The sequence below is a fragment of the Benincasa hispida genome, chromosome 7 (genome assembly GCF_009727055.1).
Source record: "Benincasa hispida cultivar B227 chromosome 7, ASM972705v1, whole genome shotgun sequence".
NCBI classification, from domain to species: Eukaryota; Viridiplantae; Streptophyta; class Magnoliopsida; order Cucurbitales; family Cucurbitaceae; genus Benincasa; species Benincasa hispida.
Window position 1 is genome coordinate 28,819,348 of NC_052355.1, and position 52,919 is coordinate 28,872,266.

General features: G+C 32.9%; 1 protein-coding gene across 5 annotated transcripts; it reads left to right on the top strand.

The window, feature by feature from the left end:
- The first annotated feature begins 38,973 nt into the window (after window positions 1-38,973).
- Window positions 38,974-52,168, top strand: LOC120080814 (amino acid transporter AVT1C-like). Of its 5 annotated transcripts, none has more exons than XM_039035459.1 (14): window positions 38,974-39,085; window positions 39,217-39,265; window positions 39,375-39,596; window positions 41,427-41,776; window positions 44,431-44,645; window positions 44,851-44,874; window positions 45,458-45,638; window positions 47,825-48,050; window positions 48,569-48,704; window positions 49,190-49,209; window positions 49,666-49,811; window positions 49,902-49,945; window positions 50,021-50,083; window positions 51,886-52,167. In XM_039035459.1, exons 3-14 carry the CDS (start codon window positions 39,412-39,414, stop codon window positions 52,015-52,017), a joined length of 1,722 nt encoding a protein of 573 aa, XP_038891387.1. In that variant the 5' UTR covers window positions 38,974-39,085; window positions 39,217-39,265; window positions 39,375-39,411; the 3' UTR covers window positions 52,018-52,167. The 5 variants fall into 5 exon arrangements, with proteins under 5 accessions (XP_038891387.1, XP_038891391.1, XP_038891389.1 ...); XM_039035463.1 differs by having other exon boundaries at window positions 51,922-52,167; XM_039035461.1 differs by having other exon boundaries at window positions 38,975-39,085; window positions 39,402-39,596; window positions 51,886-52,168.
- Window positions 52,169-52,919: the final 751 nt, after the last annotated feature.

Genomic DNA, 52,919 nt, shown 5'->3' on the forward strand with positions numbered 1-52,919 from the left:
AACTATACCAACATCACATCGTGAAATATAATCCTAAAGTTAAAATAACAGACCTTTTTAAAATTGATTTCTTTAAAAGGTTGTTTAGATTTAGGTCTTAATTAGTCTTTTTATAAGATAAATCTTTAGTATGTTAAACATGTAATTATAGAGTTGTATCAAATTGGATTATAAATTTAATTAAATGTTGGTATTTTACCTTTGTTAAACTTTTGCCGATTTACCCACTAATATTAATCAAAAAGAAATTAAAATAGAAACCATGTACAAATCTTTATGAATTTATTAGTTTTTTATAATATAAAAGTGCATAGAAATAATTTTAACCAATGTACATATTAACCATTAAATAATTTTGTTAAAATTCATCATTCGAATAATTTCTTTTAATTCTATTGTTGTTTGTCTCTAAAATTTTATCAATCTCATATCTACATATATTTTATAATTTAAAAGAATTAACTTTCGGTAACTATTTAAGAACTTATCATAGGATTAATTAATTATAAAATTAAAAATTTAAAGTAAAAATTGATACAAATTAAAAATGCCTAAATAATTATTTTACTTTATCCTATTATTGTCATGAGTTCGATTTATTCTTTAGTAGTGAACTACTTTCTATTTGACATTTTTTATTAGATGTTTATGCTGAAATTTGATTTATTATTATTATTATTTGACCCATATTTTTCTAATACTTGTTTAATTGCTTTTATTTTTCCAAACGCTTTTTTTTTTGGATTGCTATTGTAAAAAGTGTACTATATATTTTCGAGTAAAATTCATGGTATTATGAAAATGTAAAATTAGGTGTATAATGTAAATATTCATTATTAGTGTCTATTAGCCATGTATCACTTATTTATTACTGTACGTTTTGTCTATATGTCTCAAGATTACACATTATTAGTGTCTATGTAATCAAACTCTTACTTATAAAATTGCTTATAAATAGTGAAATTTAATGAATTTTGAAAGACACATATTGGTGATCATTCCAAAAAAGATCGGAGAAAGTGGAAAAATTCATTCTTTGTTATTTTATTTATTTTTTGTTATTTATTTATTTTATATAGGAATCCTTTTAAATATTAAAAAAATAGTTAAAAATATTTACATTTTATATCAAAAGGTTTGAAACTTTTTGCTATAAAATGTAAATATTTTTGGGATTTTTCTATTTATAAAAATTTTTCTTTTATATATTTATATATTATATTATGTTTATTTTATTATATACGATTATTATATTATATTTTCTCCACATCCGTATGTTTTTTATGTACCGTTGTGGTCTTCAAATTCACAATACAATTATTGTTTTTTTTTTTTTTTTTCCTAAAAGAGTCCATGGGTTAGGCAATTTAATAACTGAGGACAACCTTTGGACTAATAAATAATTAATGATGTGCCTAAGTTCTCAACGATTTGTCTCATATAATATTATTATATATTTATACTACAATGTGGACATAACTCAATAAATAAAAGTACTCAATTTCATTTTAAAATTTCAATGATTTGATACACTTTGTAATTATTGAACTAAATAATAGGTGAATTTTCGCACAATTACTTTAATGTCTTATTTGGAAACTCTAAATTTGTAGAGATTTCAAATCACAACATATTAAAATTGATTGTTTCTTACTAGAAGGGACTAGTTTATGATTCATTACTAGTATATGAACTAGAGTTAAACAATTAAATTATATGGACTAAAGTAGAACTAAACCCAAACTACATCGACTAGTATTCTAATTCATAATATCAACAAAATATCACTAATGTTGATATATTTTTTTTTCGTTAAGCGGTTGATATAAATAAAATTAGTTATAAATTTTAACTTGTTAAAAAATATTATATGAACTAGACTTAAACATTTGCAAGATTACTGTTGGAGTTGATGCCCTAAATCTGGTAGGATCCTATAGTTTGTAATTGTATTCTACAAACATATTAGTTATCTAATAAAATATGTGATGTTTTATTTTACACTTAGTTGCATTAAACCCACAAACCAATAAACTAACATCTAAGGTTATTTTGTAGCTTATACAAAGGAGTTTGTATAAGACCAGACCTCGAAATGTTTAATCTCATTATATAACACCATTCATAATAAAGACTTACATTTCATCAGGATGACCATAGGTACATGACCTGAATCCTAAGTGAGTTGTGAACTCATGCCTATGAAGGTGATCCTTTGATTTGTATGGGTGAGAGTAGCCAGATCGCCGACTCAACAAGCCTACATTTTGAGAATTCGTCTGATTGGGGAGCTAAGAACATGGCTACACAAGAAGAAATTCACTCTTTCTTCAATGTCAGGGCAAGTAGATAAATTGCTCCCTTAAGAATTGATTTCAAGGTTTGAACAAACTGGCGCCACAGCCTCTCCTGGCCTGAGAGGGGTTTGATCATAGTTGTGAAGGAACTCTAATTCAAGAATACCTACGAGTGAAAGTGGATCTTTCCAATTCATTGTGACAGAATCACCACATATACATTCAAATATACTAATATGCATTCATAATGCTAAAGATATCAAGAGATCATACCAGTTGAAGATTTCTTCTTCACAGCGAGTCTAAAACCCAACCGTCTACCTCGAACAATTACCACTCAAACATAAGGAAACAGTGATGACACCACCACTCAGAGCCCTCAGTATTCTTGGAGTGAGAATCCAAAGTGTGGGCTTTGTTCGGATTTGGTAGAGGGAAGGAGGAAGAGAGATCGTACACAACGATCAAGCAAGTNTTTTTTTTTTTTTTAATTTGAATATCTACAAGCGAAACAAATAGGAAAACAATTTTGATAGATGCCTTTTGTTTGAATAACTACTCGTTTGACGTGAAACAAATACGAAAAAAAATTAGACTTTTTTTTTTAATATCTACATGTTTATCGTGAAACAAATAGGAAAATGGTTTAAATAGATTTTCTTTTTCTCTTTTACGCGTGATTCTCAAAAAAATAGGGATAAAATGTGAATTGCTTTATTTTTTCTTTCAATATCAATTAGAGAAATGTCATAAAATGTGATTTTAAACTTTTTATTTCTTTTATTTATGTCTGATTCTAAAAAAAAAACGTACCATCAATTTTGTTTTTTAGACATATTTTTTTCAATACATAGTCATTTAACGTGAAACAAATGAAAAAATTTGATAGAATTTTTTTTTTATTGAATATGTACTCATTTAACGTGAAACAAATAGGAAAATAATTTTGATAAATTTTTTTTTGTTTGAATAACTACTCGTGAAACAAAATGGAAAAAAAAAATCAGATAGACTCTTTTTTTTTATTATTATTTTTTTATTTTTAATATCAACTCATTTTACGCAAAACAAGTGGAAAAGATATTAGAGAAAATTTTAAACCAATATAATTAATGTGAATGATAATTTTTTTTTTATCCACATGAATAATATATATTTTTTTATTTTTTTAATGATAAATTTTGAATCTTAAATCAAATATAAATTTTAAACCAATAAAATTCACTTGAATTATAAACTATTAGAATCAAGATAACCAAATTTTAAACTAATTTAATTTTACGTGAATTATAAACTATTTTTTTTTTAATGATTTTAATGTAAAATTACATCATATAACCCTATACTAAAAGGGAACTCGAATGTTTCTCCTTATTGAAGGAACTCTTATTCAAGAGTACTTACGAGCGAAAGCGGATCTTTCCAATTCATTGACAGAATTACCGCAAATACATTCAAAATATACTAATATGCATTCATAATGCTAAAGAGATCAAGAGATCATACCAGATGAAGATTTCTTCTTCAATGCGAGTCTAAAACCCAACCGTCTACCTAGAACAATCACCACTCAGACAGAAGGAAACGGAGAAGACAACACCACTCAGCGCCCTCAGTATTCTTGGAGTGAGAATCCAAAGTGTGGGCTTTATTCGGATTTGGTAGAGGGAAGGAGGAAGAGAGATCGTACACAACGATCAAGCAAGTGGGAGATGAGGTCGTCTATCGCATAGACAAGATGCTTGATCGTTTAGATGAAGTACACGATCGTGTAGGAAAAAGTAAGCGATCGTTTAAATGATTGTGTAGGAAAGGGTAAGTGATCGTCTAAACGATCGTGTAGGAAAAAGGTGAGCAATCGTCTAAACGATCGTGGAGAAAAAAACTAAGCGATCATTTATACGATCATTTAGTAAATATTAGGAGCTAAACAATCACTTAGGAAAAGGTAAACGATCATTTAATAAATAGCGAGCGAAGGTGTAATCGGTAAGCGATCGTTTAGCAATATCGTATATATAAGCGATTGTGCAGGCACTATCGTATAGACACTAATTTTCTAAGCGATGACACACTCTTTAACACAATGTCCGTGCATCTCATGCTTAACACACCGTCAGCTATTTATGCATCTCAAAGTGATCTTTCAATACACTCATCCGTTATTAAAACAGAAGAGACGTCGTCCCATTTCCTTTATAACTGTCCGATGAATATGATCTCATCATATTCTTAACACATAAATTAATATCATATATTAATTATAATATTTTTCTCCACTATATATAAATCATATTTATACCCAATTTCCTCCAAATTAATGTATCTCATACATAAAGTTAATTATATCATATTTAATTAACGCATTCAATTATATCATATATAATCGAACTCCCTCTTATCAATTTGAACATTTCAAACTGACCCAAAAACTGACTCTCAACTTGTATCCAAGCTACCAAGGGGACCTTATGGATCTATGGCTCGAAGCTCTAACGGTACGTGAATAGCTGACTAAACTCTTTAGTCATGATATCCACCATCTGTTAACTGCCAGACATTCCACTGAAGACTGACAGTTGAACTCTTTTTTCCATAGATATATTTTTATGTCCATTGGATATAGGCAATCATCAGTACGATGACCCTTTACAAATGCTCGTAATTACAGCAGGCCAATTTACCATTTTGCCCCTGTAATTACAACACCTTAAGTACCACTAATCCCTCTAATGAACAATACAACATAGTCCTACTATGTGTGAACACCTCTCGAGTCATGAGAAGGTGCGTGGCGCCACATCTTTCAAGCCCCGAGATCAGTCCTTAAGAGAGCAATCTATCTACTTACCCCTACTTTAGGGAAAGAGTGAACTTCATCTTGTGAAGCTGAGTTCCTAGCTTTCAAATCAAACGAATCCCCAAAATGGTAGGTTTAAGTCGGCGCTCTGGCCACTCACACCCATGCAAATCAAAGGACCGCCCTCAATGGCAGGAGTTCCCAACTCACTCAGGATTGATGTTATGAAGTAAAGTCTCAGTCATGAATAGAGTTATATGACAAAACATTAACACTTCAAGGTCGTGTCTTATACAAACTCTTTGTATAGGATGCCCCCACTCACATGTCCACTACACGAATGATCAGGATCAACCTTCTGTGACAAGTTACAACATTTGTAACAAATCCACAAAGCAGGTCGCTTCCGTAGTGTTACCAAGATAAGGTTTCCCTCCTATAATGGAAAGGTATAATGGGTATTCAAATATCAAAAAATTATTTGATGTGCTCCCAATCATTCTGTCATAGAAGGGATTTTTTTATAGTATTAAAGAACATAGCAGACTGAAGGATCTCTTAATGAAGAGTTCCATGAGCGCATTCAGATCGCTTCAATTTCACCGTGACTAAAATACACCATATACATTCAAACGAACAGTTATGCAAACAAATAATAATTAACGGCACGCTTTGAACAAGAAATAATGAGGGAGAGAGTTCTCATACTAGTTGAAGACGCTCTTCAAGCTTTGGAACTCAACGCAGCAGAAGACCTCTACCCGATTGTCAAATGCCCAACAAATGCGTCGGCTATAGCAGCACAAACAACCGCAAACGAATGAACACAGTGGGGATGACACCACTAGAGAAGATCCCTAGGTATTCTCGAAGTGAGAACCCAAGCGTGGTCTTTGGTAAGTTTAGTAGAGGTAGGAGGAAGAACTGATCGTGTAGATGATAAGTAAGTGGGAGAGAATAGGAAGCTATCGTATAGCTAGATGCTTATCGCTTAGAAGAAACTACACGATCTCATAGGTTTTACTAAACGATCGTTTAGGAAAAGGTAGCAATCGTTTAGCAAACACGACACAGTATACGATCATTTTGGACAGCTAAGCGATCGTTTAGGCGCTAGGTAGGTGATCGTTTAGGCGCGAGGTATGCGATCGTTTAGGCACTAAGCGACTATCGTATAGGCCCTCGACTTAGCGATTGTTTACGTTTCCACACTAACGCAAAACCTTTCAATATTTTCAAACCTTTCAAAATGAAAACAAATTTCATTTTTATTCATCAGTTACAATAACCGATTTGTTCCCCATTAATGCACGTCCGAGAGATATTTTAAGTTAATTATCATATAATTAACCAATTAAATTATTAATAAAATATAATCATATTATATTTTTACCTATAGTATGATAAACACATATCTACTATAGTAATTTCTCCTCTACTTGATATAAATCATATTTATATCTAATTTCCTCCAAAATAATGTATCTCATACATTTAGGCAATTATATCATATAAAATTAACAGTCCAATTATATATATATAATCGAAGTTCTCTTGTCAATCTGAACGTTTCAAATTAACCCAAACACTGATTCTCGACTTTATCCAAGCTACCTAGGGGACCTAATGAACCTGTGGCTTGAAGCTCCAACGGTCCGTGAATAGCTGACTAAACTCTTTAGCCACGAGATCCACCATCCATTAACTGTCATACATTCCACTAAAAACCAACAGCTGAACTCCTTTTACCACAGATATATTTCTGTGTCCATCAGATATAACCAATCATGAGTACGATGACTCTTCACAGATGCTCGTAAAATAGCTGGCCAAATTACCGTTTTGCCCCTATAGTTACATCTCACTTCTTAAGTACCAATGATTTCTCTAATGAACAATACAACATAGTCCAACTATGTGTGAAAACACCTCTCGGGCCAATAGAAGGTGTGTGACACCACATCGTTCAAGTCTCGGAATCAGCCCATTAGGGCGGCTATCTATCTACTTACCTGTTTGGGGGAAAGAGTGAATTTCATCTTGTGTAGCGAGTTCCCATCTCCCAAATCAGATGAAATCCCCAGAATGGTAGGTTTGAATCGACGACCTGACCACTCACACCCATACAAATCAAAGGATCGTTCTCAATGACAAGAGTTCCCAACTCACTCAGGATTGAGGTCATGTTACCAAATGGTCATCCTAGTGAAGTGAAGTCTCTATCATTAACGGTGTTATATAACAAGAAGTTAATTACTTCGTGGTCAGTTTCTATACAAACTCTTTGTATAGGACGCCCCCGCTCGCATGTCCCCAAACACAAATGATCAGGATCAGACCATCTGTGATAAGTCCCAACATTTGTGACCATTCCACAAAGCGGGCCGCATCTGTAGCGTTACCAGGATAAGGTTTCCCTCCTATATCCATATACTACAGACCATTTTAGTTATCAATCAAGACATGATCCACTTGTATATCACCACATACATGCTTAAGTTACATAAAGATAACCAGGGATTTGAAGTTTACTGGTTTGTGGTAAAGCAAATAAAACATGCAATTGAGAAAAATACAAGATGTGAAGTAAAATATCATATATTATACAACATAAGCGTTCGTACAAACTATCTACAAACTATAGGACACGAGACTTTAGGGCATCAACCCCAACACAGACAAGGACACAGACAACTTCTTGTCTATTAGAGGAGGTTGTACTTGTGTAGCAGTGTCCCTCCATCTCTGTGCATACTCTTTGAAACTTTCAATACTCTTTTTCTCCATCCTCTGCAAATCTAGACGGTCTGGAGCCATGTCTATATTGTGCTTGTATTGTTTTAGGAAGAAGCTGGCCTTGTCAAGTTATCTTGGAAACAGTGTATGAGTAACTTGTCATTATGAACATATGCTGTCATCTTCCTACAACATATAGTAATATGATTTTTTAGGCACGAAGGCCCGTCAAACTTTTCAAACTCCAAAAACTTTAAATTTTGTTGGAAGAACAATATCTGGCACCATGCACAACTGAATAGCATTTATGTCGTCGAAAACTTTTGTTCCTTCTACGACACTCGATCTTTATTCTAGATTTTCATACTTTCCACTAAAAAAAGTTTTAGGCTCTTCCTTTGTCAAATTTCTTCTCACCTCGGGATCATCTAGGTTAGAAATTGTGGTTGTAACTTTGGCTCACTCTTGGTTGGGAAGGGAAAAGGCAACTGCTCAACTAGAATATTGTAAAGAGGATTATATGTAGTGTACTTTGGGATAAATTCTTCAATTGGTGGATGCGGTGGAAGATTTGCCTCAGTCGTAGTATAAGATTGAGCTACATTGGCTGTGAATTTGCCCTTTCCCAACATATGAAGAATAGTTTCCATCTTTTCTTTTAATTCCTCAATATATTTCCTGGTTTTTTCCATTTCTGCATTTTGTTCCTCCATTTTTCTTAATTAGTACCAAGTAACTTGGGTGCAATTGATTCATGGTGATCGAGCTATCTTATCTTTCTATTTTTTATTTAGGAAAAGAAAAAAGAAACGAATTTAACGACATGACTGACAAATTTTTAAAGCAGTGTAGGAAAATATTCGATTAAATGAATTACAAAAAGAAAGAAAAAAAATGAATTGAAGAAAAAAATCAATAAAATCGCCCCTAATATTCTAATTTAGTACACAATTTTTTCAAGAATTTGAGCATGTTTTTGCCATTTGGTTGTGTGGGTGCGATGATATATGTCATGACACGTGCTTCTTCCACCAAGTCGTCTGATTTGTTTGTAAATTTCCTGATTTCTGTAAGCATATATTTTGTCTTGTTGCGTATAGTCATATTATCACATCTCACAAGCTTATAATCTTCTATTAATCCATCATATTGTCTTTTTGAATGCGTATGATCTCGCATTAACCCTTTACCAATGTCCTGATAGTTGGTAAATCGAATGTTGAGGAACTGGATGGATTCCCTCAAGGTCATGTTTTCCTTGTTAATTTCACATAGTTGTCCTTCTCTTATATCAACTATTTTGTGCTAACTATTACAAATGCAAAGAGTCTCCGGTTCAAACAAGTGAACCGGGTCTTAAACTGTCCGGGTGAAACAATGCGTCTCCACTGATCGTGAACCAAAATCCAAGCGATTGTCTACACGAAAGAATAAACATTTTACTCAATTGTTTACCTACACTTCCAGAGCTAAACGATCGTTTAGCCACGGTCGTGAACATTTTACTATGCAATGAAGCATGAGGTATGCGATCGTGCAACGTGCTCTGCAATGAAAGCCTTACATGATCGTCTAAAAAACTACGATGCGATGAAGCACAATCGTCTAAACGATCCCTGAGCGAGCGCCTTTGTATTGTATATCGCGTGATCGTGTAGTCAGTGACTATACGATGAGCATGTCAACTACACAATTGTTTAGCATGCGCGTCTTTTTCTAAATGATGATTATCAAATGCTCCCACTCGATCGTTTACCTCAGTGTCTATGCGATTGGGCAACCAACGCTATGCGATAGAGCAAACACTTTACCCATCATTTAGCATTAGCTAAACGATCGTTTAGTAAATACTACACGATCACATAGAAAAATCTACATGATCGTTTAGCCAAATCTCAACGATCGTTTCCTTGAGGCTACACGATACGATCAACTCTTGATCTTCTTCCTCACCGAGAACCACATCTCCATGCTTTGAAACTTCATCACGTTCGACTCGAAAAATTCAAACACTTTGAATTACAGACTCGATTGCATGTTAATTATGCCCAAAAACATAGGGGCCCGTACAAATTAACACTTTGTAATTTAAAGAAAGATTAGAGGCAATTAAACCCGTAAACATTCATCAACGCCATCCACAAATACATTTAACATTTAAACGCAAATGTAGAAAACCCACCATGACTGTAAAAGAAGTTTAAAAAAGAAGTGAAATCTGGAATATCAGAACAACTTGACTCTAATACCAATTGAAGGAAATTAGATATGAGGATTTCCATGAGCAGTGGAATGATCATTCCAAATTCCATTCGTATTTGAACATAAAAAATTACAGCACACAAATGAAAGCTAACTGGTCATGTAACACACGAAATTACAACATGCTTAAAAAAGATCAAGGGATAAAGAATCATACCTTTGTAGACTCATCTTTAACCTCCCTCGATCCCGAACGCTCGTTCAACCAGTAAGACAGCAATCACGAACGCTCGAACACTTCGACCGCAACACTACACGATCAACACCGACCACGAACACAGCGATCTCCAAGATCATGAACATAACGAACGGCCTCCAAAAACCTTGAACTATGTCGAGTTAAGTACGACACCACCACAATGGTTACCTTGGTATTCTCGGTGTGAGAATCCAGAAGTATGGCTCTATGTAGACTTGGTTAGAGGACGAGACCGGAAGAAGAACAATCGTATAAACGATTGAGCAAGGGGGAGTTGACAAAGTCTGCCGTATAGATGAATGCCCAATCGTTTAACAAATGTTATGCGATTGTTTAGCAAAAGCTCCACGATCGTATAGCTAAAGGCCAGCTGAGTGAACTATCTTGTAGTGTCACTCCATGATAATTTAGTCTCTCTTCAACTATCGTTTAGTGAATCTAATCCACTTGACAGCGATTCCATGAGTAATTTCCGAGAATGGAAAATCTCAAAACAACTACTAAATTTAAGAAAACATTTTCCTTTTATCTCACAGTTACCATGAAATCACCAATTGTTAGATTTTTGTCCTAAAACACGTAGTTTATAAATTGATAAACATATTCTGTTTTATTTTTTGATAAAATTGTTATTGAAATTGTGATCTTGAATCCAATAAACTAAGGTCCTGAGGCTAACTTTATGTGATGACATAAAACATGGATCAAGTTCGAGTATATAACCTAAAATGGTCTATAGTATAGGGATAAGGTTGGGCGCCTTGTTCTGGGGACACTATGAATGCGACCCACTTTGTAGTTAGTACAAGCCAAATGATGTGATCTTGAATCGTTCATATGAGATATGTGAGTGGGGGCATCCTATGCAATGAGTTTGTATAAGGCTGGACCATGACTTAGTCACTTTTTCTTTATAACACCGTTTACGGTATAAAAATGACTAATTCAAATTTGATGACCTAGGTAACTCGATCTCAATCCTGAACTAACTATGAACTCCTATTTATTCGAGATTATCCTTAGATCTACATGGGTGAGAGCAGCTCAACAACACTGGCTCAATAAGCCTACCATTTCAGGGGTAAGACCAGGTAAATAGCTGGGGACATAGGGTGTAAGACGGACTTCACTCCTACCCGTCTCTAGTGGTAGTAGATAGATTGTTCCCTTAAGTGCTGACTTCGGAATAAGAACAAGGGGCCCCACCATCTCACTAGGCAGAGAGAAACTGGATTTGTTGGTTGGACTACAAATCAATTGTTCTTTAGAAGTTCAGTGGGACTGAAGGAACAAGAAGTGTTCTCGGGGGTAAAACGGTATTTTTTCCCAGCCAAAACCACGAACAATCTGTGAAAGATTGACTTACTGGTTATGATTATATCAAATGGACAAAAACAAATCTACAGTGAGATGAGTGCAACTATGGGACTTTAGTGGAATGACCTGTTAGTTAAAAAATACCTGTTAATCTCGAATTATTGGAGCCCATGATCTGTAGGTCCATTAGGTCCCCCTGCTAGCTCATATGGATTATACTTAGAACAGTATGTTGGATTAATTCGAATTGTCTGAATTAGGAAAAGGGATTAAAACCGACAAATATATGTGATATCGCTATCGGTTTTTTGTATGGGGCTCTATATTCAAATGTGATTTGAATTTTTAAAATGTGAATGCGGATTCATGTTCGGGAGGTCAAAATTAGTCAAGAGGATCAAAACTGTAAAAAGTCAAAGGGTTGACTTTTTAACTGAGGAAAGTCAAAGTTTGACTTTAACCAAATGGAAAAAGACCATTTTGCCGTTGACTAGAGTTAGTGGAATTATCCAACATTTTTGTTGGATAATCCCACTAACTTAAGTGGACTATGTGTAAACATTATAGAATGAAACATAGCCCACTTTGGTTTAGTGCTTTGTGAGGTGTTGATTTTTGGTGAGTTTTTACATGCATTAGATGCATGTAATTGTTTTATAAAAATGAAGTTTTATAAAACAAATTTCTTCTTCTTTTCTCCTTTAAGAAAGCTGAATTTTATAATTTTGATTTCCAAAATTCTCACCAAAATTTCTCCTTTCTTTCACACATTAACCATGATACCCTTTCTTCCCTTTTTCATTCCTTCCTTCACCGGGTCCCACAACCCGGTTCTTAGTCCAGAGAATAACGGGTAAACTCTAGTGGTGGTCTGGAAGAGTTTAGGTCGAGATTCAACGAGAAAAAGCATTTTTCGAGATCTACAAAGTTTGTATTCTATCCCTTTTAGTTTACTGTTTTTTATACATTTGCATGCTAATTTCCTTTTAATTAAAAGCAATTTGAGTGTAATTAGATCCTTATTCCATTACGTATGTCTCGTGTTCCATCATGTGGTATCAGAACATGCTTTAATTATGCTCAATTGCTTTTGGTGGGTATTTTTTCCCCTTATTTCAAGTGTTGAATGAAATGTAGACTAAAGTGGATTTTTTATGATTTTGGTATCATTTTTCTTTAAATTTCTTGTGAAATTTGTAATTTCTCACATGTTTATGAGCAATATGTGAAAAAGGGTCTGTAAATTTGTTAGAGTCATTAGAGTTGAAATTAGGTTGTAATTACTCGATTCCGGGAGAGAGGACAACATCAAAATTTGAAGAAATTTTCTTCTAGACCCGTTTTGGCCACCAGACCCGACGATTCGCCCGCCATCCTGAGGTCCGACCCGGTTCGAAGTAGCCTTGTGCGCGCCATCTGTCAACCATCGCCCCGTCTCCGCAACCCGATTCGAAGCAGCGTGCCCGCCTGCTTCGCCCTCGCGACCCGTACGACCATGCGCTTTCTGTCAACTCGACCCTCCCCGCACTTCCGTTGACCATGCCAGCGCGCGTTGACCAGACGGTCTGGACCGGTCCGTTTGACCTGGTTGAGCCGGTTTGACCGGTTCAACTTAGTTTTGGTGTTTTTGGGTAGTTTGAGTGGTGTCTGAGCGGTTCTAGATGGTTTAAAGTGTTTGAAGCCGCGGGAAGCTGGTTGTTGTTTTCTGTAATAAATTAGTTTTTTGTTTGTTTTTAATGCCAAAATCGGTCCACTTTAGTGTTGTTTTCCTATTATGCATGTGATGTATAATGTTGTTTGATTATGTGTGCATATAGTATGCTATATAGTTTTAAAACCCTACCATAGGAAAAGCATGTGACAAACAGTTGTTATATGTTATAAGTGTTATAAAATATATATTATGCATGCTTAGTTTTAAAATAAGTGTTATATTAAAACATGTTTGATTGAAAGAAGCATGTTATAAATGAATGCTCTAGGGTTATAATTGTTATAATTTATCTTATAATTGTTATAAAATAACCTAGACTTCTAAGATGTATAATACAAATAAGATGCATGCTCACTTAGGCTTAACCATCGAGCAATCCCATTTTTCATAGAAAATAGGTCGATATCTTGTAAAACCGAAGTTACAAGAAAACTCACCCGACAAGATCTTGGCAAAAAGTCAGATAAGATGACTAAGGTTAAAGGTTTTTAAGTTGACGGTTCACGGAACACCTACTACTTGGAGATCGAGCCAGCGTTTGAGTTAGGTTAAACCGATTTTATGAGCATGTGTGAGCGGTGTGAGGTAATAAAATTTGTTTTCACCTAGACTTGTAGGTTAAAAATCCAGTATAAAAGTTATACTCGGATGAATCATCTAGACTTAGGATATGTTTAAGTTAGCCAAAATGTATCGCTAAGTATTTTATACCCTAACCATCTATAACTCTTCAGTTGGAGAGAAGTAATGTACTTTTAGCTCTAGTGTCCCTAAGAGTTTACACCGTGAGATTCATGCTTGGCTTTGAGCGGCCTTAGGAGCAGACTCTCTTCGAAGAGTGTTTGTATGAGTCAATACCAAGGTGAATAAGGGAAGTTGTTCATAGTAAGTGGGAGAAGGAAGTGTGTCAACACATCCTACGGTCTCTTCCATTAGGTTGCACTGTGAGATTCCTATAATGCGCCTACATGTCTGCCATGGAGCGACCTTACCAATCAGAGGGTTGTATTATAGGATTCGGAACTCCGCAAACTCTAGAAATTGATAGGGTCTCTCAGGTTCGTTTTCATTCTTGTCTTTCTAACTTCGGGAGCATAATGATTCCGATCTTTGAGGTCTAAAAATGGAGGGTCACACTTATGAGAATTACCAAGTGCTAGTAAATTCTTGACCAAAGTAGCAATAACTAAGTTACTATATGAATAAGAGTTATTCTGGTGATAGTATCTAGTCAAAAAAGTCTTGGTTTAACGGAGGAATAGTCGATCACCCCTCGGTGAAGGTTATTCTAAACCGTTGAAATATCGTTGCAAATATAATAATGATGGGTACGTTATTTTTTTGCTAAACTTGATTGAATTTTAAAGATTAATGTTTTTACTAAAAAGGATATGTTTTTCTTTTCAACATTACTAGTTCTTTAGTTCAACTATTAGCTTCTGAAAAACTTAACGGCGACAACTACTCAACATGGAAAAACAATCTGAATACAATACTAGTAATAGATGACCTGAGATTTTTCTTAACTGAGGAATGTCTTCAGGCCCTTGCCTCGAAAGAAGCATAAGGTAAATATGATTTACTAGTTGCTGAAACATGTTTAATGGAGTATGATACCTCAACCTGGATATTGGATTCAGGAGCCACTAATCATATTCGCTTCTCTTTTTAGGAAACTAGTTCCTGGAAAAAGCTTGAAGAAGGCGAGATCACCCTCAAGATTGGAACAGGAGAGGTTATCTCGGCCGAAGCAGTGGGAGACTTGAAGTGTTTTTTCAACGATAGATATATCATACTTAAAAATGTTTTGTATGCTCTTAAAATGAGATGAAAATTAATATTTATCACATGTATATTAACAAATGTATAAAATATCTTTTGAAATTAATGAAGTGTTCGTTTTCAAAACAGGTATTCAAATTTGCTCTGCTATACTTGAAAACAACTTATATAAGTTAAGACCAACTAAAGCAAAATTTGTCTTAAATACTGAGATGTTTAGAATAGTCGAAACTCAGAATAAAAGACAAAAATATTCTTCTAATGCCTATCTATGGAACTTAAGACTTGGCCATATAAATCTCAAAATAATTGAGAGATTGGTTAAGAATGGACTTCTAAGTCAGTTAGAAGACAATTCTTTACCTCCATGTGAGTCTTGTCTTGAAGGAAAAATGACTAAGAGATCTTTTACTGTAAAAGGTCTCAGAGCCACAATACCTTTAGAGCTCGTACATTCGGACCTCTGTGGACCGATGAATGTCAAAGCTCGAGGTGGGTATGAATATTTCATCAGTTTTATTGATGATTACTCAAGGTATGGTCATATTTACCTAATGCATCACAAGTTTGATTCTTTTGAAAAGTTCAAAGAATATAAGGTTGAGGTTGAGAACCAGTTAGGTAAAACAATTAAGACACTACAATCAGATCGAGGTGGGGAGTACATGGACTTAAGATTCCAGGACTATATGATAGAACACGGAATCAAGTCACAACTCTCTACACCTAATATGCCTCAGCAGAACGGTGTATCTGAAAGAAGAAATAGAACCTTGTTGGACATGATTCGCTCAATGATGAACTTTGCTAAGTTACCTAATTCCTTTTGGGGACATGCATTAGAAACTGCTGTCTATATTTTGAATAATATTCTCTCTAAAAATGTTTCAAAAATACCTTATGAGCTATGGAAAGGGTGTAAAGGTAGTTTACGTTACTTTAGGATTTGGGGATGCCTAGCACACGTGTTGATGCAAAATCCTACAAAATTGGAACGCCGTTCAAAACTATGCCTATTTGTAGGTTATCCAAAAGAAACAAAAGGTGGTCTATTTTACGATCCTCAAGAGAATAAGGTATTTGTATCGACAAATGTCACATTCTTAGAGGAAGACCACATAAGAAGTCATCAACCTCGCAGTAGACTAGTATTGAATGAAATTTCCAAAGACGCTACAGATAGAGCTAGTTCATCTACTAAAGTAGTAGATAAAACTAGTACATCTAGTCAGTCACATCCTTCTCAAGAGTTGAGAATGCTTCGATGTAGTGGGAGGGTTGTTCATCAGTCTGACCGTTACTTGGGTTTAACAGAAACACAAGTCGTCATACCTGATGATGGCATAGAGGATCCATCGACCTATAAACAGGCGATGAAAGATGTGAACCGTGATCAGTGGGTCAAAGTCATGAACCTCGAAATGGAGTCTATGTATTTCAATTCTATCTGGGAACTTGTAGATCAACCAAATGATCTAAAACCAATTGGTTGTATGTGGATCTACAAGAGAAAACGAGACCAAACCGGTAAAGTACAGACTTTTAAGGCTCGATTTGTGGCAAAGGGTTATATCCAAAGAAAGTGAGTGGACTATGAAGAAACTTTCTCTCCCATTGCCATGCTTAAGTCAATTAGAATACTCTTATCCATTGGCACCTTTTATGACTATAAAATTTGGAAGATGGATGTCAAGAAAACCTTTTTAAACGGCGATCTTGAGAAGAGTATCTATATGGCTTAACCAGAGGGGTTTATTATACAGAGACAAGAACAAAAGGTTTGTAAGCTTCAAAAATTCATTTATGGGTTGAAACAAGCTTCTAGATCTTGGAATATAAGATTTGATACTACGATCAAATGTTATGGCTTTGAACAGAATGTTGACGAGCCTTGTGTTTATAAGAAGATCGTCAATTCTACTATATCGTCCTTAGTTTTATATGTTGACAATATTCTACTCATTGGGAATGAAGTAGGTTACCTAACTGGCATTAAGAAATGGCTAGCAACGCAATTCCAAATGAAAGATTTGGGAAATGCACAGTATGTTCTCGGGATTTAGATTATTCGAAACCGCAAAAACGAACACTAGCCATGTCTCAAGCAACTTATATAGACAAAATGTTGTCTAGGTATAAGATGCATAATTTCAAAAGAGACCTGTTACCTTACAGATATGGAATTCATTTGTCAAAGGATCAATGTCCTAAGGCACATTAAGAGGTTGAGGATGTGAGACGCATTCCCTATGCTTACGCAGTAGGGATGTATGCAATGTTATGTACTAGACATGACATATGCTACGCAGAAGAGATAGTCAGTAGATATCAGTCCAATCCTGGATATGATCATTGGACTGCCGTTAAGAATATCCTCAAGTATCTTAGGAGAACGAGAAACTACATGCTCGTGTATGGTACTAAGGATTTGATCCTTACTGGATACACTGACTCTGATTTTCAAACCGATAAAGATGCAAGAAAATCTACATCGGGATCAGTGTTCATTCTGAATGGAGGAGCAGTAGTGTGGAGAAGTATAAAGCAAAATTGTATTGCAGACTCCACAATGGAAGCTGAATACATAGCTGTATGTGAAGCAGCAAAGGAAGCAGTATGGTTGAGGAAATTCTTGACAGATTTGGAAGTCGTTCCAAATATGCATCTGCCTATCACCCTATATTGTGATAATAGTGGTGCAGTTGCAAATTCAAGAGAACCAAGAAGCCACAAGTGCGACAAGCATATTGAGCGCAAATACCATCTTATCTGAGAGATTGTACATCGTGGAGACGTTGTAGTGACCCAGATATCTTCTGAGCAAAACATTGCTGATCCTTTTACAAAGGCCCTCACAGCTAAAGTGTTTGAAGGTCAAGGTCTACGAAGTTTGTAAACTAGGACAAGTGGGAAAAATTTTGGGTATATGCCCTAGTTTATTATATTCATGAGTTTATTGTACTCACATGTTTCTTTTCCTCATTTAAATTCAACATTGTGATACTCTACTAGAAGTTTTAGTCCAAATGGGAGTTTGTTGGATTTTATGTTCTAAAACTCGTAGTTGTAAATTGATAAACATATTCTGTTTTTTTTTTTCGATAAAATTGTTATTGAAATTGTAATCTTGAATCCAATAAACTAAGGTCCTGAGACTATTTAATGTAGACTTGAACTTTATGTGATGACATAAAACATGGATCAAGTTCGAGTATATAGCTTAAAATGGTCTATAATATAGGGATAAGGTTGAGTGCCTTGTTTTGGGGACACTATGGATGCGGTTCACTTTGTAGTTAGTACAAATGATGTGATCCTGAATCGTTCATATAGAGATATGTGAGTGGGGGCATCCTATGCAATGAGTTTGTATAAGACTGGACCACGACTTAGTCACTTTTGCTTTATAACACCGTTTACTGTATAATACTGACTAATTCAAATTTGATGACCTAGGTAACTCTATCTCAATCCTAAGCTAACTATGAACTCCTGTTTATTCGGGATTATCCTTAGATCTGCATGGGTGAGAGCAGCTCAACAACACTGCTCAATAAGCCTCCTATTTCAGGGGTAAGACTGGATAAATAGTTGGGGACTAGAGTGCAAGACAGACATCACTCCTACCTGTCTTTAGTGGTAGTAGATAGGTTGTTCCTTTAAGTGCTGACTTCAGAATAAGAACAAGGGGCCCTAACCTCTCACTAGTCTGAGAGGAACTGGATTTGTTAGTTGGACCACAAATCAATTCATCTTTAGAGGTTCAGTGGGACTGAAGGAACAATAAGTGTTCTCGGAGGTAAAACGGTATTTTGACAAAGCCAAGACCACGAACAACCTGTGAAAGATAGACTTACTGGTTATGGTTATATCAGATGGACAGAAACATATCTACAGTGAGGGGAGTGCAACTATGGGACTTTAGTGGAATGACCCGTTAGTTAACAAATGTTGATTAATTAGGTAATCGAATCTCGAATTGTTTGAGCCCATGATCTGTAGGTCATTAGGTCCCCCTGCTAGCTCATATGGATTAAACTTAGAATAGTATATTGGATTAATTCGAATTGTTCGAATTAGGAAAAGGGATTATAACCGACAAGTATATGTGATATCTCTATCGGTTTTTTGTATGGCGCTCTATATTCAAATGTGATTTGAATTTTGAAAATATGAATGCGGATTCATGTTCGGGATGTCAAAATTAGTCAAAAGGGTCAAAACTGTAAAAAGTCAAAGGGTTGACTTTTTCACTAGGGAAAGTCAAAGTTTGACTTTCACCAAATGGAAAAAGACCATTTTGCCCTTGACTAGTGTTAGTGAAATTATACAACATTTTTGTTGGATAATCCCACTAACTTAAGTGGACTATGTGTAAACATTATAGAATGACACATAGCCCACTTTGGTTTAGTGCTTTGTGAGGTGTTGATTTTTGGTGAGTTTTACATGCATTAGATGCATGTAATTATTTTATAAAAATGAAGTTTTATAAAACAAATTTCTTCTTCTTTTCTCCTTTAAGCAACCTGAATTTTTATAATTTTGGTTTAAAAAAGTCTCACAAAAAATTCTCTTTTCTTTCACACATTAACCATGATACCCTTTCTTCCCTTTTTCATTCCTTCCTTCACTGGGTCCCACAACCCAGTTCTGAGTCCAGAGAATAGTGGGTAAACTCTAGTGGTGATCCGGAAGAGTTTGGGTCGAGATTCATCGAGAAAAAGCGTTTTTCGGGAGCTACAAAAGTTGTATTCTATCCCTTTTAGTTTATTGTTTTTTTATACATTTGCATGCTAATTTCCTTTTAATTAAAAGCAATTAGAGTGTAATTAGATCTCTATTCTATTGCGTATGTCTCGTGTTCCATCACCAATAACCTCCCACTCAAATTGTTATTAGAGAAAAAGAGATAATTATCCAATAATTAATATTATTATAAATATATATGATAACGAACTTACCATATTATATTTATAACCTATAGTTTTAATATTTCATCTCAAGAAACATATAAACTATAGCTCTTTTTCTATTTCATGGTACTTAATGTAAATCTCATTTACATAATCCTCCACTTGATGTATCCCATACATCACACCGATCATACCATATATAATCGAATTACCTCTTGTCAATTTGAACATTTCAAATTAACACCAATAACTGATTTTCAACTTGAATACATTGAGCTACCAAGGGGACCTTATGAACCTGTAGCTCGAAGCTCCAACGATACGTGAATAACTGACTAAACTCTTTAGTCACGGGATCCACCATCTGTTAACTGCCAGACACTCCACTAAAGACCGACAGTTGAGTTCTCCTTACCATAGATATATTATCTGTCCAATATCAACCAATCAACAGTGCTATAACCCTTCACAGATCACTCATAAGTACAGCTGGGCCAATAACCGTTATGCCTCTGTAGTTACATCTAACTCCTTAAGTACCACTGAACCCTCTAATGAACATAAGTAATACTACTATGATTGAGTCCTTTCTTCCAAAGGGAAGTTGTGGCCACTATACTCAAGACCCGAAATCAGCCCTTAAGGGAGCAATCTATTTACTTACCCCTGCTTTGGGGAAGGAGTGAATTCCATCTTGTGTAATTGAGTTCCCAGCTCCTAAATCAGACAAATCTCCAAAAAGGTAGGCATGTTAAGTTGGTAATCTGGCCACTTTCACCCATACTAATCAAAGGACCGCCCTCAAAGGTAAAAGTTCCCAAAACACTCAGGATTGAGGTCATATCACCTATGGTCGTTTAGGTGAGATGTAAGTCTCAAGTATCAACGACATTATATATAGAGACTAGTCATCTCGTGGTCCGGTCTTATACAAACTCTTTGTATAGGACACCACCACTCACATGTCTCCACATGAATGGTCAGGATCTACCATCTGTAGTAGTTCACAACACTTGCAAACCTCTACAAAGCGGACCGTATCCATAGTGTCACCAAGATCAGGTATCCCTCCGTAACCCTTATACTACAGACCTATTTAGGTTATCACTTAAGGCATGATCCACTTGTATATCTCATATACATGCTTAAGTTTACATACAATAACCATGGAGCTTTGTTTATTGGATATGAGTAAATGCCAGATAAAATAACTCTTATTTTATTTATAACAATGTGTATAGATTACAAACTACGAGACTTCGGGAGAATTTAAACACCAATCCCAACAACTTAGAATCCAAACATACAGTAATAGGGCACAAACGATAAATTTTTCAGCCTTTTCTGTCCTGCAATGGTTCAATGACCGGCATGTCTTAACCAATATCAGTATAATAGGATCTACTCCTTCCTCTATCTTCAAAAATAATTTGACCATCCGTTCTTCGACATATCTTTTACCTTCGGGAATCAGATTTCGTTGAAGATACCTAAAGCCAACAACGATAATCCGTTGTCCTCATTTGTAAATCTCTGTTGAAGGGGAAGTATGTATTCTATAGGCAAGCACACGCTTGTCCCTTTCGTCTTCACATGTTTTTCAATTTCATTTGTACAAACTTTGCCTAAGAATTCTAACAACGCCCTTTTCATAGTAAGCGACCCAGTGTAGGAATATACTTCTACTTTCTCCTATGATGGTGTTCTTAGAAAGGACTGGTATTCTTCAATAGTTAGAGTCATGTCTATTGACTTAAATGTGAAGCATCGATAGGTTGGATCCCATTATTGTATTAAAGCTTTTAATTCAGAAACGTTAACTTGCACATAGAGAAGTTGGGCTATCTTACCATATTTTCTTATGAATCTTTCTTTCCTGGCTACGATAACCTTCCCATGCTAGCTTCAAAGTATCCAACTGATTTTCAGGGAAACTAACATCTCTAACCTTTGTTGTCTCGCTAAATGATAAAAATTCCCCATGAGCTCTTTGTAGATTTTATGACCACTGGCGTACTATAGACGATCTTCTATGCTCAATTCTTGTGAGATTGATACTAAAGGTGGGATTTTTATTGAACTCATTCTTTAATTTATGACCAAAATTTAAGGGTTGTCATATCACTTATTTTGAAAAATAAAGACCCATTTTAAGATCAAATTCCAAACAAATATGAGGTTGACTTTTAACAAAACCTAAAGGAAGTTTGTTTCCCAAATCTTCCAACTGTTTTCACAGCATGGCCAACTTGAGTGAAGATTTTTCATGCGTTCGCATAGGAATTAGGTTCCACGAAGGTCACGCTATTCAGCCTTCGAATCGAATCCTAAAAGGTATAGCCGGGGTAGGAGACTTGTGAATGTGTGTGTGGTATGCATGATAGTACTAGAAAGGAAAAATACATTTTAACTAATAGGACCACAAATATAAACAAAGTATAAAGAAAATATAAAGAAAACTCAACCCTAAAACAACCAAAATAACATCTCGATTAAATTCATGAACAAGCCAAATTCCTAAATGTATGCATCAAAGTGAGGTTAAATTTTATCACACCTAAGGAAAATACGGTCTCCAAGTCTTCCAACTACTTTTGTAACATAGTTGGCTTGAGTGGAGATTTTCATGCGCCTGCATAGGAACCAGGTTCCACGAAAGTCACCCTATTCAGCCTCCAAATGCAATCCTAATAGGTATAGCCTGGGTAAGAGGCTTGTGAAGGTGTGTGAAATGCATGACAATATATAAAATGATTACGAAAATCATGCATTTATGAAAAATAAATAAATAAAAACAATCAATAATTAGCAAACAATAAAAGGAAAAAAAATAAAGCACAAACAAAATAGTTTTACCAAGAAAATAAATAAGTAAATAAATAATGATAATCCATTCAAATAATTAGCCAATAAAATATTTGAACAGAAACTAAATAAATAGCTAAATAAAATCAAATTAAATAAAAGATAATAAAAATAAAATATAACGACTTTAACCCTCTAACGTCCTAGTGGAGTCGCCAAGTTGTTGCAACGTCCCTCCCTAAGGGTCTCTTTCAAGGTGAAAAATTTGGAGTCACCACCAATCATTTTAAGGTGTGATTGGTCACCCATTTAAAAAAATTGAAAATGAAAATGGTCTATTTTTCCAAAGATAGGCTCACGGGTCATTGAGTATAGGGAAGGTATTAGCACCCTACAAAACCCGTTTTAAAAATACATTTTATTCTATCATCCAAAATTCTACTGGAAATTAATAAAATGAAAACTTACGAGAATTGACTAGTTAAACAATTCCCAGGTAGAGGTATTCCATTTCGGTCAACTTAAGTACCTCAGCCTCAGCCTTGCCAGAATTATTAATTTAACCAATTATGTTGAAGACATACAAATTGGAAAGTTTAAATAAAAGGAAATGTCTCACCCAATTTCACTATAACTTTAAACATAAAGTATAATAGAATTTTGTGAGCGATAATGTGTGTCAATTTATATTTGGATTCTCTTATGAAATATTACCCTCTAGAGCAATATCAACTCCATCATAGGATTTATAGAAAATTTTATTAAATATTTGAAATTCACTTGAAATATGAAATTTAAATTAAGCTATAATCATAAGTCGAAAACCATAGTTAATTTGGATTTTACTTAGAAATTCAAACAACGAAAAAGGGTTAAATTTTGAAGAAAATTTTATATCAAGTCCAAATTAAGAAATACTTAATAAAACATACTCTCTAGGAAAGTTAAAATTCATTTTGCCAATCTAAACTATAATCTATTGAAGATTTGTGTTTAAAATTTTAAAATTCAAGTAAAATTAAACACTATTAAGAAATCTCAAATTTAAATTGAGGATTGAATCATGCCATATTTAGTAATACCAAATCAAAAAATTAAATTTGAGAGCAACGTTAGTAAAGTAGAAAATGTTTAAATGTCTTAAAAAAAATCTAAATTGAAATCCTATTTAGAAATTTGCAACTAAATCTTGTTTAAGATTATTTAACATCACATTATCTCAAATTGATTTATGAAATCCTAAAATGCAACCTAATGAATTAATGACCATTAAAACAACTAAAAAGTAAAGCAAAAATAAAATAAGAGAAATCGATTGAATATTTTGAAAAAGTTAAGTGGTAAATATAATAAAAATAATAATGAATGTAAAAGAAGAAGGATAAAAAGTGAGAATGAAAAGGGAAAAAGAAAATTGAAAAAGAAAAAGTAGAAAACAATAACAGTAATAGTAAAAACAAATATTTTTTTGAGAAATAAAAAGTAAAGTGGGGTCCACCAATTTTATTAAACAAACAAAAGATATTATAAAATAAAGTGGGGTCCACCACTTAATAAACAAAAAAAATATAAATATAGAATTAAAATGGGGCCCACTATATTTATTAAATAAATTAATTAATTAATACAAATAAAAGTGGGACCCACTGTTCGTGGTTTCGTGATGTGCACTAGGAGTGTATTATAAGTGGAGATGGAAGATGAGATTGATGTAAATGAGTTGATCCAAGTATAAATTTAATTTAGGTTCCTGGTAAGTCCAGGGTCCAAGCCTTGCGTTACACTGATGTAGAAGGGTTCTAAATAAATGTTGGAAAAGTATTTTTATACTTTTTTAATTGCATGCGTACAAGAAGAAAGAAGAGTTCAAGTGAAATATAGGTTCAATGAAGGAATGGTCCTAAGTGATAGGTGAATGTGTTGATCTAAGTAAGAAGAACACGAAAGAGTGTGGGTATGAATGAAGATGAAAGATGCGTGTTTACAATCAAATGCATGTCAATGCGTTGGACTTCTGTTTATCTAATCATTCAACATTTTTCAATGCAAATGCCACATGTTCTTATCTCTAGGGTGCATGCGTTGGTTACAGAAAGTAGTGAAGCACAAGTATCTTTATAACTAAAGCTACTGTTCGTTCTGACTTGATGCGTTTCTAGTTATCCTATTCTCTTGAATGGTTTAGCTAAGATAACTTCAACCAAATGATCAAAATGATTAAAGTTTTTAGAATTTTAGCATGCACAAAGTCACAAACACATTTAACACGGTAGATTGTAAGTAGAGGAAAATGTGAATGGATCAAATACACGATTTTATAAAGATTGAAATTGTCTTTACAACAACACACTTAATCGCATGGAATGATGAATGAAAATAAATAAAAAGAAAAGATTCAAGCTGCAAAGTTCAATTTCTTGTCCTCTTTGACTTAACCTAAATGTGTGTACAACCAACTTGTTAAAGAAATGAAAAAAAAGTTCTCTCTCGAGCTAGGTTCTCTTCATCTCCTTGATCAACAATGGTGATGGTTCTTTTCCTCCTGTGATCTTCTTGCAGCAGCAAAACTACTATAATCTAAGCTCTAAGATGCTCTCTCTATGTTATGCTACTTTTTTCGGTTTGTAACTTTTATTTATAGGCGTTTTCCCTCAGCAACTTGTGATATGATAACATTAATTTCCATGCCTTGATCAGCCGCCTGCCATTTCAATTGCTTTTCAGACGCAAACATTCAGATACCCATACTTGCAAGTGGTGATTTGACAAGAACAACTCGAACCAATGTATCTGGTATGTGTTAGAATCCTTCAGGTGCATGTCTTTACATTAGTTGAACCTGCGACACTTAGTGAAATTTATTAAAATCTTGCGATGAGATGCATTAGTGATGCAGTTTTATCAAAAAGAATGTTTTTTTGCAAAGGTTAGTAATGTTTGAAGAACTTCATGCATTTTCCTTTAAGATAAATGAGATTTTATCATTAAGAATCCTGATTGTTCCAACTTTCAAGAGACAATAACTTGTATTTCTACAAGTTATCACCTACTTTCACCTTTACCAATCTTCATCTCTCCTCCTTTCTCTTTCTTTCTTCCACAATTTTCTTCTTTTTTTCTCTTCTTCTTCAACCTTAAGTGTCAATAGAACTTCGTTGGAATCTTGCACAATCTTCGGAACTCACTCTGTTCGTGGGTCTGTCGATTTTTTTTTTTAGATTTTCACTCTACTCTCTATTCTCCCAATGGCCAAAACCATAATTTTTCTTAGTCTTTATCCCTTCTTACTCAAACTTTCTTTCTTTGGTTTATCTCCCCTCATCTTTATGTGTGTTCAATTTATAGGGGAATTTTACTCTTGAAGTTGAGCTTTTCTTGGGGATTCAAAATGGGGATTGAGAGAAAAGAGGAAGAGAAGAACGTTAGGAAGGAAGAGGGAAGTTTGTTGGAGATTGGGTCAAATAATGATAATAATAAATAAATAATAAGAATAAGAATAAGAATAATTAAATACTAAATTAATAAATGAGAGCATACTAAATCAAAGGTACCTAACAATAATAATAAGTAAAAATTAACACAAAACATTTGGATAGGAAATAAAAAAGATAATGATAATAATAATAATAGTAATAATAATGATAATAACAATGGATATAATAATAATTGACACGTCGGAACTAATTACGGTGTCTATAAGAGACTTACATTTCACCATGATGACCATAGGTAACATGACTTGAATCCTAGGTGAGTTGTGAACTCCTACATTTGAAGGTGGTCATTTAATTTGAATGGGTGAGAGTTTGCCTACTCAACAAGCCTACCATTTTGGGGGTTTGTCTGATTGGGGAGCTAGAAACACAGCTAAACAAGAAGGAATTCACTCATTCCCCAATGTTGGGGTAATTAGATAAGTTACTCCCTTAAGAGCTGATTCCAGGACTTGAACAATGTGGCGCCACACCCTCTCCTAGCCCGAGAGGGGTTAGGTCATGGTTGGACTATGATTTATTGTTCATTAGAGGAATCAATGGTACTTAGGAGTTAGATGTAAATAAAGGGGTAAAACGGTAATTTTGGCCCAGCTATACTTACGAGCAATTTGTGAAGGGTCATCGTGCTATTGATTGGTTATATCCAATGAACACAGAAATATATCTGTAGTGTGAAGAGTACACCTGTCGGTCTTTAGTGGATTGCCTGACAGTTAATAGACAGTGAATAATTTAATTAAATAGTTTAATTAATTATTCACGTACCGTTTGAGCTTCAAACTACAGGTCCATGAGGTCCCCTCTGTTGCTCAATAAGAATTAATGAGAATAAATTTTGGGATTAATTTAAATTGTTCAAATTGATTGAGAGAATTAATTATATGTGATCTAATTAATTTAATCTAATTATATATGATATAATTGTTGGGGTTGATGCCCTAAACTCTCATTGGGTCCTGTAGTTTGTAAACACTGTATTGAACAAATGCTTGTGATGAAATAATATATGATATTTTCTTAACTATTGTCTATGGAACATTGGATGTTTTAATTGCCTTATCACAAACCAATAAACTAAGATCCCTGGTTGTCATTGTAACTTAAGCATGTATGTGGAGACATACAGATGGATCATGTCTTAAGTTATAACCAAAATAGTCTATAGTATATGGATATAGGAGTGAAACCTTATCTTAGTAACGCTATGAATGCGGCCCGCTTTGTAGAATAGTTACAAGTATAAAGACTTTCTACAGATGGTCTTATCCCGATCATTCTGTGGAGACGTGCGAGTGGAAGCGTCTTATATAAAGGAGTTTGTATAAGACTGGACCACGAAGTGTTATAGTCTCGTTATATAACGTCATTCATGACAGAGACTTCACTTCACTAAGATGACCATAGGTAACATGACCTCAATCCTGAGTGAGTTGGAAACTTCTGCCCTTGAGGGCGGTCTTATGATTTGCATGGGTGCGAGTGGCCAGATCGCCAACTCAAACCTACCACTTTGGGGATTCATCTGATCTGGGAGCTAGAAACTCAGCTACATAAGATAGAATTCACTCCTTCCCCGCAGCAGAGATAAGTAGATAGATTGCTCCCTTAAGGGCTGATTCCGGGGCTTGAACGATGTGGCGCCACACACCTTCTCATGGCCCGAGAGGTGTCCATATGTATAGTAGGACTATGTTGTATTGTTCATTAGAGGGATTAGTGGTACTTAAAGAGTTAGATGTAACTACAGGGGAAAAACGGTTAATTGGCCCCATTGTACTTACGAGCATCTGTGAAGGGTTATCATATTGTCGATTAGTTATATCCGATGGATACAAAAATATATTTTTGTGGTGAGAAGAGTGCAACTATCCGTCTTTAGTGGAATGCCTGGTAGTTAATAGATGGTGGATCTCGTGGCTAAAGAGTTTATTCAGGTATTCACGTACCGTTGGAGCTTCGAGCCACAAGTTCATAAGGTCCCCTTGGTAGCTCAATGGATTCAAGTTGAGAATCAGTTTTTGGGTAAGTTTGAAGTGTTCAAATTGATAAGGGGGAGTTTGATTATATATGATATAACTAAATGGGTCAATTATATATGATATAGTTGACATGATGTATGAGATACATTTATTAGAGGAAAAGAATATAAATATGATTTATATATAGTGGAAGAGAAAATGACTATGGTTTATATGTTGCATATGATGTAATATTAAACTATATGTTATAAATATAATATGATTATATTTATTTTTTAATTAAACAATCATGGGATAATTATTGCCAGTTTTTTCTCCGTAACCGAATGAGATAGTGGGAGGTTTCATTCAGTTTTCGTAACTGAAGGATAAAATGAAAATGGTTTTAATTTTGCAAGAGATCGGTTAATCGTTACACGAATTGGTACATGCCCATCGCCTAACAAATGAGAGCATACACGATAGCTCAAAGTTTACTAAACGATCGTGTACACGCGCACTTCACCTAAATGATCGTGTGCCTAAACGATTTTACTAAACGATTGTCTATACGATCAGGCCCTTTTTACTACACGATCGTGCACCTTTTACTAAACGATCAAGCAATCTTCTATGCAATAGACTTCCGATATCTCCCACTTGCTTAGTTGTGGTAAACGATCGGTCCTTCCTCTTTCCCTCTATCAAATCCAACAGAGCCCACACCTCCTGGATTTTCACTCCGAGAATACCGAGATTTTTGAGTGGTCGTGTCCTCTATTGTTGTTGCCTTGTTCGTGAGGAGTCCGTTCAGTGGAAGACGACAGCGAGATTTGGTGGACGATAGGCTTGAGGATCTCAGCGACAATGAGATTGGCTTGATTGACGAGAGCGAGATTTGAAGCAAAGAAGAGTTCTTCAGCTGGTATGTCTCTCGTCCCATTGTTATTTAATAGTTCAAAGCATGTCATAATTTTTTGTATATGCATAACTTGTATGTTTGATTGTGAATGCGATATTTCTATCACAATGAGTTTGGAACGATCTTGCTTCCGCTCAGAGGTATTCTTTGATAAAAGTTCCTTCAATAATTACTATAATGCATTTAATACATTATAATATAAAGTTTATTTGAGAGAAATTAAATATTTGAATATGATTCAAATATTAATTTTGTGAATTGGATTCATATAATTAAATTTAATATAAATGAGATTTATATTTATCGTTGTTGAGAGAATCAAACTATAGGTTATATTGTATTTGATACAATATTAAACTATACATTATATGTTATACTTGATATAACATATAATTTAATATATATTATATGATAAAGTAATTATCATATATATATATATAATAAATTTTTTATTAAAATTAATTTTAATTTTAAAATCAGCTTTAGGAAGGGAGTTGACAACTCCCCTTTTTCTTTCTACATCATGCAGAAGTGGGAAAAGGGGATTTTCATTATTTTTCTTCCTGAAAAAAAATTATAGGACCAGTTCTGTGATTTTCCTCTATAGCTTTCCAGCCTCTTGATCTCCTCCTCTAAACTCTCTAAAAAATCCCTCTTCCAAAATAGCCAGAGCACAACTCCTGGATTCTCGTCTAGAGAATATAGTGGAATTCTCGTGGTAGTGTTCTTTTGGTTTGAGAGTTTTCTTTCTTGAAGAACAGTTCTTTAAAAGTAAGGGTTTGGGTCCGATTCCATTTTCCGCTAAAAAACCTTCAATGGTTCCTTCAATTATTTGTTCAAATAATTAAGTTAAGAGCATAATTTCTTGATTATACAATTAAGACCATTCATCTTGATAATACCAGTGAATTTACATCCCAAGCTTTTGATAATTTTATATGTCAATTGGGATAAGTGTAGAACATCCTATAACTCATGTTCATATAAAATGGTTTGTTTGCAATTAATTACAAGACCATTACGTATGAGAGCTAAGCTTCCTACATCTGTATGGGGACATGCTATTTTGCATGTACCATCACTTATACGCATTAGACCAGTATCTTATCATAAATACTAGCCATTACAATTAGCCTATGGTCATTAGCTAAATATTTTTCATCTGAAATTTTTTTTATGTGTTATATGTTCCAATTCCCCTACCTCAATGCACTAAGATGGGTCCTAAAAGAAGGCTAGAAATATATGTTGGATATGATTCACTATCAATTATTAGACATCTTGAACCTCTGACGAGTGATTTATTTACTGCTTGATTTACTGATTGTCATTTTAATGAGACAAATCCAATATTAGGGGGAGGAATTAAGAAGTTGTAAAAAGAAATTACATAGAACGCATCGTTATTGTCTCATTTAGATATCCATATAGATCAATGTGAACTCGAAGTTCAAAAAATAATTCATCTGCAAAATATGGCAAATCAATTACTAGATGTATTTATAGATGCAAAGAAAATAACTAAGTCACATATACCACCTGCAAATTTTTCATCGAAAATTGATATCCCAACACAGTAAGTTGTCACTAATGAATCTGGAACATGCCAAAAGCGTGGTAAACCACTGGGTTCCAAAGATAAAAAAATCCTTGAAAACGAAAAATAAATAATAGTAAAAAAGATTTGGTTGAGAATGTAAATAGTCATGAAGAAATCATGACACGATTAATGAGGAAGGTAGAATACATAAATAGATTAATGATATTTCAATAAACTATGTCATAATAAGAAAAAAATGGAACCAAACTCAAATAGTTATTGACAACATTTTTACATAGAATGTGGCTCTTGATATTATATCTGAAAATGACAATCTTAAACCAAAATCTGTTAAAGAATGTCGATATAGAAAAGATTGGCTTTAGTATGGAAAGAAGCAATCGAGGCAGAATTAAACTCACTTTCAAAACGTCAGGTTTTTGGACCAATAGTCCGAACACCAAAAAATGTCAAACCTATGGGATACAAATGGGTATATGTGAGAAAAAGAAATGAAAATAATGAGGTCACAAAATATAAAGCAAGACTAGTTGCACAAGGTTTTTCACAAAGACTTAGTATTGATTATGAGGAGACATATTCTCTAATTGTAGATGCAATTACTCTAAGATATTTAATTGGCCTGACTATGTATGAAAGTTTGGGTATGCATCTTATGGATACACATATTTATATGGATCTCTTGATAATGATATCTATATGAGAATCCCAAAAGGATTTAAGGTATTTGAAACATATAAATCAAATTCTCGAGAATTGTATTCAATAAAGTTACAGATATCACTATATGGATTGAAACAATCAGACGGATGTGCTACAATTGCCTGAGTGGATATTTGTTGAAAGAATGATATAAAAATAATCCAATATGTCCGTGTGTTTTTATAAAGAAATCACAATCATGATTTGCTATTATAATTGTATATGTTGTTGGAACTCCTAAAGAGCTTTCAAATGCAATAGAATATTTTAAGAAAAATTTGAGATAAAAGATCTCGAAAAAACAAAATTTTGCCTTGGTTTGCAAATTGAGCATTTAGGAAATGGGATATTTGTTCATCAGTCAACTTATACAAGAAAATTTTTGAAAAGATTTTATATGGACAAAACACATCCATTGAACATTCCAATGGAAGTTCGTTAACTAGATGTGAAGAAAAATATATTTCAACCTCGAGATGATAATGAAGAACTTCTTGGTTTTGAAGCACTATATCTTAGTACAATTGGTGCACTTATATATCTTGCTAATAATACAAGACCAGATATTGCATTTTCAGTAAATTTATTAGCAAGATATAGTTCTTTTCCGACAAAAAGATATTGGAACAAAATTAAGCATATACTCGTTATCTTCGAGGAACGATCGACATGGGTTTGTTTTATTTAAATAAATCAAATTTTGATCTAGTTGGTTAAGCATATTTTGGATATTTATCTGATCCATATAAAGCTAGATCTCAAACAGGTTATCTGTTCACATGTGGAGGAACTGCTATAATATGGTGACTGGTGAAATAGACCATAATAGCTATTTCCTCGAATCATGCTGAAATTATTGTAATTCATGAGGCTAATCGAGGATGTGTATGGCTAAGATCATGACTCAATACATTTGTGGAACATGTGGCTTGTCTTCTAGTAAAAATCTCTCAATGATATTATACGAAGACAACACAATATGTATATCCCAAATTAAAGGAGGATATACTAAAGAAGATTGAACAAAACATATTTCACCGAAACTTTTCTACATTCATGATTTTGAAGAAAATGGCGACATCACTGTACAACAAATCTGCTCGAAAAATAACCAGACATCAAAGGCATTACCTCTGCATCCTTTGAAAAACTGGTGCACAACATTAGAATGTGGCGACTTAGAGATCTCAAGTGATGTTTCCATGAGGGAGAGTTAATATACTTTTTTAAGAGTATCATATTATATGAAATATGTACTATTTTCCTTCATTAGGATTTTTTTCCAATGGTTTTTTTCTATAGTAAGGTTTTAACAAGGCATATTTCATATTTAATGAGCATCTAAGGGGAGTATTATGAATATGTTAAATTAGATGTAATGTAGATGCTCATTATTAGTGTCCATTGGTCATGTGTCACTTATCCATTATCCCATATGTTGTTCATGTGTCTCACGATTACACATTATTAGTGTTTATTTTCTCGTTGAGCGCCATTGTGCTCTTCAATTTCACAACACATTGCACTTTATATACATTTATGAATTCCAAAGTGATACCGCAAGTAATAATAATAATGCATAAATAAATTATACAAACCTACAACTAAACCGTCAAATTTTATTTTCAATTGGTTTCAGAAAAGAAAAAATTGTTTTCAGATTGATATATTAGCAGTTATTTCTGAAATTATTTAATGACTAAAGGTAGGTTTGGTGGCACGTTACATGAATCATTGACTTATAATTTTTAAACTTTTGCCTGAGTGTATTTTATTGGTAATTAATATGATTTTTTTCTTTAGTGGTGGAAGGTTTCGTTCCCATTCTTACAATGTAATTCCTTGTACTGAAAAAATTCTAAGCTTAAGTATAATAATTATGTGAATAGAGAGATCAAACCTTTGATTTTTTAACGGAAGAAATATTACTTATTTAAATTTATTATCTCCAATAAAAAAAATTATGTGCTATTTTATACTTGTAAGAAGGAAGATTATTATATATAGGCATATTGTGATATATTTGCAAATTTGTTACATCCAAAAATAATTTGGTGAGATTTAAAACTTTTGTAGACATATATATATATATATATATATATATATAACCCCGATATTATATTTTTAGAAAATTTTAAATCATAGATCTAAATATAGTGTTGAATTTTGGGCTTATGCATTCTCAATACGTATCCTCCAGTTCTTTATCTTGAGTGTATATACATTTTGATTTTCAAGTATGCTGATCTTTTTTGGATCGACTATTAGAGTTAATGATCTCCTTAGATCAGAATGACACTGCTATTATCTTCTAAAAAATATATTATAATTTGAAGAATTTTTTACTATAATTTGAAGTAGTACAGAGTTGTTTCGTTGGAGTTCAAAAGCCTATGTTTGGACTTTAGAGTGTATAGTTGTTTAGTCATTATGAAACATTAGAAGGAAAGAGAGAATGATGGAATGATAGAGTTTCTCGATAAATGTACAAACTTCAATAGTGAACACTATGGATGTCATGGGGCGGGGGTGGGGATGCACAACCCATCTCGTTCCGCATGAGAATTTTTCATCCTTGTTATTGCCCCATTTACCGTACCTGTGGAGATTGTTCATCCCAATCCCTTCCCTATTCCCTATTCTGGGAAGTCGAGGTTGGGGTAAGGAAACCCCATTTGGGGATCAAGTCCCCACCAGAAAATATCTTGTTTCTTATATATATATAGGATTATATCAGCATGCAGCGGAAGCAACAAAGATCAATAAGCATTCTAATTCATTAATTTTGGCTATAACTAAAGCATGCTCATACAATAATAAGAGGATTTCAAGACATACCTTTGTAGAATCTCTTGAAAATTGAATTCAGCTGCAAATCTTCTTGTGAACTACCTCAAGACCTTCCTCTACTATTCTCTTGGAGCCTTAGATTGAGTTGTAGGACTCAAAATAAGTTTGAATGAAGGAAATTTGGAGAAGAAGCTCACTGATGCAACTTGAAGAACACCTTCTTCAACCTCTCAAGTTTTCAGCAAAACTCAACAAGTATATAAGATTTTGCATGCTTGATTCTCAGTCCAATCTTTCCTATTTATTGCAAGATCATCACACAAAGAAGATAACTGCATGAAGAGCACCTCATACTTGGAAGATTGAATCAAGAACTTGGTGGGAATTGAATGAGCTACTTGAAGAAGAAAGTGGAGTTTTCCCACCTTTTCCATTTTCAACTTTTCCAATTTTTTTTTATTTTCAAATTGATTTCTAAAATCAATTTTGATTTCAAAATTGAAAAACTTTATTAATTTTACAAAATTAATTTCATAAATTAATTTTCTAATAAAATTAATAATAAATAATGTCCACTTGATATAACTATGATTAGTAAGCTAACCATTCACAGGTTGTTTGTAATAACGGCTGGGTCAAATGTATGTTTTACCCCCTGAGATTACCTCTTGTTCATTAAGTCCCACTAATCCTCTAATGAACAATTAGTTTGCGATCCAATCAACAAATCGAGTCCAGGCCAATGAGAGCATGTGACCCCTTGTTCAAGACCTGAAGTCAGCACTTAAGAGAACAACCTTTCTACTATTCCTCAAAGTGGGTAGGAGTGATTTTCATCTTGCACTCTATATCCCCAGCTATCTACCCGTTCTTACCCTTGAAATTGAGGTTTATTGAGTCGACACTGTTGAACCAACCCTCACCTATACAAATCTAAGGATAATCTCGAATAAACAGGAGTCATAGTTAGCTCAGAATTAAGGTCAAGTTACCTAGGTCATCGCTTTGAAATAGTCAACCTTAAACAGTAACCAGCGTTATAAAATAAGAGTGACTAATTTAGTGGTCCGATCTTATATAAACTCATTGCACAAAACGTCCTCACTCCTCATGTCATAACATGTACGAATTATGATCACATCGTTTATAGCATTTTACAACTTCTTGTAACAACTACAAAGTCGGTCACATCCAATAGTGTTATCAAAATATGGCACTCAACCTCATTCATATACTATAGATCATTTTGACTTTTTACTCGAACCTAATCCACTTTTACGTCTTCACATAAAGTTCAAGTACTCAGGTAATAGTCATAGATTTTTTAGTTTACTAGATTTATTTCTAAACCAAAATAAGCAATTCATATATTCAATAACAACTTATTGAATTTTCAAAATAAGTTTTATTGTTTACAAATCATGAGCTTTAAGACATAAAACCCAACAAAATATATATTATTAAATCAATTAATATTGGTATTTGTATTGAAATAGTGAATAATTTATCTAACAAATTAATATTATTATTCATTTATTTATTTAATTATATGATTAAAAAATAGAATTTTTATTATAAATTTAATAAAACACTAAAGTTCTTATATCATGAAATTAATTTTTAAAAAAATTAAAAAACATTAAAACAAACTCTAGCTTACATTAATTTTTAATTACAAATTGAAACTACGTGTGTTGCACATGTTTCACGAATGGAAAGAAAAGTATATTACTTGATGATCATTTATATATATATATATATATTAAAAGATGATATCACTCAAAATAGATTTAAATTAATAATATATTTTTTTAGAATTTCATGATAATTTTAGTTAAAAATAAATTATTTTTTTATTCTTATTTGAATGATTTAATTATTTTTAAGTTCAAATTTTAATTTAAAGTATATATATATATATATATATATTAAAATTTCGTGATAACCCTCTTTTAATTTTATTTTCTTTTATTTAGATATCCTCTTAATTCTAAAATTTAATTTAAACAAAAATATTTTTTCTTTTTTTCTTTTTAATTCGTGATAATCATCTCTTAGTTTAAAAAATATATTCCTATTATTTATTTTGATTCTGGTAATTTTATTAATCTTCTCCGTTTTAAATATTAATTTTAACCAAAATATCATTATTTACTTTTTTTTTTTTTAATTTCGTGATGCTCATCTTTGAATTAAAAAAACACACACACCCAATTTTTTCACCCACAAAAACTTTTATTTATTTATTTGAAATTAGATAATTTGATTATCCTTTTAATTTTAGGGTTTATGTCTACAAAAAAAATAAATAATATTAAAAAAATAAAAAATTATAATATTTTAGTTTAAAATAAAATTTGAAATTAGAAGATAATCCCATCATCCAAACCTAAATTTAAAAGATTTGAAATTAGGGGACAGGTGGGGATCCCCTCCTCGTCCTCGATTTGACTTTCATACTTGGTCAAATCGGAGATTCTCTATCCTGATTCGATCGATAAGGATGGTTGAAGTTGACAAAATTGAGTTATTCTGACTTATAAAATTGACAGGCAAACACCCACAAATTTTTTTCCATCTAAAGCTGCTTCAATAATGCTGCATTAATGGAGTATGAAACTCACACTAATTTAATTATGTGATTTGAATGTCTGATGTGTGTACTAATTTCTGTTTGCATAATGACCACAACTTTTGAACCCATTTAATTCAACAACCTTCTAAATCTAGCATATTTCAAATTACAAATCAACATTGATTTTTCTGGAAGTATTTATTATTATTATTTTTTTAAAAAAAAATATTAGATTAATTATTTAAATGTGATATACCTAAAAACACCATCATAATTATCATATGTAAATGCTAAGTCTAGAAGTAAAATGGAAATTTTGTTATCTATTACGCATAAATTTGTATTTTGATCAATAATACAATATTTATACCACTAGAATTATGATTATTAATGTTTATTTTTCATAATTTTGGTTATTTTAAATAATCTTTTTTTTTTTTTGCTCTTTTTTTTTTTTTCCATACAAAGTTCTTTTCTCTTTTAAAATTTATATTTATTTTTTTCTGTTAATACTTGTATTCCAACAATAGTGTACAACGTATTAAAATGTTTTGTTCTTGCATATAATAATATCTAATGAACAAATTTACACATTAGTTATGTTTTAATTATTTTGTCGATAATATATACTTTCTTTTAGTAGTAACAAATTGCGCAAATAGATTGTCATAAAATATGTCGATAATATGTACTTTCTTTTAGTAGTAACAAATTGCACAAATAGATGATCGAAACTCTAATCTTGGAGTGCAAATCATTTACTAATCAACTAAGCCCATTTTGATAATATGTTGAAATTCAAGCTTACCATTGGTAAACAAAAATTTAAGAATACCTAATTCGAGTTTTTTTTAAAAAAAAAATATATAAATTTTGTTAAATATTTACTTTAATCTTTGCAATTTTAAGTGCAAGTCAATCCATATTTAGTTTCAATTTGCTTCATTTTTTTAGTACAACAGTTAAGTAGGAGAATTTGAACGCCTTATCTCATAGTCGAGAATGTATATCTTATGTCAATTGAGTTATGCTCATATTGACCGTCTCAACTTACTTTATTATATGTTTTGAGAGTGGTTTTAAAATCTTCAAAATCACTTTTGTCATTTTTAAAATCACTAAAAAAACGCATTTTTAATCACTCGAAATTAATTTGTTTTCAATTTTGCACTTTTAAAGATATTTTTTATATCATCAAAATTAGTTTTGAAGGATGAGAAACATCAAACATGTCTCATGATAATTTTGAAAATGACAAAAGTGATTTTAGCCATTTTAAAATCATTCACAAACATGTCTTTAATCGTTTTCTATAGTTTTGTTAGAATGCTCAAACCTATTTTAATTAATCTAAAATCTAAATTATCAATGTTATCATAAGTGCTTGTTGAAATATTAATTTTATTAAGGTATATTTTTCATAATAACTTCAAATATACTACTCGATTGTAGATTTGAAATACGAAGATCCAACAAGTAAAAATTAATATTAATTGACGAGAAAACAACAACGAAGACATTTGAATACAAAACTTTCTTAACAAACCGACTTAAATCATCAATTGACCAAAAGCTTAAAGTTGATAAGTGAATGCGAATTTAATATTAAATCATTTAACACCCCTAAATAAATAACAATGCCAATTTATGAGTTGTAACTTATAATCGAACTCATAACCTTTGAGTCATAAATGTAAAATTAAAACTAAGGACATGTTTGGTTGAAAGAATGAAATTTGATGATAACTCCACTCATCATAAGGCCAAAGAGTTCACTAATCCCACGTCGAAAATCTATCAATTTTATGACTTATTAATTGTGCTATAAGACTAAAAAACGTTACATCTGTGTTAAATACCCTAAAACTATTCCTTTTTTTCAATTCACATAACTTTAAAATGGATTACCAGTACTAATATCCAGTTTATCGTTCCAATTTTTGATAAACTGGAAAAAAGAAAAATCCAAGATCACTATGATTTTATTATTATTATTATTGGTGTGTCAAAGGGATTACTAGGAATAAAACAGGCTGAAATTGATTTCGCTATTTTCGAAATTAGGTCCAAACAAAATCCAGAACAAAAACTCTTTTTCAAATTTTAAAATTAGCAAAAGACCAAAGAAGACAACAGGACTTTTAACTTTTAATTAATTAAATTAATCGCTGCTTTAGAGACAGTTTTCTCGTCCCTTTATATGAATTACAAAGCAGAGCAAAACAGAGCAGAGAACACAGAAGCAGAGCAAGGTTTGCTTTCTCTATTAATTTTCATTCTTCTTTTATCTTTTCACTCTTTTCATCATTCGTAATCAGATCAAATTATTCTATTTTGTACCGCTCTGATTTTGTTATCTCTCTTAATAACCATTATCTTGCAGTCAGATCGTTTCTCTGAAACCTCCAATCGTCTCTTGATTTTGTGTTCTGGTAAACCTTCGCGTCGATTCATTACCAGTTCTTTTGTTTGGAGTGTCCGTGTTGTGTGATTTTCATCGGATATATTATTTTTTTCTTTTGCTTCTGATTCGATTTTTAGTATGTTCGATCTCTGTGTTTGAAGAAGGAAGGAGAAGATGAAGAGTTCTGTTTCGGAACAGAGTTTTTTGTATGAGAGTGAAGACGAAGAAGAAGATCAGGAGAATGTAGTGAACAAAGATGAAGAAGATGGAAACGATTCAGACTCTTCCGATGTTTCGACTGAAAATCAGAGACCAAGCAAGCCTAATTCGTACACCACCGCTTGGCCACAAAGTTACAGGTATTTCAATCTCTTCTCATATCAATAAATCAAATTCATAGCATCGTTCTTTGAAATTATACTGAAAATTAGAGATGAAGAAAACCCTAAACTGTTCAATACTCCATTAATCCGTAGAAAATAATCTCAGTCGTTCACGGATGATCTATTTTTTTTGCTCGCCGTTCTTCAACTGAAATTGGATTCAATTCGCTCACGCTTTTTGCAGACATCATCTCTTTAGTCAGTTTTGTTTTCGTCACAAAAAAAGTTATGCCGACAACAGAATTTGGGGATCGTTTCACATTCTTTTCTTTTTCTTTTTTATCTTTTGGATTTAAATTTTTGCGAAAAAGTTTACAATTAATAAATAAATAATTGATACTTTTTAAATTAGTTAAAATATTTAGTTTTATATTATATTCGTGACATTCTTTTGATATAATGAAAATGTCTAATCACTCATAATATCGACATTTTGATTTTGTGATAATGTGAAAATAGCAATGAAATTTTAATATCAGCTAAAAGACAGTTTGCAACTTGTGATTGAAATAAATCTTATTTTAGTTGAAATTGTCTATTTATTCTATTTCCTACCCATTTAAATAATATATTTTGATTCCTAAAGTTTGTACGGCAGTCATTAAATCTTGTATAATATTTAATTAATATTTTGGTGACATCATATTCGTGTGTATTCTAACTTTTAATTCATTATGATATTTATCCTGTCAATATGTGCATGCATAGCTTATAGCTAAGAGTAATATGACATATATTTCGCATTTTAATCGGGTAGATTCAATTCTTCATACCTTATTTATTTATTTATATTAAGTAATAAATAAAAATTATAGATTCAAATCTTCCCACCTTATATTTTATATATTAATTAATAAATAAAAATTTATCTCTATATTCCATTAGTCCGGTAATATGAAAGTTTACTTGAGAACCTCTGACGTAGACCATTATTCAAACATATTTCTTTTAGTTAAGTTTTAAAATTGAAGGCTTATGTCTATTTACTTTCTAAGTTTTGAAAAAAAAAATAATTGGAAGTTTATGATCCTATTACACATGTATAAATAGAAAAAAATGTCAAACTATTTATAAAAATAACAAAAAAGATATTGATAGACTTCTATCAACGAATGTTAAATTTTTGCTATTTTATGTAAATGGTTTTACTTATTTTTTTATTTTTAAAAATCCTCCTATAATTAATTTTAAATTTATGAGAACGGTCAGTTTTTAATAATTTTGAATATGTAAGTAATATTACAAAATTAAAGATCAATGCTTGGATACAAAATCGGAAATTTGTATACCTATGTGACATTTGAAAATGTTAACTGAAATTTAAAAACAAAAGATTCAATAAAACATAATTGTATTTTACATTTCATTGTATTTGGTAGCTGATTTAAAAATCAATTTAACTAATGACTCAATCTGTGTTTAACAATATTTTATAAACTAGTCCTAATTCTTACTAAATATTATGCTGAATAAATATAATTACTATTTTATAATATTATATAATTTCTCACATATATAATATAGCACGTAATGAATGGAGTTTATGATATGTATTAATATTTTTTTAAAAAAAAAATCATTTTCAATATAATTTTGCATCTTAGAAGCTTAAATTCAAATTGGGGATACATAGAAAACAGAATTCGAAGGTCAGTCGACGTAATTTTGAGGTTCCCTTAATAGAGAGATTATACTTCTAATTTTATCAAAATTAAATCAATTATTATAGAGAAAAATGTATTAAACTTTGATGATTTGTACTTTTGGTTAACACTGAATTTGGGTTCTATCGATAATATGATTCAGGCAGTCGATGGATATGCTGGGCAGTGTGCCATCGCCTAATATTGGGATACTGGGAACGTCATCTTTATCAAGATGGGGCAGCTCATTTCTGTCCTCCTCCTTAACACGACGGCACACTCCAGAATCGTTAACTTCTTCCACAAAACCGCTGCTCCCCACGGTGGATGACGAGAATAAAGACGAGCAGCTGCCGCCACCACCGCTGTCGCAGCGAGTTAGCTCTCACTCTTTGATTCTCCCTTTCACTTCAAGGAGGCCATCAGCCATAAAAAAGGATGACAGACCTTCCAAAGTTCCACACGAGTTTCCCACTGCACGTCGAAGCACATTCAGTCAAGCTATGCTTAATGGTAAGTCCTAATTAAATGAAAACATTATAATACAAATTTATGTTTTACATTTTGGTGGAGGCATGCGATCGTAACAGGTAGATGTACGGCCTATGAACCCACGAAAAATGGTTTATTTAGGTACTTTTATTTTTGTTTTTTAATATTATTTAGGTAGTTTCTAGATGGCCTCAAAATTAGGACTTCTCCATCAGTGGTCTAATGTCTTAGGCATGGGTGTCTGTTTCTGGTAGCGTCTTAGTTAGAGTAACTTGGGAGAAATTTTCTGGTGAGGCGGTCAAGATGGGCAGGTACTTTCTTAAAATTATATTTTGTGATTGTTAGGAGATAAGTTGATTTTTTAATCAGTTTGGGACACGCATAAAAAAAAAAAATTAAAAACAAAAATATTTAAATTGAAAAGTAAGAAGAGTTTGCAACGTCACAAACTAGGATAGAGAAAAGGGATGGAATGCAATAGGTTTAGTCTATGATTTTTTATTTTATTTTATTTTGTGTGTGTTTGTGTGGGTGGGGCTGTTTTACTGAAAAATAATTTTCAAATTCAACTCATGATTTCAAGTTCTTTTTTGTATTCATCACTTCTTGAGAATTTTAGCATAATCTTCTTTTGAAAAGATGATTTTTTTTTTTCAAATAGATATCAACCTCCCAAATTTCATGTAAAAAGACATTATTTTATATTATTATTTAAAAAAGTGTATATTTGTTGTTTAAAAAAAAACGTTACCTTCTACATCGAGTACAGGCACATGGGATTTGTTATTGTTTGATTGGGTTTGTCAGCATTTGATTGGAACAGAACGAGAGGGCCCAACCACGTGATAGTTTGCATGCCATCCCATCCTTCCCGTTTTTCACTCTAATTCAGCAGCTGGTTTTACACAATTGGGGGATGCTTTTTATTTGTCCTTTCCAATATATAAAGCTTGCCTTATCCTTTGTTCCTTCTCTCTTTCTACAAAAACGGCTTGAAAATAATTGATCTTTTGCTGAAGTAGCTTAGACCCTGTACCAAAAATATCATAGTTGCGGCGATTCTTTAAAGTTTGGCCTATGGCAAAATAACTTAGTCACGTGGCTTTTATGCTCTGCTCACTTTTTTTTTCTCAATGACTGTTTTGCGTGTTCAGTGTTGACTCATTACTGACAAGAACCTTACCCCACACTAACACACACATGGAAAAGCTTCACTAGAGCACTACATAAAAATTGAGCACCTGAACCGAAATCAGGTCTCCATTCACTTTTGCCTGCAAGCCATATTGAGATCGACAGTGGAAATATAATATACTAAGTTAATAGGATTCCATCGGTTAATAATTAAGATTATTTCGGACATGTCTAAGAAATTTTAAAATAGTTAAAATCACTTTTCTAATTTTTAGATCATTCAAAACATACCTTTAATTATTCAGAATTGATTTGTGGTTTAATTTTACATTTTTAAACAAAACTTACATACTATTAAAATTGATTTTGCTAGAAGCGAGAATGTTGTTGGAGGGCTTATGTGCGATTGTGCATGAGTGGTATGCCAATAATCCTCTTATTGAATTGGAATCGAATGTGATGGAGGTTATAGAACTTTTGAAAAAGGAAGAGGTTTCTTTTGTTGAGATTGGAATTCTCATTGAGGAGATTTTTTTTTTGTTGGGAACGTTGTTAATATTGTTCAATTTTGTCATATTCCTCGCGGAGAACAAATTTGATCATGATGTTTTAACTTTAACCTCCTCTCAATGATGCTATTTGTTCTGAAAATATGTTTTTCCACTCTCATTATATGTGGGTTTTTGTTGCTTTTGATTTGATGGCTTTGTTACTTGTTGAAAATGATAAAAATGATTTAAACCATTTTAGAATTACTCACAAATATGTTATTCTCATGTCACGGCACCCTGACATAAACCACACACATCAAATAACTCAGGCTGTTTTGAGGTACAAGTTCGACATCTCATACTTGTGTGACGTGATTTGATGACAGATTTTGAAGAACTGTGTAGCTTGATTTGGATAACTTGTGTTTGAAATGCAGGTATGTGTAGTTGTGGCTTGAGAATGGTAGGACCCATCGTAAGTATGAAAAAATAAAAAATAGTGGGTCCTTTACTTGAAAAAAAAAAAAAGCTTGAATTTATACTATTTTTAACTGAATTTGAAAGACATTGAGAGGCCCCCGCACCTCATTAAGATCATGTTGGCATACTCCTCCTAAGTGAAACTGTGTGCTTAGAGGTTTCCTAAAACTGCAATGAAGGTTTTGTTAGCAAGGCAATTGAAGTCTTTATTTCCTATTGGTGACGAGATAGAAAGGGAATGACTGTAGCCAGAGCTAGTTGGGTTGGGGTGAAGAGCTCTAACGAGGACAAAATTTTCTCAACTCCAATCAACTTGCTGCTTTAAGGGGTCTTCCTACTTTGTATAGATATATCATATATGTATAGGCTTCAACCTTTTGTCTTGACAATAAAGAGTTGCTTATGGGTCAGATGTCTTTTTAACCTTATAACTAGTATCCCTTCCTTTTAGATAGCTCATTGCACTCATTGACCAAACGGCCCCTAAAAGGTAAAGCTGTATTATTAAGATTAGTCAATGAGTAATTAAATTAATATGTGAGATTGAATATGGTGATGATGATGATACAGGCGGAAATGTGCTATGTGGGGTTGGAATACTAACGACGCCTTATGCAGCGAAAGAGGGAGGATGGCTTGGACTTTCCATTTTGTTAATATTTGCTGTGATCTGTTACTACACTGGACTCCTCCTCCGTGACTGTATGGAAAGTAGACCCGAGCTCGATACTTACCCTGACATTGGCCAGGCAGCCTTCGGCACCACCGGTCGAATCGCCATCTCGGTATGTCATACAAATCTTAAAGTTTAGAGACTAATTTTATAATTTATTCTAATTTTAGATGCCTATTAAATACAACCTGGAAAGTTAAAAGGACTTATTGTAACTTAACCAAAAGTGTATAAACTAACCATGATTTTGTTTTGTAAAGTGGGATTTGAATTTAAGCGGGTAACTAAGTTGTTTTTGTTTGCGGCTGTGGATGCAGATAATATTGTACCTGGAATTATACGTAAGTACAGCTGTCTCCATTGAGTGAGTACGTGTTTTTTGTTTTGTTCCGTTTTGATTTGATTTAAATCAATGATTGCTGGATGTGTTGGTGGGTGATTTTGAAATGTTGACTAATTCAACTAGGGTTTTGAAATTTTTGGTTAAATTACCATTTGGACCGGATTGTTTTGAATTAATTTATTTTATAGTTTTGATCTGGTTTCTCAAATTTTAAAAATTCTAATTTTATTGTGGGGTTAGGTATCCAGCGATTTTGAAATAGTAGTTTGTTTTTTATTTACTAAGCTATGCTTGGACATCTTTACCGTCTTTTTTTAATCTCACTAAAAATTATGATATAAACTAACTTTCTACCCCTTCACTAACCGTCCAATACTCCAGAAAAGTATACTTTTCTCTCTCTCATATTAATGGAATTGCATTGGTTTAATATATATGTAGGCTCATTTTCATCAGCTATGAAAATATATATTTCATTCCGTTTCTTAGAATAATTAGTATTCCAGGCATAAGAATTATCTTGAATCTCCCTTATTATAATGTTCTTATAAGAGAGTTACTAGAATTTTATCTTCTTTCAGGCTGCTTGTATTGAGTACATAATCTTGGAGAGTGATAACTTGTCTTCTCTATTTCCAAATGCCCATCTAAATGTGGGTGGATATGAGTTAAATGCACATCTTTTATTTGCTTTGATGACTGCTATTGCTGTTCTTCCTACTGTTTATCTCCGGGACCTGTCTGTTCTTAGCTACATCTCTGGTAAGTGGTAAAGAAAATACTACTCTAGGATAGCAGAATTACATTTCTTGAATTATCATCTCCATATCCCCTGCTTTTCTTTCATTGTTGATGCTGCAGCTTTGAATCACTACTAAGTATCTATTCGTATTTATTGAACTTTACACGACTTGAAACACTTTTGTAAATACTTCCTTAGGACACTGGTTAGTTAGAGCTCCTACTAACTTTTTGCTAGTTGCTAAATTTTATTTCTTTTTGGCAAAATTATGAAAAATACCCTTACACGACTTTGCACTTTTTGTTTCAACAATACCCAAAGTTGTGAAAATACCACTAGCTTTTCGTAAACATTTCAAAATTACTATAGAAATTTATTTAAATTGGATGAAAATTAGGACAATGAGTAATTAAATTAGAAATCAGAACCAGAACATTGTCATGTCATTTTTTCAGGCGATTGTCACTCACCCATTCCAGATCTCAATTTTCTTCAAACATTCTTGTGTATTTCTATTATGTTTGGGACAATGAGCCCTCCAACATATCTTGATATAATATTGTCCACATTGGACAATAACTCTCAATTTTGTTTTTGTTTCGCCAAAAGGTCCCGTAAAATTGGAGGTAGTTGTCTTTACTTGTATACCATGGATATTTCTCTTACCTAGCAAATGTGGGACTTTGTTTACACTTTGACAATCCTCCCTTCAAATGAAGGACCACCAAAAGCCTCCCCTTGAATAGTCATCTATTCGTATTTACTCTCAAGCAATCATTATTAACCAGCCAACTCTTCTTCACCGGAGTCCATTCCCTGTCCAATTAGTTCGACCACAAATCACAATGACTATGTCTTCGAGGCACACGTTCACGAATAAGTGTAAATGCATGGCTTTGATGCCACTTGTTAGGGCAACAAACCCTTCAACATATCTCCATAATGTTATAATATTGTCCACTTTTAGCATAAGTCAGAACTTTTCTGGCTTTGTTTTTTGTTTCATGCAAAAGGCCTCGTGTCATTAGACACAGTTCTTACTTATATACCATAGATCTTCCTCTTATTTAGCTAATGTAAGATTTCGGACGTACTCTAAGGATAATTTTGAAATGTTGTAAAAGGTCCAAAATAGTTTTGCAAGTTTTCAAATAATAGATGTACTTTTTAAACAAGTGATACAGTATAGGATTACATGTTGTAAGAGCAATGGTTGGACTTAGCCCCATAGATCTTTCCCTTACACAAAAAAAAAAAAATGTGGCAACTTCTCCACATATCACCATAATGATATGATACTATCCACTTTGGGTATAAACCCTCATGGCTTTACTTTTGGTTTCAAACTAAAAGGTCTCAATACCAATGGAGATAATTGTCTACACTTATATACCCACAATTCCCTAATCAATGTGGGATTTTGTTCGCACTCCTAACAATCTTCCCCTTTGAACAAAGTACCACTTTGAACCTCTCCTCGAACATATCCATCCACTTCCAACTATGAGAACTTGCTCTAAATCCGAAGGCACCTCTATAGTTCATCTCGGGTTACTTGCTCTTCTACCTCGAGGCACATCCCATTCATCTTAGGTTAATATCCAAATAGAGCACATGAGCACGAGCATGATTACACTTGCTCTTGTCAAGGTAGGGGAAACCAACAAAGTTACCCAAATAGAGCACGAACTAGACTCCTTAAATTTCTTTGTTCATTATTTGAGGATTTCACTCACACAACTAGGTTAGGTTTAGGCTAAGGCTTTGATACCAATTGATAAAGACAACCGACCTCTACATATCTCAACAATGGTATGATATTTGTCTACTTTAAGCATAAACCCTCATGGTTTTGCTTTGGGTCTCACCCTACAAAGCCTCATACTAATGGAGATAATTGTTCACCCTTATATACCCATGATCATTCCCTTCCCTAATCAATATGGGATTTTATTCACACTCCTAACAGGTCAGAGCCTACTTATCTACTAAATGCAAAGAGAAATAGATCAATGGGTATACATGACTAAACCAAATAGTTAGTGGGAGATCCACACTAACCGATGTATAGGGAAGTATTATTGTTCTAAAACTGTTATCTTTAACGTCTTGTTTGCTCTTTATGGTGATGTTGCGCTATCATATTCAATAATTTTATAGAGAGATGGTTATAAACATACGTGGACCATCCATTTTGTTATTTCAGCTGGTGGAGTTATCGCATCAATATTGGTTGTCCTATGCTTGTTCTGGATTGGGTTGGTGGATGGTGTCGGTTTCCAAGGGAAGGAGACGACAACTTTACTGAATCCTGCAACCCTACCCATTGCTGTTGGTCTTTATGGCTTCTGCTATTCTGGACACGCTGTTTTCCCCAATATTTATAGTTCAATGGCAAAACCAAGCCAATATCCTTCAGTTCTCTTAACATGGTAATTTAAAATGCTGAACTATGATTAGCTATATATATGTATATAAGCGTGACCTTTTTATGCAGATTTTAACTTCATAACATCTTCAATGACCACTTAATGTGAACATAAAGACATCCTCTTTGTGAAAATTTATTGTATTCACTCAAAATTCTCCCTCTGATTTCTTAAAACTTTTGTACCTCTTTTCTCACTCTCAGATTAGAGAATACAAAAAATAAGTTTAATTAGAGCTAGTACACCTAAGTTTATAGTACTTGAAACAAATGATATAAGCCTCTTTTATAGTGTTTGAAGTTCATCACTTTTTTAAACCTTTTTTTATGTGTGACTGCTACTCTTATAATATTTTGCAAAAACTCTGCATAGACCCTGTAGATGCATGGCTAAGATGCTTTCTTTACTAAATTCGATGAAGTGCAGTGTGCCATCAGGCAGCGGTTTGTTCACCAAGTCAATTAATGAATATGAAGTTTCATGTCCTCCTGTGAATAAAACCATTTCACATTATTATGCAGTTTCATTGTTTGTACTTTGATGTATGCGGGAGTTGCTTTTGTGGGATATTCAATGTTTGGAGAGTCAACGATGTCTCAGTTCACTCTCAACTTGCCGAAGAACTTGGTTGCATCAAAGATCGCCGTCTGGACTACGGTATAGTCACTGTGCAACTTCCCTTTTTCAATGATGGCTTTCGTGAATTAGAAGGAAAGGATAATTTGTAAGTGAAAATTACATATATGTGCTTTAAATTAGCGATGTTCATGGGTGGAAACAGGAATGGAGAATACACTTTAAGAGTTTAATTTATGGAGATTTTTTTTCTACTCTCCCTCCCTCATTCCCTGCTTCAGGGGGATTCTTCTCCCAATAGGGGCAAATCGCGGGACCCGTCCTTTGAGGAGAATGGACATCCCTACTTCAAAAATTTGAGATGCTGTTGATGGTTTTATAGGATATATGGAATTTACTTTTCAATTTTAATATTCACAGCTAAGTAATGCAGGTTATGAACATTAACATGTTCTGTCCACCAGTTTCCCTTGTTCTTTTTAACTCTGTGGCTGAGATTTGTTGTTTGTTAATCCTATTCTCTGTAACAGTGGCTAATACTTCGTCTCTGATTTTGTTCTTTGCAGGTGGTTAATCCATTTACCAAATATCCTTTTGTCTTCCATTGTAGATGAAACATAAGTGAGATTATAGATGATTCAATGGGCTATATTCCAATTTCAGTTCAATTTGATGTTATATATTAAATGGTGTTTTGGAACACAACCAACACTGGCTAGATAAGGCAAAGATCATAGGGTATACAAGTGAGACACAATATCTAAAATGGCAAGAGGTGTTTTGTGGAAACAAAATGAATATCATAGGTATTGTAGAGATATTAATAAATGGTACTATCAGAGAAGATTTAGGAAATAATTTGGACAGATGTAAGCCAATTTCTTGTGATGAATTTTGAAAAAGAATTGAAACAAACAAAAAGATAAAAGGACACTCTGGAGACCTAAAGCAGAGAGGTTGGTCTTTTTTGTTTGTTTAGGTGAAATCTATAATCTTTCTGTTAAATGAACAACAGATGATTTTTTCTTAATGAAATCTCTACGTATGCATTGACGTTGACTCCAATTGCATTGAGTCTGGAGGAGCTGATTCCATCAAATCATCCCCAGTTCTTATTATTCTCAATCCTTATTAGAACTGCTCTTGTCATCTCTACCTTGCTTGTGGGCCTTGGCATTCCTTTCTTTGGTAAGTACTTACCGAAAAGTATTGACTTCTTACTGATATCTACATTGAAGAGTCATATTAAAGATTGTTTATGTTTATTATCTGTCGCAGGTTTGATTATGTCGCTCATCGGGTCACTTCTGACAATGTTCATTGTATGTTTTCTGCACAGTATGTGAGTTTGTATATCATTATATATAGTTTATAACATTAAAACTTCTCATTCGCAGAGTTTAATACTTCCTTGTGCTTGTTTCCTGAGCATCCTTAAAGGAAAAGTAACGCGTTTGCAGGTAATGTTGTTCTTTTGTTGTATTATTGATATATAAGTTGTGTGAAAAATATATAACTAAACTTGAAAAATGGCATTTTGAGTTTTTTTAGTGAAGTCGTTGAGTTATGCTCGTCAACAATACATCTCTTAGTTACCAACTTAAACATAACTTGTTGAGATATATATTGCGGTGAAGATATTAGAGTATGTTATTAAATTAGAAAAATAAAAAAAATAAGTAAAAGAAAGTGCGTGAATTTTCTCTAACATATTTAAAGTGGGTTATTTTTGTGCAGGGAATAGTGTGTGGGATAATAATGATAATAGGGCTTATAGCAGCGGCTTTTGGAACGTATTCATCCGTTTTAAAAATCGTCCAGAATTTGAGTAGCTGAGAAATTTGGGTTGCATTATTTATGCATCAAAATATGGCAATTTATCCACCAGCCTGCATTATTTATATTTATTGTTCTTCCTTTCCAATTCTAATTTTGACCTTTTTTTTTTTTTTTTTAATTTCACCCTTTTTGATAGTTATGCAATTTTTGTGATGGTGCAAGGGTTTTCAGTATGATCATTTATAGAGTTCTATGTGTTGTGTTTTTCTTTTTGTTGGGAAGTTTTTCGATATATTTTTATTCTTTTTGTTTTTGACAAACATGTGAGTTGAGAGAATCGAACTTCTTATTTCAAGATCGATAATATAAATATCAGTTGAATTGTACTCATTTTAACGTGTTTTTATTTATTGCTTAAATAAGAATTCACATTTTGAACTTTTTTATCGAAAACATGTCCTTAATGACTAAGGTCAACTTCTATAATTTAAACTACTAATTAGTTAGGTCGACTAAAGCTCAACTTAAGTTCTATACAAGTTTTGTCCAAAGTCAATTTTTGATTGATCTAATTGAGTTCAACTAATTTATTCATTGGATTGGGATAGTGCATGAACAAACCAATGAACTTTTTATGGGGAAAATCTAATATGTATATGCATAGTGCACACCTACTCTATAATAGGTTAAAAATCATTTTTAATCACTAATTTTCGTAAAAGTAATAATTTAGTTCCTGAATTTTGGTTTGTAACAATTTAATACTTGAATTTTGGTATGTAACAATTTAGTTATTGTAATTTCAAATTTGTAACAATTTAATCTCTATTGTAGAAATTAGTGTAAAGATTTAATGAAATTTCTTACTTAAATAAAATAATATATTAATTAGAGACTTAATGTTTTTATCAAACACAAAATTTACTTGGAAAATCTATTGAAATATTGTTCTTTTTAAAACTATTTAGAAAAATATATTATAGTTTTCTTTTTAATTTCAGGATGTCGAGTTTTCAAAACTCAACAAAGGAAGTTGAGTGTTCAAAACTTGACAAGGATAAGTCGAGTTTTGAACACTCCACTTCTTCCCATTTTATTATTGTTTCATTTTTTCCCTTTTCCATTTTATTATTTTAATATTCGACCTCCCTTTTTCATTTTATTATTTATTATATTCGACTTCACTTTGTTATTATTTTCGACTATCGTTTTCTTAACTTTAACTCTAGGAAATATCTTAGAAAATAATATCTCATTCTTGTTTTATTCCATAATTTAAAAATAATAAAATGTAACCTAAAATATTCATATTAATACAACTATTATCTCATTTATTTAAAAATAATTTTAAAAAATCAATGTGTCCGACAAAATCAATGTGTCCCACAAGGCAGACGTTGTCGATTTCGAGTTAGTTGTCGTAGTCGACTTCGAACTTGAGGTTGCTCTGGTTCATCTTCATGTTGCTCTGATACTTTTGCAGGCGCTTCATAATATAAATATTCATTATGCTCTCCAGGACAGCAACCATGTCCATGTACGTATGAAGACGATAGGTCAGCCTGTGAATCATAATATCCTAAACCAAATGATGGTATCATCATCATCGGACTAAAATAATCAGTTTGGCTTTGCGTCTGCATCATAGGAGGCAATTCTTCCACATTGTGGGCAACCTCATCAAACTCATCTTCTTCTTCTCGAACAAGTCCTCTAAATCTAGGAACTGATGAAGGAATAAAAACTATATCGTACATATCATGTATCTTTTTCATATAGCTCTCGTTGTCATTGCATATAAGAACTTGGTTCGGATCATTTGCAACATCACGGAGTCTACTATTGTTCGATCTCTGTGAATTATAAAACAATTAGACAATATTTAAAATAAAGTTAAATTAAAAATAATTAGATAATATTTATTTATGTACCAGATGACCCACAGCTGCTCCCGAACGAGTAACATAATGCTTGGTAATATTATTATACCAGTTGATGTAGTTTTGAAAGACATCCCTATCAAACTGCCCAATAGAAACCCCATTGCAATAAACCTTACACGATAGTGCCATCACACTACCAAATGTGCAACTTTGCAGTTGGGGTTCAGTATTATAAAGGGGTGGGATATCCTGTTGAAAACCGAATTGTCTCACTACCCTATCAGGAAGATGCCACTCACCAATGTGAAAATATATGAGAGGACTCATCGCCTGCCATATGTTTTGACCGGTTGTACAGAAATTGGGCAAAGTGTCTATAACAACTTTGTAAGGCTCCTAAATCATCTAAAACACACAATATTATATTAAAAAATATTAAAAGCAAATAAAATAAAAGTTTGTATAAAAAATTCAATTTGGTTCACTATTAATGTAGCTGATTAGGTTGAAACAGATCAAACATGTATCTATATTGGCTAACTACATATGTGGTTGTCCTAGTCACACAAAATTTGTCTCTCCACCTAAATTTTTAAATTAATAATTTAGATTTTTAATTAACTAGATTAGTCAT

What these genes read in the sequence shown, in the direction of transcription:
- LOC120080814 (XM_039035459.1), top strand. Translation starts at nt 39,412, where the DNA reads ATGAAGAGTTCTGTTTCGGAACAGAGTTTTTTGTATGAGAGTGAAGAC. An exon ending in CAGTCAAGCTATGCTTAATG is followed by an intron (nt 41,777 to 44,430) that starts GTAAGTCCTAAT and finishes ATGATGATACAG; the next exon opens with GCGGAAATGTGCTATGTGGG. An exon ending in AGATCGCCGTCTGGACTACG is followed by an intron (nt 48,705 to 49,189) that starts GTATAGTCACTG and finishes TGTTCTTTGCAG; the next exon opens with GTGGTTAATCCATTTACCAA.